Below are 69,496 nucleotides of genomic sequence, written 5' to 3'. Positions count from 1 at the left end.
ATCTGAACGAGACATAATAAATGTGTTGCTAAAAGGTTTGCGTTCCTAGTCTTTGAGGCCTGAGAGGCCTGACCTGAGGAGTTCCTGAACTGAGTGTGTATTTGTACATTCGCAGGTCACAGCACTATTTGACCTGGGCACATGACAACAATGTAGTGGTCAAAGTGCAAAGAATGGAATAGTTTGGTTACACACACACACACACACACACACACACACACACACACACGCATGCACGCACACACGCATGCACACACACACAGACACACAAACCCTAACATTCTAAAATAATCCAGAGGTGAAGACAGGAGTCTTGTTGAAGAGTAATATACACATTCAGACACTTTCATGTTGGTCATTTTTACGATCATGGCGTGAAACGGCCCCGAGCACCATCAGGCAGACATCACCCTCCCTAAATCAAACTGGGGATGTTGAGTATAACGTGAGGATGTTGTATATCTGCACATCATGCAATAAAATGACGACTCACGGGACTACTGACCTCTATTACACCATATCGCATATCACTGAGCTCCAGGAACGAAGGCCAGATTCAGTCCAGATTCAGTCCAGATTCAGTCCAGATTAGATCCAGCAGACTACCATTTCCCAGACCTACTACTTGGGAAAACATGCAATTTGGGCTAAGGTAGCTTCCTGCTATTACACTTGAGTGTATTTATGAAAGGATATGTGGGTAAACAAGTTTATGTAGCAGTTCTTGGTTAAATGCTCTACTCCCCATGGTAAGGTTAATAACTAACCACGTTCCATTACTGGGATTCTTCTACCAGCTGCTTCTGGATGGCTTTTCACCATTCCAAACATTCCCAGTGACCAACCCCAGCAGAAGTGCCCCAACACTGTGGGGAGGCCTGGTGCAGGCCCCTCTTATTAACACAGCACAGTCCCCTCAGTACTGTTGGCCCCAGGGTGACCTGTGCCCCAAGGGTTCCCTGTGCCCATTACATGCAAGGGCTTAAATTGCCTACTTGCACCATGCGCTTGCTCGCTAACTCATGCAGCTACGTTTACCCAGCCTACCCCACACTGGGCCCTGTCTGGCAGGGGCTCCCACAGTCTCTCTATACAACTCTCACCTGGACACAAGGCAGAGCCAGGTGCCTGGCTGACTTATTTCTTCCGAACAAAGCAGAGGTGTGTCCAGTCTGACAGCCAGTCATCAGAGGGCTAGGGTCAGTGAGGTCATCCATGGTTTATTACAAAGGCAAGCTTTGATTCGCCTGCTCACAGCAGAGCACATGAACACAGATTAGAGGGCAGCTTGTTAGTCCTTATTCTCTCATTATAAAGGAGACAGGAGGCACGTGTGTAGGGGAGGGGCCTTAAGAGTCTTAATAATGAGCAGGTAGGCATGTGGAGACCGGTGGGACAAGTCTCTTAACGACCCCTGCATGCCCTCTAAGCGGAGATCACTGTAGAGTTTGTAATAGTGTGTGTGTGTGTGTGTGTGTGTGTGTGTGTGTGTGTGTGTGTGTGTGTGTGTGTGTGTGTGAGAAAGAGAGAGCATGCCCAGTTCTAAGAGTATTTTACAACAAGAAACTTTAATTCAGCACTGAGAAGTCAGAGCCATTATGATCTCATTTCCACCCACTAAGAAAACCGTTCTGCTATCTTGAAAGTGATTCACTCCAAAACTGAAACTTGCTACTCTTGCACCGTGGGTATCTAATTCCACACGCCATCCCTGCCTGTATGAGGATGGCGTCACCTCACATGAAAGCCCAGATAATCATTGGATCGGGAGATTAAGCGTGGCTTTCCCGGGCTGTCGGCCATCCCAGCTGTTGACGGAGCTGGTGGGAAAGGGATGAGAGAGCATCTGGCCCCTTTGCCATAACAAGGTGCGTACAGACGATGCCCGTTATGCACGTTACGTGTATGACCATTATAAGTGCGTCGGACTTGCAGACACCAGCCGTAAATCCGGGCCTGCTGGGATGTGCCCCGGGAGCTCGATAAGTGCACCTCTCTCACAGGCAGTGTACTGGAACATACCGTTCCATTTTTCATTTTTCATTTTTCATAATGATGGCAATTGTGAGTTAGCGTTGCATCTCATCGGTAGAGAGTCGTTCATTATTTCAGTACGTAGTTGGTCTGACAGAGTTTTAAATGCCTTTGTGGTGTTTATACATGTTGGTTTAGTTCTACCAATTCAAATACAAATATACAATTTCAGCTTTAACCTCGGCAGATGCAGCAGTGGGACGGTATACGTACGGCTCAGGATGCCAATGGTACCAGGACCGCTCACGATCAGCTTCTCCCCCTCGTGAGGGCCAAAGGGTCCCTGGCAGCTCCAGTGCGCTCCTGCGCATCCAACACACAGCCACAGACGGAGGGATGGGTTATGTCACCGGTTCTGTTATCAGTCCCCCTTGGCCGTGAGCCAGCCAGGGAGTCCAAATCTGCTGCGATTTGGCCCTCTCACTTCTGAAGTCCTCAGGAATTCATTTGTCCGCCCCGGTTGGGGAGAGCTAGATAAATAAAGACCTCGTGATGCCTCTGTCAGGGAGGGTTCTCATAGAAGAGGGACGGGGCCTGGCTGATAAAGAATGCATCCAGGGGATTGAGGCCCAGAGATGCGTGCATGCCACGCCAAATCTCCATCTGCAGGAGGAGCAGTAAATCAGTGTCGCCCAGGCAAGGGAGGCTATGGTGACCCCGAATTCCAGACAGGCTGGGCTCCACCAGGCACCCAGCACGGCCCACCACCACTGTCTGCTGTCCGCGGGTTTAGAACATGATGAGAGTTACAACTTCATTCAAAAAATACATGATATATAAATGATGCCAGATCGCAGAGAGCAGCTGAGTCTGAGAGGAGCCGTGCGGCTGGGAGACGCGAGAGCAACAGGATGGGAGCAATTACAGAAGATGGTCTGCCCTGGAATCTTCGCTGCTAGGATGTTTTTTTAATAACCATTGATTTGTGTGATGTGGCCATAAGAGTTGATTTTATCTACAAGCATAACGTGAAGTGAACCCTATAGCTACGTTTTAGCATGGAATCAGCGATGGATTATTTGGTTTGCAAACACTAACCAGGCAAGTGTGATGTAAACTGCCTCCAAAGGAAACAAACTCCCTCTGTTTCGTATAAGTACAAAAACCCACGTCAACACACCCAGATTTACATGCATCACAAAAAAAAAAACAACGCACACCTCAGCTCAGATGGGATCTTACCCCCTTCCCATCACCGCAAGCGTTATATCTGCAGTGAGAGCACGTTTCACAGATCGTTCCCCAGCACAGCGCCCAGAAGCCCATCCCAGCTTCCCCTACGCTCGCCAGTAAGTCCTCACCCAAGGGAGCCCTGTGAATAACAGCATGAGCTCATCCTGAGAGATAATTAATTACAGACTGCGGTCCCCTGCTGGAGGGCAGACGCTGGGATATTATGATAGCCCCCCAACTCCCCCACCCCACCAGCACCTGTCGAGGCCGTGCTGAGCGAGGTCTTCCCGCCCGTAACTGGAGATCCAGTCTCATCCCATAGGGTTGGATGGTCACCTCGCTGCCCAGTTTGCGGGGGGGGGGGGGGGGGGTTGAATCGGCAGAGGCTAATTCCATTATGGAGATAGAAGAACATTCCAGACTTAGCGTAGCAGTGCCACGGTGACTTATTGGTTCTCTTTCATTCTTCACTACGTACTGCTTCTCTGGTCACTCTATGTCACTCCACTGAGTAGATTGGTGCCGTTGTGCCTGCACTTCCTCTCACTAAGCCTGCTGAAGTCTGGCTCGCCCGGAGGTGAGCTGAAGAATTCCCCAGAGCCCCTGTGAAGGAGGCTCTTTCCCTCTCACACACCTCCCTGCAAAACAGGAACAATGCCGCAATGAGGTATGAACAGCGCCGGACATCACTGCCCGCCAACGGCACACCAGGAGAGCTGAGCTGGCAGGAACAGCGATAACAGCCTGGTAACACCCTTTGGTGGGGGGGGTCGTCTGTTTTATCAATGTGGTGCATCTACAAGCAAACAATAGCACATGACCAAATGTCAGGTGCATAGTAGACGGCTCAGTCCATATAATTGCCCTTCCTGTCCATGACTGTGGAATATATTCATATTTTCTGCTGATAGTTGGTAAACATCCTGTGTCTGTTCAAATGTAGCCATTTTAAATAAAGTAGGTTGTACTGTATCCTGATATTGCCTAGTTCGGGCAGAAAGCACTGTCAAAATGGGAAGAAATACATAAAGAAACAGAACATAACTCAACTTATCCACTCAGCCTCACGTCTTTAACCAGACAACAGTGCTGACATGCACTCACCATAAAGCAAACGTTCTTCCTGGGCTACAGAGTCACGGCCTGCCAGCTGGCATTCATTCCCACGGCAGCCCCAGGAAAAGTGACATACTGTGTGAGAAAATATGTTCCTCCCCTATGTTTGTTTATCATGACTTTTGCTTTGGTTGCTTGCATTTTAAGGTGCCGTTTACCAAAAAAGAGACACGTTCGTTCCTCTAATTTGATTAATGGTCAATTAGCACGGCACAGGTGAAGCAGATTCAGATCAAAGTGTGATATGTGATGCCGTTCGCTGAGTGAACGATGCAAATCACTTGTGGAATCTGATACTGAGAGAGGAAACGTGTACCCTCCGTTTTCCAGACTGAACACTGCCGAACAAACACCCCCATCCTGCATCACACCACCCCCCCCCCAGCTAAAACCTGAGAACCCATCCTCTCCTCCCCCCATTACTCCATTCTTCTTTACTCGGAGGACGTCCGTTCTCCGTCTGAGGCTCACGGGAGTCCGTCCGTCTAAGCAACCCCCTACCCCGAGGCCACCTCTCTGGACAGGACTCGGCACCTTCTGGCATTCACTTAATAAGAGGAATAGCTTCCCTTTGATCAAATGCATGAAGCGTCTTGCCTTCCACTCGTCCTGTATGTTCCATACTGCGTATGCATGTTGTACTGAGTTAAGTCTGTCAGCGATTCAATGAGAGCGAGTCAATGCTGGTGTCAAAGGTTTTGTGCAATCCTTCAGAACATTGCAATGGCCAGTTATGCACCATCTATCTGACCTTTGAACCCACAGTGACCCGGTTTGTCTTCCTCAGCCTCCCTTCGATGATATAAAAGTCCTACTTCACATATTCGGCATTTCTAAAGTCAAAAAAGCCTCAGTCCCTTACTGATAGCAAGCCTGTCCGGAGCTTTGTTGTGTCACAGGTGTGCACCGACTACATCAGGTCTCCGATACTCCCTGCCTGGGCTTATTCTCAGCCGCCTCCCCGACCACGCCCTGGCGCGGTGTTAAGCTTATCTCCAGCGTCCCTCCATCCGGCGATCGAGGCCAGCTCCCACCACGAGAGAGAGAGAAAGAGAGAGAGTCACTCCTTCCAAGCTAGCTGCCACCACGTCTCTCAGCTGGAGGAATTTTTCAGCACACACCCCCTACTGTACCCCAGCTGAAGACAAATGCCCTGAGCTATGCATCTGTTTGACCCCAGCGATCCAAAGCCTTTCAAAGGGCGAAAATTATTATAACGCCTGAGCTGCTCGTGAGCCGCCCCCCCCCCCCCCTCCTCTCCCACGGCCACCGCTGACATCACCGCGCACAATTCATGTCAGACACGGTCTGCGAGCTGGTAAAATCTCAGAGGGCCTCGTAAACCGGAGCTCATTTATAACGTGGCCCCCCTGGAGATGGGTTATTGGCTCTCGCATTGAAATGCGTCTGGTGAAAATGTGTCCCCACCTGCTGCAGTCAGCAGTAACACCCATAACTTTAAATCTGCAGGCATGCATGAACGATTGGCCGGCGCAGAAGCCAAGCTCCCAGGGCACTCGTGGGTTTCCTCCGTGCTCATGTCAATGCATCCTGGGATTTAGTAAAACATCGATCTGTACTTAATTGGCCTGTGACTGTATGTTTTAAGTGGATACTGTCTTTGTGTGGACCACACACTCTTTCCTCTCTGTCCAGAAAGGAATAAAGGACTTTTGGCAGTTTTATCTTGAATTCCTTAAATTAAAATCAGTGTTGTTCTGTGTGCCTCAATATGACATTAATTAAGGAGTTAATTAAGTCAACATGGCTGGGAAAATAAAGCGCCCACATTCTAATAGCAGCATCCTTATTCTGGGCTAAAGGAACATTTATGTATTAAATACTTTGTTGATGAGTTCAGTAAATGCATTAATAGTGTAGTGCATTTAGTACAAAATGTACAGGGGTTTATTGGTTTGTAAAGCGCACTCTTGATATGGTGGGAAATTTGTTAGAACAAAAAACTACATAATGCATAACGAACGTCAAGCACGTTGCATCGAGATGATTTAAGGGGACAGTATCATTTCATATTACAACAAGGAATGTTTCACACAGGAATTAGAAACAGTTCCTCATGCTCTGGCGTTCAGCACGACACATACATCAAAGGTTTGCGATGCAGACTTGGGAGAGATGAGGAACAGATTTCAGGCAGAGCAAGAGGGGGCAGGGGTGGATAGCAGAGGCGCGCGCTAGTGCGTGTTCTAGGCCGAGCCATTAGGCAAGTTCCTGTACACGTTGTGAGTGCTTCCTATGTCATGCAGGAAAAGCATGGCATCTGAAGTGCAGCTGTTTTCTGTGTAACCCTCAGCAATGATATAATCCTTTTCATATGGTTACAGCTCTGATGGACCAATACTTCAACCTGTCCAGTTTGACAGAATGCATATGTGAGCATATCACTTACGCATGTGTGTGTGTGTGTGTGTGTGTGTATATTACTGTATTATTTCAGTACATCACATGGAAATCAGAGAATTCAGAAACTGAACTAGCGTCATCTTAAAATACTTTTGCAATGAGGTGGCACTTAAGATTTCTTTTTTTTTGTCACTTCTTGCCTGAAATAGCATTGCTGTGTTTAGCCTGTTACTACTGCTAAGCACCAGAAAATCAAATGACTGCTCTAAACGTCTTCAAGAATTTGTTGCTTCGAATTCCTTTAGTATCAAGCCCTGTGCACCGAATGGATCACAGCTAATTATCACAAACCTTTCCGAGACGTGAACAACTGGTAGCTACATGGTGCAGGCCTGTAGGGTGAAATGTATTATCGCAAATCAGATATACAGGACAGGTTCCTATTAATGGTGAGAAGACTATGAGCACTGTAGCCTGCTTTCTCCATACTGCTGTTTCTTCAGCTGTCATTTGGTGTTTGTTCCTTCCCCAAGCCACTGTAACTAGTATGTCATTCTAGTGAACATGGACTTGTCTCTCAGTGAAGGGAATTTTCCCGAGGTCTCTCAGAAAAGGTGACGTGATTCACGACCTGCAGACTGCTAGCAGAAGCAGACGGAGTACCGATTGCGGAGTTCGTTGCTGTGCTGGATGTTTTGCTGCCAGTTTTTACGACTGCAGTGTTTCTCGAGCCCTGCTTGTGGGGATCCGCAGACCCACATGCTCGTAGATGTTTCCCTGACCTCATGCGGCCAGGTCAGCTCGTTATGCGCTTCTCCAATGAGCCGACGAGCTGAACCAGTCTGGTTTGATGCATTAATGTGCAGTGCTGTGGGTCCCCAGGAGCAGGACACAGAAATGTAGTCTTGGCAGGTGTTGTCTGTACGCAGAGGAAAGTAACCTCCGCAGGTGTCGTCTGTACGCGGAGAAATGTAGCTTTGGGGGTGTTATCTGACACCAAAGTAGGAAGGAGTTTATAACAGTTACTAAAGGTAGCAAAGGGTGGCTGTAATAACAAACACTGAAGTGGAAGTCTGACTTTTATGGCATTTATATATACATATATACACACATACATACATACATACATACATACATACATATATACACATACATACATACATACATACATACATACATACATACATACATATATACACATACATACATACATACATACATATATACATACATACATACATATATACATACACACATACATACACACATACATACATACATATATACATACATACATATATACACATACATACATACATACATACATATATACATACATACATACATATATACATACACACATACATACACACATACATACATACATACATATATACATACATACATACATATATACATACACACATACATACATACATACATACATACATACATACATACATATATACACATACATACATACATACATACATACATACATACATACATATATACATACATACATACATACATACATATATACACATACATACATACATACATACATACATACATATATACATACATACATACATACATACATACATATATACACATACATACACACATACATACATACATACATACATACATATATACACATACATATATACATACATACATACATACATACATACATAGAGTGAAAAGAGAACTAGTTTTAAAACTAGTTTTTTCCACTCCGTGTCCACTCTTCATTGTGGTCCTGTACACCAGGGGACATAATAAAGTCTATTCTGAGTTTAAACTCGGCCTTTAACTCTGTACAAAAGACTGGAGTAGGCCACGTCCCTCTCAATGTGCAGAAACCCAAGACGCGTCCTGAGATCCGCCCCGGGCAGTGTTATGAATGCGACCATTTATACACCATCAGCCCCTAATGAAGGCCCCTAGTGTGCTAGCGTCACGCAGACGTGGGAGGCTTCTCTTGACTTATTCTAGACCCTCTTTCCAGTGTAGATTGGGGGGGGGGTGTAGTCTGGGGGGAGAAAGTGGTTTTTTTTAGTTTTTTTTTATTAAGGTCGTTGACCTACTTTGTTCTCTGTAATTTGGTGATTACGTTCGCCACGTGACGGCAGCTGTCATCTCCAACAGCGATTTATGTTGTTGGTTGTTTCTACGTATTTCTTCATTGGGTTCACGGGGTCAGTGGTCTGTGGGCATCAGCTGATGTTTCTGTGGAAAGTGAACTGAGGTCTGGCTTTTACAGGAAGTGAGAATAACATCACCACCCAGCGATGCACGTTGCGTGGGCACTGATGTGTCACTCCACTGACAGATCATTATATTATCTTCAATATGACTAAAAAACATCAACAGTTCCAAGGTTTGGCTGGTTTTAAGGACAATCCTGACAGGCACAGCAACTCTAAAGCACCTTTAATTGGCCGTATGTATGAAAAGTACTGTGCAAATGTGCTTGCCTCTCTGTGTCTTAAAGACATTAATTCAGTAATGCAAGATTATCACGTCATTGACTTCAGCATGGAAAACAATGTCCAGATAGACTTCGTGAGGCTCACAGATTCATTAGTAAACATGTAAACATATGAAACATGTTCTTCTTAGCAGCTGTTTCAACACTGCCCTGTTGCGCTCTCCTCCACTGTGCAGTCTGCGTGTCCAGCGGTATCTGCGCTCCGCCGGCCCTTCCGCTCTTTGGGGAAGTGAGCAGTAAATGGAGGGAATGGCCGAGCCATTACTGTGAGTGGACACTTGCCACGATTGTTTTCTGGACCCTGACTCATGGCAGTGTACCAATAATCAAAACACAACGTTGATCGCCATTCAAAAGCGGCCCTGTGGTGTGTATGGAGTGTGTGCCAGGGCTTGTTTTGCTTTGCACCAATCATTCCTAAAGCATGTTTTTTTTTCCTCAAGCTTCTGGACAAAGGAAAACGGGGCATGACGGTATGGTTACTTTCTAACTACTTCCTGTGATTCTGGATACAGAGGAAAGTGCTATTGTTGTTGCAGTGACATGTTTCCAGGCTGAAATGTTTAAAAAATAACAACAACAACAAAAATAAATAAATTGGCAGTTGCTGCAGTGTTCAGCAAAGAAGTCATGAAAACATTACGTGGAAACAGACCGGCTGCAGGGAGCGTTAAGGTGACAGATGACCGGAGACAAGCACGTGACGAGAGGAGAGGGGTCACTCCGAGCCACACGCACTCAGTGCTGAGTGCAAATAAACCCAACATCATCCCTGTGCAACGGGTTGGGGCAAAAGGTCAAAGGGGCCCAGTTCTTGTACTTGCAAAATTTTGAGGGGTGGACTTTGTAAGTGCTGGAAATAGAGTAAAATGTTGAAATTCTACTTACAGTCTACTAATGTAGAGGTAAACAGCACGGCTGTGGGGAACATGCAAACCTCTTATCGAGCTTAATGAAAATTCAGACACAAACATTCAGCTGCAGTAGGCTATAAAACGTGAAGCAAGAACCAAACAAAGCCATCCTCTATTTCATTCCACAGTTAATAATATTAGCCAACAGAAAACAAAGATCTTGTGGAATATTTTAGCTAATGCATAAAACGAGTCCACTAGTGTATGGGCCTGTTATGTTAAGTACGCAGGACAATGCTGCCATCTAGTGGAAATGTTGATGTGTTTCATTGGGTGTATTATTCATGAATCTCTGTAAGCAGGTTACTTTTTCTACAAACTCAAATCGCATTAGTTCACATATACCGATAAACTTTCCAATATATGGAATTTAAGTTTGTATAAGAATGGACAATCAGTTTTGACACAGTCTACCATTTAGTGAGATAATCATCAACCAAAGCAGAAATGTCCTTGTGAGATTTAATGATTTACCTGTTAAACTGGAAAATCAGTGTAATGTTAGACTGGATGTTAGACAAAAGACAGTAGAACAGTTTCACTTTAGTTTAGCTTTATTCTTCACTTACATTTTCATATAAAATTTGTATGTTTTGTCTCCTCTTTAGGCAACAATTAGCATAAGAGTCACTCTTGCAGCTATGAATTCCAACCACAGTCAATCTTCTTTACCAAGTACTGGTAGCACACACACATACATACATACACACACACACACACACTTTTACACACACCCAAAGGCAAATCATATATGGGGGTTATATTTCAGTTAGTGCAGCGGTCTCAGACCAGAGCGCACAAAAACAGAGGAATCATAAAAAGGGAAAAAAAGACAAAAACATGGAACAAAAAAGTGAAAGCATGTCTTAGCCGCTGTGGGCACGGCACACACACGTGGAGATGCCCGGCCCTCTGGACCACTCGGTTCTGCGGTGCAGATGGTTTTTATGGGTGTTTTGTTTCTTACATCAAGACAAGACAGGCCAAAAACAATCACACACAACACACTGACCCCCGGCGCCGGGTGCTCGGAACCGTAGGCTGAACGCGATGAGCAGGATGTGTGCGCGACATTGCAGCGCCACGAGGGGCCAGCGCGCCGCGCGGTCAGGCGTACGGCAACGAGAAAACGCACGACCGATCACGACATCCTACACGTCGCCGTTTGCAAACACTGTTATTATTGCAGCTCTTGCCTAAAAACAGGATGGAAAAGTAAGAAGAGGCGGATGATGGTGAGTCCTCCAATCAGGTCATTCCACAGGGAGCGGTGACCCGAGATATTGCCTCTGTACTGTAAATGAAGCGCAACGAAGAGAAGATACTTGCAGGAGCGACCCTCGTGGACAATAACGTTTGTAGCAGTAAATAAACGTGAGGCGTAGGATTAAGAGTTAACGTTTTTTTCCACTCTTCTTCTCTGTATGTGACCGAGATGATGATTCTTTACATAGCATTAGTGTGAATATGTAAACCAAAACAAGAGCACCGTTTTGAAATGCGACGACTCATCGTACAAACACAAGGTTTATCATGCATTCGTAGGAGTAAATGCAAAACCTTTCACACACACTTTCTTAACACATGGTTTCCTCTAAACAGTGTGCACACATGCTTTGTGTGCACAAAGAAAGAACAAAATTATTTTATCATTGTATCATGTATACATAATTTAACATCACATTGATCATTATACTACTTCAAAACACCTCTTATTTAATTTGACCATTCAAAGTATGTTTTTTTTTTTTTTCTGTATTCAACACAAAAACTTGGACAGCAAAGCCTCTAGAAGCTTCTGCGACATTACCAAGAAACGGAAGATCCACAAACGGGGGGAAGGCGTCAGAAAAGGACCCATTTCAGGGTAAACGACAGCAGGGTTTTCTAGTGTGTCCTAATAACGGAACAGGACCGTCAGCAGAGCCATGAGGAATTCGCAGATGGACCTTAGCAGCACTTCCTGGCACGGCCGTCAGTTTAAACCGGTGGTGAAATGAAGCGAATTGTCTAAGATTTCTCTTAAAACAGCTGCACCCGCTCGAGAGAGGGCAGGCGCTACAAAGCTGACAGTGTCCGCGTGCTGGTCAGAGCTGTGCTTCTGCTTTTTGCGTCTGCTCGTTGGTGCTTGCCTTACATATTATCTAAGTACTGGGGCTAAAGGTTATTAACACATTAAATGTAACAAAAAAAAAAACATACAAAATTCTTCATTGATATGAATTAATCTGCAAAGACCTGATGTGCAAACAATTAGATGTGGAATCTTATTTCACCAAAAACAGACTTCACAATTGTAAATGACTATTGTAAATTGCAATCTTATATTGTCCTTGCCATCACCATTGTGGTTAATAAATAAATGTTCATTGGCAGGGGTGATACGGAGTAAATCTCCTTAAAGGTTAGAATAATATGAAGGGGAAAAGAATTGTGGGTTTTTGTGTGCCAAATCGCTGGGACGCAACACCACCTGGCCCAGATCTTAGTCACTTCACAAGTGATTCCAAAGGTACTGGCGGAGCTCAGTTCAGTTTGGCGTGGTTTGGTCTGTTTTTAGTTTTAGTTTTTAATATGTTGATTGGTTGACTGGGGGGAAAAGGTCAGCCATTTTGGGGTCGCAAGTTCACAGATTTAAATTTTTTGAACCAGACTTCTCCGTTAAAAAAGTCAGAGGAATCAACAACACCTGCTCAGCAATCACAACTAAATAAAAAAAAATATCTACAAATATCACTGATGTCATGTGAAAATGTTAGATACTTATTTGTTTCCAGCAGGATATTTTAAACATTTTAAATGATAAAGACTAATCCAGCTAGCCAGGTCTGGTAGTGCCTTGAACTGGAAAGACCTGGAATCAAATCCTAACCTTCACAGTATGAGAAACTACAGATATCCATTAGAGCAGATGAGGTATAATGCCATATGCAGGTGCTATGCTAAATACTAAACGCGTGCTAATGCCAGCGCTTTGGTGGTGCCGTGGATTTCCCTGACTTTTCGACACGGCTGGAACCGAATCTGGTCTCGCTGTAAGTCACAGGCGGGAAATGATAAGATGATTCCCTTTGCATCCGTCTGACTTATTAGCACATTAGTGCATCCAGTGGACCCTGTAGAAAGGAACGCTCACATGGTACCTCTGGCATCACTTCATACCTTCCACCACTATCTGTGAAGTCTGTGAGAGGTGGCGTCAAAGGTGATTTGACCAATGACCCGTGTGCAAACGAACTGCACATTCATTCAATCTCCTGACCAGCCTGCCTTTAATAAAACGCCTAATCAAGTTTGTGTCGTGCATAAAACAAGCAGTTCCATCTCTTCACCCCACCTGGGCTTGCCCTTAGCAGGCCCTTTATACAGTACGTGAAAACCAAGTATTTCCAGGATTGTTAGATCTGTTTGTGTGTGTGTGTGGGGGGGGGGGGGGGGTGTGTCGCTATCCGAGGATTTTGTTCAGCTTCACGGCTTAGTTTTCGGTTAACAACACCCGACTAACCCCCCCCCCCCCCCCCCCCACCCGCACTCCCACTCCCCTCAGGTCAGGTCGTGGCATTAGCTCCTCGCAGTTCACTCAGCTGTTATACTGCCAATAGTCCCAGTGGGTCAGTGAGCTACAGCACTGGAAACTCAAGGCATTTGTGCGGCCCGGGTGACCCACTGGGCCATCCTGAAAATGCTTGCTCCTTGACATAAAAGGCCACATTTTCCACCAGTATCAAACGCTGACCTGATACTGCGCTGGGAGAAAGAAAAAAATCAAAAACCGTGCATAACCTGCAAACTTGCTCAGGACCCCAACACCACCAACCCACCGGCTCAGCTCCCCTGCCTTCTGCTTCTTTTTAGCCTTTTTATAAATAAATTATTCTATTTTTTTATTCTTTTCAATAACGTTTTTCATTGTTTTGTTTTTTAACCCATGAAAGACCTACTTCGAATACAGTACATGCTTATCTCATAGCAGATACAAACCATTGTCAGCATCCATTCCTTCAACATCTAAACGTTACTGTCACGCAGGCGCACAGCGGTTCTACCCTGTGCAGAGTAGGCTCTCTTGAACTGTAATACAAATCTTGTGCAAAACATCTGCAGTGCTGTTGGACTCTACACCTCTGGAGGGAGCTGTACTGCCTCCCCGTCTGGCGGCGGGCAGCTTTTCTGCCCTTCTTCAGGGCCCAGATGGCACTCAGGGTGCAGGGGTGAAGGCTGCTCGCCGGCGGAGCTCTCGACCTGGTCCTGCCTGCAGGTCTGGGGTTCGTGCCGCTGGCTCGCGGCCTCTCCCGCCTCCCCCTGCCCCGGGAACGTCTCGAAGGCGGCCGTCTCGACAGGGCCGATCTGGTAGTAGAGCAGCGGGGACCGCTCCTTTAGCGGGCCCTGCGGGGCAGGGCCTTCTTCCTGGTTCTCAGCGATGCAGAGCAGGGCAGCTCCTCCTGGGAACGCTCCCTGGAGGAGCACGCCCTCCACGCCGGCCTGGCCATTCAGCTCGCCATGCAGAAGGCACAGCGCCGGCTCGGGCGCGGCCATCCCATCGCCCTGCGCCTCCTCGCGCTGGCGCCTCCTCTCCTGCTCCTCGGCGCTCTGCAGGTGCAGTACGGCTGTCTCGTTCTCCCGCTCCAAGCTGTCGCAGTGCTCCTCCAGGAGCTCTCGCACGGCCTCCGCGTCCGAGTCCAGGGGTGAGAGGGAGAGGGGTGGGGATGAGGAGGCCAGCTCCGCCTCCTCCCCAGACTCCTCCCCGTGCCTGGAGCCGAGCAGACGTCTCTTCTCCAGGTCCAGCTTCATGACGGTGTGCAAGTAGTGGGTGCGCACCCGGAGCGGGTTGAACTCGATCCGACCAGCTGTGTTTCGGCAACCTTCACGGGAGCAGCCGCACGGGAATGACATCCGGTCCACCTGGGACAGAGTCGGCAATGACGGAGATGAAGGAAAAAAGATGTAGGCTAACCAAACGGATCACCCCACCAGCTTTATGAGACACCAAGCATAAGGCTAACAGGCTGAACTGGGACGCTCACTATAGTCAGTGAGAATATAATGCTTTGCTTGTTGCTAACACATTACAAATTCCTATCTGCAAGCGCACGTGGTCAATCTATCACACACACACACACACACACACACACACACACACACACCTGGCACTTGATGCCAGCCTGGCTGCAGCCGCACTGGTGTGGGTCGCAGTAGAAGCGGCAGTCGCAGCCGCACTCCTCGCGGGACAGCCGGATGGCACGCAGCTCTGTCTTCTCGCGGGCATCGATGCGGGCGATGCCCGAGGCACGCAGCAGGGCGCGGCGGCGCTTGGTGGGCAGCGGCTGCAGGAAGAAGCAGTCGTCCACCTCCACGCCCTCCACGTCCAGGTCCTCGTCCGACACATCGTCCAGTGTCAGCAGCTCTGCTTGGGCACACTCCACCGTCCCGTTCCGCGTCAGCTGGGGGGGGGGGGGGGGGTCAGAGTCAAAACTTCAGCTTTGGTGCTTTTTTCCAGGTTCATTTATGCAACACTTTCAAAGGTCACCTCAGTTGGCACAGGCGGGTCAGGGAGAGCGTTCCTAAAGGCCGGCCCAGCGGGGAGCCGAGAAAAGCAAAGGCATTTTGCAACCTGCTCCTCTGGTAACACAGCCCCCGTTAATTGCCGCCTCAACAGCTTAACAACCATCTGGGTGCAGCTGCCAAACCCGCTGCTTTTACCTCTGGTTAAAGAGCACCAGTTAGCATCTAGCATTCTTCTTCTCATTAACAAAAGCGACCCCGTGTAGTTAAGCCTGCGGCAGAACTGTGCCATAGCTCGCGTGCGTCACCGGCGCGTCGCGCTCCTCACCTTCAGCTTGCGAGCGTTAAGCTTCTCTTGGCGAAGGTGCTGCCGCAGTGCCCGGCGACGACTGCTCTCCTGCTCGCGGGCGAACTCGCGCAGCGTGTAGCGGCGCGTGGCACAGTGCCGGCGGGCCATGCCCAGCGAGCTGCCGCCCTGGCTCGGCACGCTGGTGAAGCCTTGGCGCCTGGAGAAGTAGTAGACAGTCACGGCGTCGAAGCGCACCCGCTTCCGGCCCAGCGACGTCTTGTGGCGCCGGAGAATGGAGGTGGCTGGGCGTGAGCATACAGAAGGCATGTCAGCGGTGCAGCCAACAGGGCTCAGCATATTGTCGTTTGCGTCCTCTGGACCGGAAAGCACTCTGGTCCGAGAGGCTTAAAGAAATTAAGAATCGTGAATCTCTCTGACATTGCAAGAGTTCTGCCACTTCCGGGCATAATCTATATGCTGATGACATCGCCACGGATGTGTCTGCTTTCTTTAAAAAATGGACTGTCGTCGTGCTTTCTTTGCATAGCAAACTTAAATTTGAATTGAATTGAATTTGCAGCACGGTGTAGGCAATAGATATATCACTCAAGAATGTCTACAGTCTAGTATTTGCCCTGATGCCTCCTATATGAGAAACAGAATGTGTCTGTGAAGATGAATGTCAGAAGTTGTTTCATTTGAGGATAGCTACCTAAGCTAAGCTCACATCAGTACAAGACCTAGTTCCCGGTGGCCATCTAGATTCAGCTTTTTTCAGTTTTTAACCTGTCGTTCTAATTCCGTGCTGAACTCTGACCCGAGGCGCTGCCTTACGCGTGAGGGAGCTGGAGGGGGCGTTGAGGCTGTCGCAACTGTCCGCACTGTCGCTGCTGGAGATGTCATCATCCGAGTCTTTGGCGGTCGAGCACGGCGAGCCACCGTCCACCTCCTCGAATCTGCGTTTCAGGCTGAGAGCCGACACTGTCTCCATGGAAACACGGCGTTCTGAGGACATGAGGCACACGCTTAGTTCACCTGACTGACAGACGGACATGGCTGAGGTCACACACGGTGGTCAAAGGCAAGTCACAGAAGTGAAAGCGGTTCTGGACAGGAGACAGGGCCAGTGTACCGTACAACATGGGTACAACTGCAGTGAAGGATAGCAGAGCTCACACCATCTGGACCAAACAGTAATAATTATAACACCAGTGTCAGCTTGGCCCTGGGCCTTTCACACCAGAACATCCTAAACTGCAACGGTGTTTCAATGTTTAACGTGAAACACGACGTGGCACTTGAATGAAAATGCAGTGAGTTAAATAAAGCTTTAACCGGACTGTACTGTTCATCAGACCACACGAATACCTGGAGTTCATTCATCGTTTCACTCACAGATTTTCTGAGATGTTCATTTTCTCTGATTTTATCAAAGCTTTCACTTGTGAAGTGCTATTTTTTAAAAGTAATTTTTCACTCTGAGGTAATAACCACTTAGTCCCTAAGTGGAATGCATTATATTATACACTTTTGTGATACACTACAGAGGTCAATATAATAATAACTACTAACAGAGGTTGAAGGAGTCATATGCAGATTTCACTCCATGAATTATTTTAAAGGTTTCTTATGAGAGATTGCCAGCTATGCACAGGGGTATCTGTGACTGCTCTTATCATCTATGGTAAAGGGTTACACTCAGAGCAGGGGTACCCACATCCAGTGCTGGAGAACCCCAGACCCGGACGTGAGCACCCCTAATGTACGAGATGGGAACCAACTGCCTAACCTTTAACACCCTGTAGAAATGCACTCGAAAACTGACCCAAGGAAAAGCAGAACTGAACAATATGTTATACTAGATAAAAATGACTTTGAATGTAATTGTTCAGTGATGCTATATGACAGAGCTACTGAACACGAAATATGATAATAAAAAGTACAACAATAATATGAAGTACATCACCAGCCTGGCCAAAGAGACTTGCTGGAAATGTGTTTTTTGGTTTATTTTTTTAAAATCAAGCCAGGCTGTGTAGCAACACTGGAAACCGACAGCCTGAGAGAGCTTGTGAGGAAACCGAAAACAGTAAAAACACGAAAGTGAAATGAAAGGGACAAAAAGAAAAAACAACAAAACACTCAACAGCAAAAAAGGACAGCCAACGTTTCCAAAAAGGAGCCATTTTCTTTAATCCATTCTCATCGTGTGTGCTTGTGCCAGCAGGTAGGGCTTAGCTCAGTCTCTCATTTTCTGTGTCTCTCTCACAAGCATGACAGCCCTTTCAGAAATCATCAATTCTGCAAACATTGCCATGGCAACGGGAAAGGCGCAGTTTACAGAAATGGCCTTGGGACAACTGTCCCCTCTTCTTTGCTACCCTACTAAAAACCAGTGGCACCATTTAAACAAGTCTCTGCAGGCTGGTACCGAGGCCAGCCTAACTAGACAACAGGGGGTCATGCGAGGTCAGGAGTGTTCGCCCAGACCACCTCCTTTGTGGGTGAGGGGGGGGGGGGCGCCTGACAGCTTTGAGCTGTTGCCCGACTGGTTTGCCTCGTGATTAGGCAAAGCTTCTCCAGCAGCCCTGACGTCTTGCTGAATGACAGTAGTGTAGGAGTTCTACGGGAGGAAGCCTAGAATCGGGCCCAGAAAGTTTCGGGGGGGGTTTTTTAATTATTTTTAGAAAGGACACTACAGGTTGTGTATTACAACAACTGAACCGCATAAAATTCTAATAAATATCTGAATGAATATCTCACAAATGAAATTACATGAGAAAATGTACATTAATCTTATTCAAATGTGTTGCAATGGCATTACTAGACTAGTCTTATTATGCTCACAACAGGGAATGACTGAAACCACAGCAGGCTTTTAAGTACTCTGGAAAACCGTCCATTCATTCTCTTAACGCAGCGATGACCGGCAATGGGGTTCATCACGGCCACAAGTTGCCAAGGACGTCAGAGAGGCAGCTCTCAAGCCATCAGACACTCTATCCAAACGCGGATGACGCGACGTTAAAAGCATTCCGAAAGGAAAGTGGGAAAGGCCTTTTAAACAGGGCTGCGAGCTTCCAAACTCCGGCTCATCCCAGTGCCTCGGATATGGAGGCCACTGCCTTTAAATGAACAGCAACCATAGAAACGAGATTCCTTATTTCCACCTTTCTTCATTGTTTTTGTAAATATCCATTTTAAATACGTTTTGTGACGTATAGAAATCATTGTAATAATCATTGTAATAAATAGAGAAATTACAGCACGCAAAGAACAATGATAATTTAATAGCCACGTGGCGACTGGTTACATTTCCCACATTTGTTAACGTAACCGATAACGCACTAGGCAGTTTATGATAGCTTGACAATCTTTCATTGTGGACTAAAATTTTGCACCGTCATCTACACTAATGGTTACACTCGAGATGCTTCGTGAGCCTAGTTGCAAATATAACTACATATATCTGAGCAGCGTAATAAGTTTATTGTCCTGTTGTGGCAAGACAGGCAACCTGTGCACGTTAGTGATTAGTGACCATGTAAAAAATCATTGCCGAATGAGAGGCAATTACCTCTAGCTTCTCTCATCTAAAGAACAAGGGAATGTGTAAAACGACGAACCCCTCTGAAGTGAAAACCAGACTAGATATGAGTGATCAGCATATTGATCTGCAATAGTCGTCACGTTGCTACTGAATAACCTCCATTGTTTTTGAATTGGTCGCGTCATGACTTTTACACCTAAAGACGCGATGGCTTCAGATACCCTTCCCTGTAATCTACTGACGTTCTACAGAATGCTCCTGTAGAGCCGATATGCTGTAACTGATAATATTCTGAAGATCACCGGAAAGAGGCTGGCCCAGGGGCGATGGGACACTGCAGTACAGGTCAGACAGAACCTCCTCAGTGTACACGACAGTATAGTCACTCTCAAGGTGTGTGTGTGTGTGTGTGTATCACATACTGATAAATAGCCATATGTGAAGGAAAAGTGGAACAAACAATACAAGTGGGACATTTAGAAGGGCGATGAAACAAACTGGCACATAAACAGGTGATACATCAAAGGCAAAACTTGCACCTTAGCCTTTACTAACACCATTAGCAGAAAATATCCATGTAACATTGCGAATTATTAGTCTTCAGAGCTGCATTGAAGGCGAAAGGTGAAAAACATCCTTTTTTTCCACAGGATGCACACCCTCTGGCCTATTTTGGGCGAGCGTGAGTAATCGAGGTTTGAGAGGACTGACAGCACCTCGGTTTGTTCAGTTTGTCAGCTACGGTGAACAAACACCATGAACGCGTCACGTTGCCCCAAGTTTCGGGCCGGTGGCGTAGTTTCTCCAAATTCACCCCCCATTCCGGAATCGGGAGGGTTCGTGGACAACTGTCAAAGGAAACCCGACAGCTGAGGCTTGAACACGGTCCAACATGGTGGCGAGTATGCACAGCTTCACAATGGCTGAGAGGGACAGCTGTCAACACGCCAGGACGGTATAAAGCAGCTAGTTGAGCCCACAGCGTTTTGCTTTAAGCCATATACTAGACTGGCGAAGAACATAGACACAGCCTGTGACGAGGCAAATGTCGCCCTGCTGGAATGGACATCATTTCCGTGATTCTTTTCCTAAGCTAGGCTACACGGGAAGCCCAAGCTAGAGCGAAACACAACACCTATTCAGTGTCTTACCTTGGATAGAATAGAGACCCTTTAACCGGCGAAGCAGTTGTTCTGTCCTTGCGGGGGTTTTTTGTTTGTCTGTTTATGATATTCCTTCTTTTTGGAATATTAGCCCAATTTTAGAGAGGTCCACAAGGTTATCAGATGAGAGACAAAGACGCCTTTAGCCCACAGAAAATGGTCTCATCAATGAGGAAACGCCGGCTGGCAGTGCTCGGGATGTCTGCTCCACAACACTTAGGCATTTTAGGCTAAAAAATGCTAGATTGCAGGACCAGTCAGATTTCGAACACGTATTTTGTGCATCAAAGAACTAAATGCAATAAACCGCGAAAATAAAAACACATACGAAGGTAGACCACGACCTCATTCAACCAAATTTGAAATCCATGACATTTACCCGAAAACATGCAACCAACAATAGATGATGAAGCAGACTTTCGCAGTCAATTTTTCTTAACACCCTCCATTTAAAAAAAACAAACAAACAAAAACAAACACACAAAAAAAACCAACAACCAAAGCGAGGGCAGCATTCGAGTCCTTTTTTTTCCTTTAAAGGGTGTTGCAAGCGCCGCCGTCCTCGGAGAAAACGAAATGTTAAATATCTTTAGCGAGTAGGGGAAATGTCGTTTTGAAACGCCGTGGGCTTCTGCGCGGCCCCGGTCTGTTACAATGTAACAATAGAGTAAGGAATGCTACGCGGCACCCATATATACTTATTGTGACATCACGGCCACGCTCCAGCGGGAGCTGCTGGGAAATGTAGGCGGAATCCGTGTATGCGGTTTGTTCACGTCTTTTTCACTAAGAAAATGATTACTTCTGCGAAAGCTATTCTGGGGACTTAAATTAAACATAAATGGAATTCGGATGAATCTGATATGTGATATATCTCAAAATGAGAATAGTCGCGTTCAGAAGTCCTCTTTTTTATTGACAGCTAGGTCTCCATGGAAACAGAGATCAGGGTCATATGTTTTGACTCCTTTCAGACTAGATATCACTGCACTCGCAATTGAAAATACAGGTATTAAATGAAACTCTATATTAAAATATGTTTGCAACTGTTTATTAAAGGTTTTGCTTTTATGTAAAACATTAATAAAGCCATGTAAATTCAAGGTCAATCACTAAGTCTTACACTCAAATTACATACAGGTTGTCAATCAGGATGCTCTCCCCATGCATACAAGCTACATAGTGTCCACTGAGTTTATAGGTCCACTTGGAAAATGGAGAAAAATGCTTTTAAAAATCATTTTAATCACTATATTAGATAAGCTTATAATAGGCAAGTTTTTTGTGATATTTTTCTTTTCCTCCAAAAATTTTATCAAGTATCCCAATTATTGGCATGAATGGGTTTTCGGGGATGGGGAGCGGGGGTGGTAGCAGGCACATGGTATACAACTTTTTCCGATAATATAATGCTTGAGGAGGTTTAAATATTCTGCATTCAGGGCATGACGAGATTCAGGACAGACAACTGTACTTTGATAGGTTTAATGTTCAAGTCTGTATTTGTGTTGATGTGGTGGAATGCTCGTCTTGATGCAACATCCAGCAGTGACCTAGATTTAGCCAGAGGAAGCTTGCATTGTCTGGTCTTATGCCACCTCCCTTAATGAGTCTGGAAGCCAAACAGCCTGGCAAGACCACATATGCAACACCATACTTCACAGAGTGCAAGATTTCTTTTTGCATGACTCTCCTTATTCATTTGCCAAACCCTTCTATGATATTTGTAGCCAAAAGGTTCATTTTTAATCTCATCTGTCTGCATGTCTGCCCAATTCCAGAATGACAATAAAATTTGGCATACTGTAAATTCTTACAAACATGACTGGGTGAATCTAGAGGATTTTTCTGGGCAAGCTTTTGTATAACCTTCGAGCACTGAAAAAGTATTCTATACATTTTGGGGGTCTTAGTGACTTACATGCCAACTACAATTCAAACCACCAACTTCTCAGGGCCAAATATGTATGCCATAGTTTCCAGGTTTTTCACTGTTCTTTCCTTATTTAATTATGTGGCTCTAGAGATGGTTATTTTCAGGTGTAGTTATTTTTGGAATCATTGCATGAAGGGCAACAATCTTTTCTTGACAGTTTGTAATGATGCTTGTTATTCACATTCAACTGAATCAAGAAAACATGAATAAAGTATACATAAATTAATGAATAAATGAGATACTAAATGATAATTAAAAATAACTTCAAATAAAAGGTAATATTTCTCAATTATTTTGAGCATTAAAGTTTGTCATTTAAGTCACAGGTTAAACTGTTTAACTTTTTTAAAAGAACGACCCCTCAGTCTGAGAGCTGACTCTGGATTTGGGTGAGCAGGGTGTAAATCGGCAAAGACGGCAGGGTGCAAAACGTTCTTAGCCAGGAAAGAAGAGAACTGCACAGAACTAGGATCATATTCTGCACGGTCCTTATACGTTACCTAACAGACAAGGCAATCCATGACTACCTACAGGCAATAAGAGGGTGTTTTCCCCACGTCTAGCCTACACCCAGTCACCTACAGCAGAAAAGTCAATCGGAGAATGAAGTAGGGCTAAAAGCCCTACGTGAAAGTCATTCCCATGGAAGAGCAGATAATGGAATTTAGCCTCATTTCAGCTCAAGGAAGGAAACACGACCACTCCCCTTCCAGACAGTACCTTCTAAGAATTGAACTTGGCCATCGGATTGGGTGTGGTTGCCAGAGGTCAAACTAACAGCTAATTTTTCCCTAAATGTACGCCTAATGTGTGAAGTGAATTTGGCACCTCACTCTGAGAGGATATACACTAGGAATATCAAAATCACAGAAAAAAAAATTGCAACAGGCTTTTTCTCTTGTTTCATAAGCATAGGGTAACAAAGGTAAGGACAAACTGAGCAGCCTTAGATCAAATTGTCAAAGATAGTTAGTACGGTGGTGTTATCATAAGAGTTGGGCAGATCACTGATGATAGCTGTGGGTGACCAGGGATGTTAGGGAATAGCATGAGATGGATCCATAAAAACGGATGCGTTGCTCCTTGGAAGCATGTTTCTAGTGCAAATTTGTCTGCAAGGAGCTCACAGTTGCAATACACCAGGGAGAATTTCTTAAAAAGGAAAATATAGGAAATTGCTTGGTCAGATTACCTCCACAATGTGACAGAACAGCCTATGAAATATCACCGTCAACAACAGAAGGCTCATTAGTGTCTCAGGGGTTAGGAATGAGCGCTCTAGTGAAGACGTCCTTCAGGAACTTGCAGGCTGCTCGGGGATGCCTGTTAGGAGGATGCACAGACAAACAATGCTGCTGAACTTTCAGATAAATCAATGTTAGAAATGAACAAATTTCTTAGTAACCTCTTTGGGGCAAATAACATAACCCAGGTAAGAGGTTGACTACTTGTGAATTTCACACTTCTCTGCTTTGACTATATATACTTTAAAAATTAGGTTTTTTTTCTAACAGGCATTCAAGTACAGACCTGCTATAACCAACATGTTCAGGAAAAGCTCAAAATGCCATCTCTGTGATTGCAAAGCAGTCTCTAAGTACAATATTAATGAAAGAGGCGTTACCCAACCCATATGGCATATTGAAATTTTCATAACGACTGCAAGTAGTAAAAAGGTTTGGCATCCACTCATTATTGTTGCAAGTTATAGGCCCTCTGTATGTCCACGTTAGTGAAAGAATAAACCCCTCGTAGTTGATCTTGTGCAGACGGAAGTGGACATGCGGGCCGTGCATATTTAATACTCATTTCATTTAGAACTCGTAATTCTTTTCAAAAAGAACGGTCCTGCAGCTAAAGGGGATTTAGAAGGCCCAGTATAACCCTGGGAGAGGTCTTCAGAAGTACACTCACCCACAGCTGTGCGCACTGCTGGTGAGAGTCAATAAGGTTGGCATCTTGCAGAAACAGCGCCCAATACCAGTTCAGTGGAAGTTATAGTGTGTGGGTGGAGGGGGTTCTGTAGTTTTGTATTTGATAAATGGCTTGAGGCACTTTTCCAAGCTGCTTCTACCTTCTTTGGTGGATGAACCCAGCTGCTTCCTAAATTAATAATTGCTACAGTTCCAAAAAGGAGGTCTTGTGCAGTAGAGGTCAACAGCTAAAAGGGTCAGACGTGCATGTCCGAAAACATACTACCCACGTTAGGGTGTGAGGAGACCTCAATGCACATTCCAGAATACTTAGTTCTACAGGTCCACAAGCAGACATAATCAGAGGTGACCAGTGACCCCAGTAAAGGCAAAAACCACGGTGTATCCTCCATAGTCACTCAGCAGTGAGGAGGCGGCAGACAAAAAGACAGACACTAGCCATGATGTAGGTCTGTAGCAGTTGTATTGCTCTTGCAGAAGGTTATCCAGGCAAACAGAGGTTGATCATACAGTCAAGGGATTTTCAATCACCTTACCAGGCGAACTCAAGAACCACAGGTCATAGACCTTAGCAGTAGGCAACCAGGAGCACTGTTTCAACCACTGTTGGAACAAATGTGAACAACTGCTAAGATTAATCAGCACAAGAATGGCCATGATGTTTTGCAGTTACCACGTCAGACTTCAGAACGAAACCCATCCTGTGGTACAGCCTTGAATAAATAGTCACACACATTGATGTATGAACGTCCAAGACACAGGAAGGTCCCTGTGGCTGGCTGCATTATTAAACCTCAAGAGCTTAATCTGGTCAGAAAACACGGCAGGGTCTGTGCAACCTGTTTAAAAACGCCTGACGTGTATTTGTCATGAAGCAGTTGGGTCCTGTGTTGTCAGCTTTTATGTTGCTATTCATGAGAATGAACCGCATTACAACTGAGCCAAAACTGATGCAGCTCAAGTATAAAATTTAGACATGGTAAATTTTTAGCTATACTGACTTCTAAACTAGCTTTAAATGTGACACTGCCAATTACTGCAGAAAAAGGACCAATACACACGCTGCATTGTTAATCCATTTTAATTTTTGCAGTGACATTGATAAGAGGGGATAGGGACAGATTATGCCTCAGTTATTTCTTGCTCTTTGTCCTTACATCTAGCGCAGCTAACCGTCACTACCTTCATGAGAAGTTTGACCACATCCCTACCGCCCCGTCTGGAGCTGCATTACAGCGGTCAGAGCCCAAAGAATAAAAGCAACCCAACAACGTGAATGACCCACACAACTCTGCTGGGTTACAGGCTTATGTAAGACATGATTATTTTCTTGTCTGCAAAAAATAAAAATATTTTCCTCCTAAAAAAAAAGCCAAAACTGCAACTGGTAAATAATACTCTAATGACAGAGCTTTGCGACAATGATGAGTATAATGAAAAAAACAAAAACAAGGGATTAAGAGCGAATGAGATGCCGAGAGGGAGATCAGCTTGGTGGTGCCTTGTGCCCCACTGTCTAAACTGTAAGAGAGAACAGTCAACACCAAAATGTAGTGCGTGTTTGTCGGCATGAAGGATTCACTACTCTCAGAGCCACATCACCCTTCACCGTCCTCAGAAAAGAATCCACATCAGAGACGACATTCGTCTCGTGCGAAACAAAGACTTTTTTTTTTTTAGCATTTAGAATGTGAGGTAAGACATCAGCTAGATAACAGTAACTCAGTTACACCGAGCAATGCTCCTCTTTCAAACTGCCAAGCCAGAGGAGGATACTAAAATAATTCATTCAGAGCGATAAGATGACGGAGCACTGAGCAGAGCTCTGTGAATAAGTCTGCAGAGAAAAGGTCTCGAATGACACCAATACATTTTTTTCCAACCGATAACACATGGGACAAACAGCACAGGTGAACAAAGACACTGACAAGACTAGAAAACGAAAACCGATTCGTGGAAGGGCATCTGTGAGACTGCCCATCACCCTACGATTCTATCATTGCCTTCCTCAATCACGGAAAACCTGATTTAAGGAAAAGTTCAAGTTTCACGTTGGCCGAGAAAGTTGTCAAGAATGCTTTCAGAAACACACCGAAGACACAAGCCTGTTATGCTCTTCCAACAACAGGAGCAGAGGCGACACTCGCTTCAGCTACATGCAGGTCCTTATCCGTGTTCAGACTTTCTCACTGGAGTGAATACACACACGATTCTCTTAACCGCGAGTGTAGATGCATGAGGACCAGATCAGATATCATCTAAAAACACTACACATCAGCCCATTCAGTCTTTCTTGTTTGTGTGTGTGTGTTGGGGGGGGTTGGGGGTTGGCAACAGGCTTTGGCACACCAGAGAGCTCGGGTAACACGTGGACATCAAAGAAATACACTTTGAATACGACATAAGAAATGACAAAGCAAAAGCAAAAAAAAACCAAAAAAACGCATTGGGGTGGGGGTGGGGTAGTACTGGCAGTTGAGATACTCCGAGGAGAGCAACACATGGAGGTTTTAGAATGGGCCAGACGCGTCTCCCATTTCCCACGGCAGCCTCCGTACTCGTTCCAAGCAAAACAGTCATGAGCGCAGCCCGGGAGGAGTCGAGGTTGGGGAGTGTGGGCGGGGCGTGCTGACAGGGACCAATCGGATGGAAAACGGGGGCCAACTCTCGTCCCCCTTCTTGTGTTCTCACTTCAGGATGATGTGGTAGCCATCGTTCGTCTCAGCTGCCAACACAGGAGGGGGAAGTTTACAACGCAGACTAGCACACAGAGACATGTTTAAACTTGGAGAGGGACACGCTCTGGTTGACCTGGATGGCTTTTAGTACCTTTCATTGTATCCAAGACAAAACACATCTCGTCCTGAAAGTTCTGAATCATCTGTGAGAGAAAAATGGAAAAAACAATCATCAAGGAGTCACATCAAAGATGAAGTTTCTTTGCGTCATAGTACTCAATATTTCACAAAGGTATCGCACAGGACAAAGGACATTAAAGAAAACCATCATTACACAGCTACTCAGACCATAATTCATGAAGTTATAGTTCTGCATGGAGTAGATGATCTCTAGTCTTTGGAAATCCCAAAGCAGTGGGCAGAAGAAAAAAAAACCCTGCTGTCAAACTCACCTCATCACTGACCAGCACATGAATGCCCGTGGGTCCCTGCTTGAAGATCTGGTTGATCTGGCGTGGAGAGATATTGAAGAGCTGGGCTATTTTCTCCGTCAGCTCAACAGCCGTCAGCTCCTCCAGGTAAATGGCGTGGTACACTGCAGAGGTCAGGGCAAGGAAGACAGAACCGGTCACTCTTTTTCCTACGTGGTTGTGAGGACTGCCGTCCAATTGGATTAACCCTCAGCGGCTCCCACGCCCAAACACGCACCGAAGAAGGTGCTGCCCGTGCCGTCTCCGTTCTCATGCTTCTGTTGCTGCTCGCGCCCCTGCTGGGACTCTTGGCACACGTAGACAGTGAGTCTCGGACGAACCACCCTGAGCAACAAACACTTACAGTCAGCGTGGGCCAATTCTCTCATCAGAATGGCTGAGACGGTCACGCTGCAAGTGGCCATGTGTCATATTTGTATCCAAGTCACAAAGCCTCTTTTTCACACACACACAGACACATTGAAAATACACCCCCACCTTCCTTTCAGTGCGTTAAACAGTCTTATGCCATCAGCTGGGCCGCAGATCTGAATGACGTCCTCCCTGGTTAGTTTCAGCAAGTCTGCCCCTGATGACAGTCCCAGGAAGTGAATACTCAAACCAACACACACACACACACACACACACACACACACACACACACACACACACACACACACACACACACACACACACACACACACACACACACATATATATATACACACACATATATACACACACACACACACCAACAAGATTACCCCCCAAAACTAAAGCCATTACAAAACACTGACCTAAACTACATCCCTTACCTGCTATTTACTGGATAAACAAGCAAACAAAAGACTCAAGAGTGGAGTTCCTCAGTACTGGCATGTAACGTTTGTCTTAATAAGCATGACTTCATAACATTTAGGTAGGGTGCCACGTGGTTGCCGGGGCACAAGAGCGCAGACATGGGAGCTGTATGGTATGTAATGCACTCATAGCAAGCTGGAATGTCCCATTACCCGAGAAGTTTGTGAAGAGACGGCAGAATGGCGAAAAGCGGTTTCTATGGAGCCACTGCTGTGCTTCCTGTGGTGTTGCCGTGGGCAACAGATTCTGTTTGTTCAGGGTAGAGAGAAAGGACAGAGGTAGGCCTTAGTGTGAGGATCGTAAAGTCATTAGGACCCCCCCAGCCCACCCCAAATAAACATCCCCTCCATTTTCAGACAGAGAAAACAGTTCAAACGCTCAGCGTGGGCCAGTGCCACTGCAAAAACATTTCATACAATATAATAGTCCATCTCATATGACCAATACAGCTGCACCTCCCTGACTCTTAGCATCTCTGCCATCATTGGTTGTTCACTGAACTCCCACCATGTTGCAGTTCCGATCTTAGACTTCTATGCATATATGTATTTATGCAGATCTGTTTATCAGACAAGGACAACGACATTCCTATTGTGGATTTCCCTTTGCCTAGGAAATCACTCAAAAACGTTTAAAGCAGCAACTGCTGTCAGACGGCTCTCACCGTATAAGCAGATGGAACAACTGTCGGGCTTCATGTTCTGTTTCAATTTGCCATATTTTCCAAAACAGCACTAAATCCTGAGTGAGTGCCGGTTTATATAGTGAATACAGACTAACGGCCATTTGTCCTCGAGTCACTATTAAGAAACAAACGTTTTACTGCAGTATGGCAAAGTTACTGTGATAATGAACCAAGAAATATAACTTAGTTGGCCATCATCCAGTGCACAAAAAGGAGAAGGTACCACATCCATTTGGCTAATAACTACATTAGGGCAGGTTTGCACAAAAAATAAGCTTTGTAGCCATTTCTTCTAGAAACAGATCAAATCAAAAGTGACGAAAGGCCGCAGAGTAGGGGTGTAGAAGTGTGGTCATGGCGGGCTACTGCCCTAATCCAACACACCTTAGGCACTCCTGCCTTACAGGTAGAACTAAGCTAAGGGCAACGCACCAATTCCTGCATTTGAACTGAGCATGAAATTTCAGGTACCTTTACAAGCTCACGGGTGCGGAAGAGCATCGCTAATGATTAGTGCCTTTTAGGGTTCAAGTACGAGACGGCACGCGCCAGGCATATCGCCACAGCACAGATGAGCTGCGTTACGCGGAAACACCCAGGCGTAGCGGAGCGCGGTTCACCAGCTCCCGCAAACGGGAGCGAGGAGGTGACTGACCCATTCAACACACACACTATTGCTGTTATATAATCAGCAGCACGCGTCTTACATCAGCATGAATAGTTTAAAAAATTGCTTGCAAGTACACGACAGGGGCACAGAGAGAAGTTTTGATCAATGCAGCCTAACTAATATAACTAAAACAAAAGCACAAGTGTGTATGCACAAGCACGATGTTCTTTAACGAGACATGCAAATGGATGATGTAACAGCGCATACCTACATGAGCTCTATCATGTATATGCCAATGCACAGGATTCTGTCATCAACCAAACACTGTCATAACACATAACGCATCAGGGGAAAAGGAGAAGGAGAAGAGGCTACTTACATCTGCCACCTGTACAACTGGCTCAGGCTGGTGGTTTGGTGATCCATTGCTAGAAACAATTGGAGCCAAATTAGATGTGAAGTTTCTGATGTTGAGGAAAGAAACAGTGAGAAAAAACTATGATGACAATACAGGAAGGCTGTAGGATGTCAATTGCAATACACAATCAGATCTCACGTTAGATACGACTGACGTTGACTGCAAGTCTATCGTGCGACGGCACACGCCACAACAGCAGTGAGCTGAGGGCGTTCCTTACCCTTCCGTTACAGGGAAGCTGTTGTGAGTGGGGCCAAATCCTGGCGACGGGGAGTTGTTGACGTATGTAGCTTCAGGCCAAGGTGAACACTACAGAGACACATGATAACATCATACAAACAGGGCGGGACATTTTTTGTGCCAGTGTGGAATCAGACTGTAAGAGGGCGGAGCATTTTTCAAACCACGATCTCCCAAGAGACGCTCAGTGGAATGTCCCCAGCCGGGTTCCAGGTACACACCTCAGTGAGGATGGTCGTCTCGTATGACGGCTGGTATTTCTCCTTTTCTTGTGGAGCCCTCTTCTCCATCTTTTCCCTGTCCGTCTTCTGCTTCCTGTCGGCACCTTTGGGCTGGGGAAAGACCACACCGTCTAGTCAGTCTCGGATATGAGACGGTGTCTAAAAGGTGTCATTAAAGACAGGTTCTCACACGGTGACGAGTTGCGGACAAACAAAACCGAGTACCAAGTGCCACCCCCCACCACCACCACCACCCCGGCTCAAAGCTCCACCACGAGACCGTAAATGTCACTGGAGCTGAGCAAGCACAGCTGAGTGCATGCTTGTAGCCCACCTTGAAGACTTTGATTTGGCAGCTGGCAGAGTGCAGGTGTTCCGTGTACTCCCCTGCCTCGTTCTCCTTGAACGTGTCGATCTGGACGCGGAAGGGCACGCCCTTTTCACCACCATGCTTGCGCATGGTGAACTCCGTACTGATGCAGTGGACCTAAAAACGAGGGAGCCACATCAGCACCAAGGAGTCTCGCACCAATCCGGCCAGCGTGCAGGGCTGCCACAATATGTTCTGCTAGATTCTGAACCAGCGCACGTCCAGCTGTTCTCAGACAGGAACAGGATACCTGGATGAAGACTGACGTCCGCTTCGAGGGATCCCACAGAAACTCTACCGTGTTGAGCTGGGTTGGGTTTGCCCTTGGGTCCACAATACCGACAGACATGGGGATGTCTGCAGAGAGTCCACCCACCGACGGACAATCATTTTCATTTATTAAAGCGATGTTTTATTAATCACATGTTTAAACCGGGGCTCTTTAAGAAGCAGTCACACTGTGTATCTTAAATTTAAAATGTCAATCAAAACTGCTTCTGGTGTCATTTGCTATAATTGAAATTGGTGCCATAAACCCACTTTGGTACAAAATCACAACAAATATAAATCTAAATTGCCTGTGGGCCCTTGATTCTCACATGTTCATTTCTCCTTTAATAGCTTAATAGTTCGCCGTTAGGTTGCCGAAATGAAACGCAGTCTGCTCAGCAGGGAATGAAGTGGCTGGTTCTCACCAAGGTCGAGGATTCGGTCACCGGGACGATTCCAGCGCCAGCCTTCCAGCTGCTGGTGCTCAGTGTACTGCAACCTACGGTCGTGGAACACCACGCGGATGATGCTCTGTGGGCACCAACACGGGGGGGTTTGTCGTTAAGCACGGACTCTACCGCGTCACGGGGGCACGGTCATGAGCCACAGGCCGCAAAGCGAAGCCCTCACCTTCACCATTTTACCCGTGATCTCCGGGAGTTCGCCCATTTTCCGATTGTCCAGCATGCGAATTTCGTAGGACTGTCCTGGAGACGTGGTTGTGAACATTTAATCAGAAGGATTATTCTAATTGCAGCGGCAGTTTAATAAAGCAGCACCGTCAACTCCGAGGAACGCTGAGCATTTAAAAGCAAACCAATAAGAACAAAGCTGACAAAATCTATATAAAATGACAAGCCATTTATGGGTGCTTTTATTAAAAATACTCCCTTTATGTAGACTATATAAACAGACTGTATTTTTTGTTGTCAAAATGAAGGCTTGTAAATTAAAATGTTATATTTTATGCAATCCTATAGCCATGCACAGAGTTTCCGAGGGAACGGACCTTGGTTGAGGTAGGTGAGCGTCTCATCGTGCAGCTTCACAGCAGGTGATGTGGCAGCACACAGAACATACTGGAAAGGAAGGATCTTATTGTCATTGTCTGGGGGCAGGTTGGACTCTTCCTGCTTAAAGATGGGGAGAGCCAGCACATCACTGTGGACAGAAAAGAGGAGCACGGAGTCAAAATAAAAGACTTTTGCACTTTTGAGATTTGCTGTGAACCTTAATTTAGGTGACAAGTTTCCAAAACGAACAATAATAAACATGTTCTAACATTGCTATATGGAGCAGAGAACAGGAACAGGCAGAACTGGTCATTAAATTACAGGGAAAAACATGATTTGAAAGTTATTCTATAACGTTCATTAAAATTAGCATGAGTAATAGTCACAAGAATTGTACAAATTTTTGCAGGGTAGACTACAACTAGCAACTTGTAAGAGTTTAAAAATACTTTGCAGTTTATTTCTTGACTTATTACTATAGCACACATCAGCTTCAGTTTAAAACAAAAGTTCACTGATAATGGCTAATTTTGATGTTGAATTACTATGTAATTAAAATGTAGATTCATAGAATATCCTCCTTCCCCCCCCCCCCCCACCCCCCCCACCCCCACATGGACAATCAGGACATCACGTTTAAAACAATACGTGGACGAGGATCCCAAAGCCCACAGCGCTCAACCATACCTCATGCTGTACGCTCCAGCTCCGAGCTCCTGGCCAATGCCAGAGAGACTGGCATCGAAGTCCTGGACCAGACCGGACTCGATCACCTCATCGGCCAGCGGTAACTTCAGAGCCCAGGCCATTATGATGGGGAAGTTTAGATTTAAATCAGGTCCAAATGACAAAAGATACACCAAACTGGCCTCTCTTTCTTTTCAACTTTCAAACACACCTGTGAAAAGATGAGAAATTAACTATTTAAATTCGCAAATGATCACGTTCAGAGTCCTAGTAACAGCTAGAAGAAAGCATCCGGACGGTATCAGCAACCACAAACACATCATCTGGCACCTCAGCAAAAAACTCCACCAGCCACGTTCCCCCTCGGCGGCCACTTAGGTGTGTTCAGGCTTCAAAACTGCTGTTCGTGACAGACTGGGCCCGAGTGCTGCTGAGTAGTCAAAACAGCTTCTCTGATACTGGGTAAAATGTCGCCGGGGCTGTGAGGAGAAACTAGCGATAACAGCAACACTTTCCCCGCCACTAACCAACTTGTTCTCCAACTTCACCTGGTCGCGCCATGTTAACAAGACCAGACGGTAGCAGACAAGTTCCTATGATTTGGTTTATTAAGGACACAAAAACAATGTCTGTCTCCCCTTTGGTAATCGTCAGGTGAGCCCCTGTCCGTCGTTAATTACCTTCAGATAAAATCACATAAGTTGTGTGAGAACATTTTTCATCCGGAATGAAACAAACAAACAAACAAACAAACAATAACAACAACTCCGCTCGCTATCTGGAGCCGAGAGGAGACTGGTTTAGCTGTGCTCCGTCATTTTAAAACTCGGAATGGCGACGAAGGGTCACCTACCTGGAAAGAAATCGTTGAACCAGGTGTCTGATCAAATAAAAGCACATAAGAAATTAGAATTATTACACGAAAGGCATGTTTGTTTATCGGGTCTGTTCGCTAGAAATCGCTGTAATATCCGCAGCAGTCTTCTTCGCCGGTGGCGGAGACGGGAGGGCATGTCTGCCCCCTATCGGCTTGGCGGTTACACGGTAATAGCAGGTGTAATTACATATGGCAGTCTACATTAGGACTTAATAAAGATGGTTACGCTATGTTTGTTAGATGCTAGCAAAAATATTACTGCAGCTGTGATACAATTTGGTGGGCACATTCTGTGTATTCCATAGCCTGTGGGTGACTTGATAAAGATCTCTCAAGGCTAAAAGGTTTTATTTTCTGAAATACTGAGCATTCACCCCTCCGAATACAACAGCAGTCGCATTGGTTCAGGACAGATAACACTGTAGATCCGCTGTAAAATCGACTTCAAATGATATACGGCTGTGTGCAAAGATCACCATTAACTACGTGACTGTTATCCATTCTTGACCAATTAAGCCATAAATGGCTGTGTTTAACATTTTTAGTTAATTGACCAAAACAAATAAACAGTCCATACCATATGCATGTCCAGCTAGTTTCTTCAGTATCTGGGGTAGCTGTTTTTCATGTATACTGATGCTTGAGTTTTGCCTATAATGTTTACAGCCTTTCTATTCATGAAATCAGCATAGAGAAAGTGTACTGAAAATTAAAAGAGAAGGACTGAACCCCAACTTTTACTTGTGGGTACAGTGGGATGTTTGTGTCACAGCCATCAGTACTGACATTAAATTTACTCAGCAAAAAAGAATAAAAGTTAGTCTTTACCTTGAACGCAGTGGCACTGGTTCTGTAAATAAGCATTAACGTATCCCAAGTGAGAGCAACTGGAAAATAAATTTGCACGCTGAGCTCTAAGCTTAATGCTACCCAACTGAGAAGATCTGTTATATACACCAATCAGCCACATTAAAACCACCACTACGTGAAGTGAATAACATTGATTACCTCAATGCAGTGGCCCCTTGTCAAAGGCTGGGATATATTAGGCAGCAAGTGAACAACCAGGTCTTAAAGTTGATGTGTTGGAAGTAGGAAAAAGAACCAAAGCATAAGGATCCAGGTAACTCTAAAAAGTACCACGTTGTCATATAGACAGACTTGGTCAGAGCATCTCTAAAAGTTGCAGGTCCACACTGGGTAGTACCTACCAAAAGCAGTCCAAGGAAGGACAACTGGTGAACCAACGGTAGGGTCATGTGTGTGGGGAGCAAGGATTAGCCTGTCTTGTCCGATCCCACAGAAGAGCTACTGTAGCACGAATTGTTGAAAAAGTTAACGCTGTTTGTAACGGAAAAGTGTCGAACCACAAAGTGAACCACAGCATGCTGCGTTGACGCAGACTGGTTGACCTCTGCCCCAAGCACCTACAATGGGCATGTGAGCATCAGAACCAGACCACGGACAATAAAAGATCTGATAAACCACTTTTAATCTCACGTCATGTAGACAGCAGGACGCACGTTGGAGGTGGCACCAGGATCCACTGTGGGAAGAAGGAAAGCCAACAGAGGCAGTTGACCTGGCCTCCAAACTCACCTGATTTCAGTCCAAACCAACCAGTCCAATCTTGTGGGATGTGCTTGAAAAATAAGTCCATTCCATGGAGACCTCATGTCATAACATACAGTACATAAAGGATCTGCTTCCAACATCTCTGGGCCATTTAAGAATACAAATCGCCAGCTGTTCTTTCATAGATTCCTACTGGGTTAGTAGTCTTGGGATTATTGTTGGGTTTTGGAGTTAGTTAAGACAAAAGCAATGGGAAAACCAACAGCACATATTCTCAGGTCCATCACATGGGTTCAAGTCACCTGGAAGCATCTTATTAATGCACTGTGTATCAGCAAAACAAATATCACTATTAGCATATATAATAGCATTTGAGTTAAATGACACTTTATTGAGATAGAATGGCAAGTATTAAATGTTATACACAAGAGATTATTCCACCATTTCCATACAATTTACTTGGATTTCTCATTCCCATTTACTGTTACTCAAATAACAAGATAAATGACAAATATTACCAAAAAAATAATAATAATAATAAAGGTTTTCCGAGTACCTTTGCTAAAGCTTACAGTATAAATGGAGTTAAATTAAATCATAGCTGGTTTAAGTGCTCTGCTGTACTGCCACATCATGGAGTAAAAAAGTTGGAGCAATTCTTGTTCTTGAACATCTTCAGTTCATGTTTATAGAGAACAATTGAAAGCTAGGCTACAGCTCCCTTCTCCAAACATTACCAAAAAACATTTTTTGGCTCAGAAAAAGATCCAATATATGAGCATTCAGAATTCATAACGGTATAGCTTTGTGTCAAAACACCTACATACGAAACAAGAACACATTAGCACATACTTCAGTCGATATTTTGTTTTTTGTCCTACGGTCACAATCTGTTGTCTTATTAACTCTACGACTTGTTGCATTGCCACAAACAGGACTGTGTGGATAGCTGACTAATTATATCACACACACACACACACACACACACACACACACACACACACACACACACACACACACACACACACACACACACACACACACACACACACACACACACACACACACACACACACACGTTAAGGCTTCAGAAAACATTGCATTTTAGAAGGAAAACAAAGAAAACTTTTCTCCATATTATTCATGGACTTTTGGGCAAAGGGTTGGCATGAATAAACGAATAATCAGGAACGAGAACAGAGAGAAAGAGGGTGGTAAATTTGAAACGCATAAGTCATACTGACTGGAGTTACTATGGTAATATAACTGAAAGCTCAGCTAACAGTCCTTTAACTAGTCACTCTCCACATGACCAACATGTGAGGAATAGATCAACAATGCTCCGTCATATTTACATTACTACTCAATGTTTTTAATCTGAGGCAGACCTTCACAATATAAAGAGCTTTTCCTTTAATAGAGATCTACCTATCAAAGCTATTATTTTGGCATACATGTGTTACGTTAAGAGTAATCCATATAGACTTAAATGTCATGTTAGCCACTGCAATCTTAAATATGTTTAAAACTTGCTAAATTCTCTATTTAAAACAATAGACATAATGTGCTTAGGTGAGCATCTATTTAACTTCATAAAAAGACAAGAAAGCCTAATTATAATGCAGTGAGTTTTGCAACCTAAAATCGAGGTCATACGCTCCGATCCAAATACCATGATTGTCCATTATCACAACATTGCTCACACACTGTAAAAAGACAGACTTTCTTACAGAAGACTGACCGTATGAGAGGACTGTCAGAGCTACCAGAAAGCTGAAAAAACATGGGAACAATGGTTTAAAACATTACATCACCATAAGACTTAAATATCTGAAAGTGTAGCTCAGCTTCTGGGGTGCGCCTAATCCACTCCTACACAATCTTAGTTCTAGACTGTCAAAACCTGTGGCATAAGTAAAAGATTGTGAGGATTATTACCAAAAAGATTTCACCACAGCTAAAATAAAAGGGTCTTGCCACTATTCTATTGCATGTAGGCAAAATCCATTAAAAAAAAAAAAAATTGTCTAAATAGAGGGCTTTTACATTTCACTGCTTTATATGGTCATCAGTTATCAATTATATGAGTATTTGAAAGGGCACCCACATACAATCATCAATAAACAAAATTTACAGTCAAAACGTGAGCAAGAAAATGGTTTCTCAATGGCAATCAGTGCTCAAAATGACAGTACCACATGCAGAGTAAGAAAAAAATTGTTACAGAAAACTGAGGGTCATGTTCCCCCCGACCAAAGACCAGTTATGCAATCCCGTCGGCTTCGATAGCAACCCAAGTCCATCGGCTGTGAACACCACCGTGCACTCTCCTCATAGAGCACCAGCCTTGAAAACACTTCGCAATACAAAAGAACCAGCCCAGGTTTTTCCCCGGCACACCTGCACCCAACTCCTCTATTGCATGCGCTGCCTCTCCGTCGCCCTTACTGTACCTGGAACACGTTGATCTTGCTGGTGTTCTTGAGCGTCTGCCTACGGTTGCAGAACCACACCCGTACCACCTCCCGGTCATAATTCAGCTCCTTGGCGATCTCCGTAATCTCCTGGCCTGTCGGGAGGGCGTTCTTCTCAAAGTAGGTGTTGAGGGCCTCAATGGCCTGTGGCGTGAAGCTGGTGCGGCGCTTTCGCTTCTTGGACGGCTCGCCGCCCACGAACTCCATCAGGTTTTGCTGGCCCTTCTGGTTCCAGAGCTCGGCCTCGGCCAGCCAGCGCTCCAGCACGGGCTTCAGCTTCTGGGCACTCTTAGGTGTGATGTCAAGCTTCTCGAATCTGCAGGGGTGAAGTCGGAGCGAAGACAAAGGCACAGACGCCATCTGCGTTTAGAGGCCGACTGACATGCGCTAAGCTATCCGTGTATAGCTGATAAAGTACACACACACACACACACACACACACACACACACACACACACACACGAGAGAGAGAGAGACTGACCTGCAAATAGCAGACTGGCTGTAGGCGGGTCCCTCTGTCGCTGTGAGAGCCTGGCCCACTTGTGTTTGGGTCAGTCCCAGGGAGAGTCTTCTGATTTTAAAGTTTTTGGCAAACTCCCGAATCTCCTCCAGGTTAATGCCCTCTTCCTCAGACACACCAGACTGTGGTTCTTCACACGGGAGAAAAGAAAACCTTTAACTCTCACCAACCCCAGTGATCTAACCAAACACACACAGACAAACAAGCCCTGCACCAGATATAAACGAGGCTGGATTAGTTTGCAGATAAGAGATTAATGTTAGTTACTATAAAAGAGATCTTTGTAACCTCTCCAACATGTACAAGCCAGCCAACCGTGAATGACAGTGACATTTCTGTTTAAAAAGGGGAACAAGAGAATACATACTGCTGACAAGCTGACCCACAGTGGGCATTTCTGCACAGGCTATAGGCACCGCCGTGGAAACAGCAGAGGTCGTCTTCCCTGCCGATGGCTGGGGAGCAATCACCACTGGAGTCTGGGCTACCGTCACCATGGGTCCCTGCACAGCCAATCGCAATGAGCACGAACGCGAACCCGCGATCCAGCTTCCCCCAACCCACGGATCCTGCTTTTCGCATTTAATCCTAAAATTGCAAACTGTCAGATCTGTTCAGGCAAAAGCTGCGACAGCTAACACCGTGGAACCGAGCCCCCAACATAAAAGCGCCTTGCTCGTTCGCTGGACATCGATTAAACAGTGTCGGGTCCCACCTGCGTGGTGGTTTTGGTGTGCGAGAGAGGCCCGGCGGCTTTGGGCAGGACGGCGGCGCCGCCGCCGGGGGCAGAGGTGGGGGCGGCTGGGCCGTTGCCGAGGGTGGCTATGATCTGGCCCTGCGAGTTCAGCAGCAGCTGCGGCGACACGGTCTGCACCTGCAGACCCTGCGCGGGTAACGCGGAAGCCGTGGGTGCTCCAGCCAGCGAGGCGGGGTTCACCAGCACAGGCAAAGTGCCGATCACCTGCAGACAAGGGGACGCAGCCGACGTCGGCGCAAGGCCTCATCACTCCGTTGCTGTTGCTCCTTTTTTCCGCCTTATTATTGTTGTTGTTATTGTTGTTGTCATCAATGATGTTTTTAAACTGTTTGAAAATATCACCTGTCTGAACTTTATGACAAATGGGTCCATAAAAATCCTCAAATTAACACCCCCTCCCACCACATTCAGATATATAAAGCTTGTTTACAACATGGAAAAATCCCAGTTCACATAGTAACAGAATTTTTTCCCCCTCCAAAGGTTTAAAGGCAAAGCTGCATGGTGACTACTGTATTCAGACCTTAAGGAAGCTGGGTAATGCCATTAATACATGTGTTAATGTCCTTATGGGGAAACAGGACAGCTCTTCAATGACAGGGGTTGTAAACTTAAAATGACATAGCAATGGCTTGAATACATCCCACTACTGTAACATTAAAACACTTTCACGATAGGTGCTGCTGATATAAATCATCATTTCCGTCATACCTGTCCCTGTGCATTGGTGATGATCTGACTGGTGAGTCCTGCCACATTGGACATGGCACTAGTGATTATGGGAGTTGTGGTCAGGGAGCTGATGAACTGCGGTTGGGCCCCCAGTGAAGCAGCACTGATCTGAGACAGCCAGAGACATCAGTTTGAATAAAGCACTTTTCTATCATAACAGAAAAGGAAAAGGCAACACATGTTAACATTTACAGCATTTGGAAGAAGCACATATCCAAGGTGATTTACATATTCATGAGTATGACAATACGGATGCTCCCTGGGAATTGAACCCATGACCTTGGTGTTGCTAACACCTGCTTTACATGCTCTAGCAGGTGAACCAACAAAAGCACTATGAGAAGCAACTATGACTTGAGACAAAATACATCATATCACATGCTAATATCACATTAACTAACCATCTCCCAAGGCAATATTCAAATATTAATATAAAAGAAGAACAAAAGAAAAATAAAAAACAATTTATTTAGTCCAGAGAGGTAGTGTCACGTCATGTGATGTGCAGCCGCTCTAACTCACGATGGCAGGGTTAATGGTGAGGCCTGCAGTCTGGAGTGTAGCCACGGACACGCTGGGCTCGGGGGCCTTGTGCGAGGCCGGGGTGGCGGGCACCTGGGCAGCCCCGCCCGGTGCCGCCTGCGTCTGCAGGAGCGTCTGTGCAGGCGTTTGCAGCTGGGGCTGGACGGAGTTCAGAACTGTGGCAGCTGGGGGGGGGGGGGGGGGGTTTTAGAAGGGGAACAAAAAAAAGACGCAGAGGAATGCTTTAGAGGACCGCCAATCAGACGCCGGCCTCGAGGTCACGCGGCACGGCACCAGGGAGATCCGGGAACGCGGTCTTTGGAAAGATCAGCCGATAGTGAAGGAGAAAATCTTCAGGGCTGAGAGAAACCCAAACCTACTCCAACCTGTCTTCATATGTACACTGAGAACGACAGCGTGGTGCTATTTTAAAATCAGTTTGTGGACGTCACACGTCCACATGAAAACTCAGGATTTGTGTAGGAGCAGATATTTTCCTCCCTACCGCTTCAGGCCTCCGTTTCCCAAAAAAAAACAAAAAAAAACAACTCTTTTTTGGCAGCACAGACATAATTTATGCTGGCAACACTAGGGACACGTCGCCATCACTTTCTGAAATGGCTGATTGTGGCTCCGCCACCCTTTGAAAGTGCACTCTCTCTGGAGAAACAGTTCTGTGTTTGTTTCAAAAGTGATTTCCCTACAAGCATACATTATTCGTTCAATAACAATCTGTGCATTTTAGTCAATAAAAATTTATATTATTAATGGCAAAATCAGACATTTGTGCCTATATTTTGTCATGCGGTGCTGAGATAAACACAGTACAACTGACAATTTGTGAAACAAAACTTATTTATCAAAAATAAATACAAATCCGCACTACAAACATTTTAAACCACGGTTCTGATACTTTGCGAATTGTTCAACAGCAATAAACTTGACAAACATGGCCATAAAATCTTTTCATGAGCTTCTACCTCTCAGACCCAGTGCTGATTTCTTTAACGTGCCAGAGGGCTTCATTTCTTAAAGGGAACGTGAATTTGATGAGCAGCTAAAATTAATGCAACACCTGGTGCACATTCTTGTCCCCAGCACTTCTCAAAGTTATGTGTAGTACAAATTTAGACTGGCAATATAAATTTCTCTTTTTAAATGTTCTAAACAAAATTTTCCTATGAGGCATGGATAATCATTTCTTTCTAAAATCATGACTAAGCCTCGCTTACAAACAGCCAAATTGTAATACGCTCACAAATCTTTTTTATTTGTTGAATGTAATGCTACCAGATCAGGTCTGTCCGTACAACCTAATCTTAAACTACCGCTGTTCAGAAGCATCAAATATATAACTAGAACTTTAAGCAATCTCTGTATCAGCTGAAAAATGCGCTTAAATCAAATACAAACACATTATGGGCCAAAATTCTGCTCGCATTGAGTAGTAAGGAGCACGTTACCCTGCAGGCCGGCAAAAGGCAGTTTGATCAGGCTTCCGGCCTGCCCTGCGGCTGCGAGACCGGGGAGGGTGGCCACCGTAGCGGCGGGAAACGTAAGAACAGCCAGGCCGCTCTGCCCGCCCACGGAGCCCGCCATACTGATGGGGATGAGGAGGGGCTGGCCCAGGGAGCCCTGCTGGGCCATCATGCCCGTCATCAGGGTGGCCAGGCCATCCTGGGTCAGAACCTTAAGAGTGCCAAAAAATGTTTTTAAAAATCACATAAACCAGGTGGACAGGCTTACAGAACATGCTTTTCAAAGTATGATTCCACTATGAGCTTTAAAAAAGGTACTGGAAATGCACTGAATGAGAAATGAATGGGGCACTCAAAGTTTGGCCCAAACAATGCTTAAGCCGTTTACCTGTGGACATGTCTGGACAGTGATTGGCATGGTGGTTTGGGGCTGAGGCAGAGACACACTGATCGGGGCAGCCACAGTCTGGACAGCCTCAGTAGAAACTGTGGGGATAAACATGACAACTGAACAGAACACCACCGAACAGAATAGAACAGGAGTTTTGTATGCGATGCAGCTGTTGCTCCCTCACCAGAGGCAGCGGTACTGGATGCTACCGGACTGTCCTGAGTGCGCCCCTCTGCTGGCTCCAGGGTTGGGTCCGCAACCTCCTCTCCCCCAGCACCCAACTTCCCATCAGCCCCCGAGGAGGACAGAGCCGCGTCCACTTCCACTTCTAGCACGCGAATGGTCTCATGGCCAGACATGACAATAACCTGGAGACAGGTGAGCATGTAAAGCCAGGTGAGGCTCACGCTGGCGGTCCGTCACGGCACGGAGGTGTACAAACAATACAGGCCTAAAGTATGTGACAGATAGCCAAACTAAGGAGCCAGTAAGATGGAAACACTTCTGCCATCACCCAGAGCTAAAATATGGCCCGGGGTGAAGGAGTAGTTCAGTAGCACAAACAGACAGGGAGCATCCGATCTGGGTGCACAGCTTTGCGGAAAGAGAGTGGATGCATACCTGGTCGTCTTGAGCAGGGAATGTCAAACTGCAGAAACCTAACAGCTGAAAAAACACTTCTGCAGTCAGACAGTGAATGGCTAAGGAGAACAGAAAGGCCAGGCAGATATTAGGGCACGATGAACCAAACAAACACAGACACAAAAAGGCACAGACATGAGTACAGCGACCAGACACGAAGGGTGTCGGCTCCAAACCAGCGTAAGCAATGCTTGCTGCAACCACCTCAAACCAACAGAAGATTGCTTATACTCTGCTGTACGACATAATTCATAGGACGTTAAAGTGGACATGCACGTACACGAAGAAGCATGAGAAACACCTGGGTGTCGGAGGGTGGAGGCGAGGGTTGCTCGTAGCAACAGATAGCTAATGGAGTTTGTGTTTATTTGAGCATGAGGCATCACGTAAACTGTGATAACGGTGGGCGCACACAGTCAAAACGCTGCAGAAGGACCTGCTTGTGACCAAAGTGCTGCTACCTGCTCATTGACAGTGAGAGGTGCGTCGTTTGCAGGGAGGTCTTCCGAGTCCATGGTTCAGGTTGATGCCCAAGGAGCTCACACGTTTGGCATGATGACAGAAGAAAGCAGAACCTGCTCGCGATACCACCTGAATCAAGACATTTACAAAATTTCCAGTGCTGAATGCCAACTACAAAACCATAATCAGTTCCAACTCCCAATTACAAACCACGCCGTGGCGAGATTCACAGCACCAAGCACTATTTTTTGTTGTTTTTTTTTGGGGGGGGGGGGGGGGGGGGTTGCTCTCTCGAGGACTTTTGAGTAGAGGGGAAAACATCCTGCACTCAGAAATCCCAGCAACTTTCCACACTCACTGAACACATTTCGACTGGATGTGAACTGTGCCACTGCAGCATGAGGGACGAGCGATCAGTAACGCGGCGCGTTCAGGCGGCATTACGACCACACACCACGCCCGCGGTCACCTTTCGACACATTTCGGCAGTGACTCCGCGCAAAGCCCGCGCGGCCGGTGCATCGCCGGCTACATGCACGCGGCCAGCCCAAATCGCGTTATATCGTTACCGGGCCAGACGGGGGGGCGTGCGCGCGCGAAATGCCAGATTCCTCGATCCTGTCCTAAAACAACAGGGTATTATGCAAAGCACTGCGGAACATTTTCACATAAAGCAGCCGGTGACGGCCGCCGTGGTGTTGCTGTATGTCAGGCGAACTCGTGTTTCACGGGTGACAATCGTTAAAGTGCATACGTGTTGTTTTAAACCATCCCCCTCCCCCGAAATGTCAGAGAGGACGTGTAGTTCAAAGGCACGGAGCCACCCCTCCGCCTAAGATTCTCCATGTGTCCAAACTTCAGCAGGTGTTGCCCCCATGGCACCCCATCAAACTCCGGGACTCGGGCGGGGGGGGCACACACCACTTTAACAAGCCACGTCTTCTACCCACACTCCTCACGCGCCGTGCCTCGAGACTGCATTTTTATGTATTTCCTTTCTCTTTATCATAAATATATAAATTATGCTAATTAAGACCATTGCATATTAACCAAAAACTCATTTCCTATCATCGGTCTGTCATGCAAAGGGGGAAAAGCCATGTTCTTATGTAATCATATTCATAACTTACCCGTGTAATTTCGGTCAAATTTCTATTTCTCCTCCTTCGGCGAGCTTTGCCACAGTTTGTTTTAGACATGCATAATTAAAAATTCATCTCACAGCTTCCAGACGGGCGCTATGGCTGCACACAAAAGAGGGATTTGCATTGATAAGGAGGTTCGGCAACGCGGTGACCGTCCTTTACTAAATATTTAGTAATAGGTACCCCGTTAACTGTCGCGCAGGGGAACTTGGTGCGCCCAATGAATCGAGAAAAACTGTTATCTGCGGAAAAGTCTCCAAAAATTAACAGAAAATTGGTCTTTTGCACTACGTCATGAACATAATTTATGCAGGCCGAGTCTTGCATTGAAAAAATGTCGCTGCCTCGACATGCCAAAAAACTATGGCTGCCTTAAAGCGATAGTAGCGCCATTTCCACACGGCGCCCGGGAAACGTGTAAATGTTCTATTTTAAACGTTATAAATGAAGGTTTATAGTGTTAAAGGTTTACAGGCGCTAGTGATCTAACCTTGTTTTAAAATTAGAACGTTGTGAATTAGAAATTATAAGATCAAGACAAATGCCACATTTTAAATGTCCAATATAATACATAAAATACCTCTGTAGAGATGAAATGTTTATGTCCCTAATAACCTTTGTCGAATTTATAATGAATGTTTGACATCTAGTGGCCATCACTGAAACTGTTAAGTACCTTTGTTGCCAGTACTGTGTGATTTATCATGAGAAAATACAAATATATCATTTGATGCATCTCTGTGAATAGCTTTGCTCTAATGTTTGTGTGTTGCTTGTATATTAGTAATCTGAAGTCTGGTTCCACGTGAATGGGAAACTGTAGGTCTGCGGTTTATGGGAAGCAGTTTCCTGGAAAACAGGTGAAAGTGGAGATTTTAGGAATCAACTAGCTTTGAAAGGGTTAATATCATTTCAAGTTATATAAATCTCAATAAATCTCCCAAATTCAATAAATCTGCCAACACTTGAATCGCACTTGCCTTGTTTGTCTTCATTTTCTAAAGATAATTTACTTTCCTAAGCAAACATTTCTATTAACAACAAGCACTTAATTATCCCACTAAATTCTTACATCAGCTATACCTAAACCTGGGGAAGGTAAATGTTATGCCATTTCAAAGATGCCCTTAATGGTTTATTTATTACAGATTGTGACCTCTTCTGAGACTATTTCTTGTGCTGACAATTGATTGTGGTAACGGCCTGAATTACTCAATACATTGTGAAATCATGGCACTGTTTTACTAAAAAGGTCTTTGGCATACACATGAAATGTCTGTACGGGTCTACAGAACATCATACACCTTGTCTGGATTACTCAAACACAGTCCAGGTGCAGAAAAACAGAAAACTCATGTGCCGCTTTAATTCTGTGGTCTCTTTTTCCCTGTTCCTGTTATAAAACAGATACAACAGACAATGTTTATGCTATATTCTGTCTTGTGGAATGATAAATTATTCTCACGGCCATCAAAAATTCAATTTCATCGCATAACACAAGTGCACTTTTCATTGTAAAAGGGGTTATGAGAGTTGCAGTGTGTCCTACACACGCTAATCTTTTCCTCTCTTGTCGAGCCAGCTGGCAAAAACTGCTATTTGCATGCATTAGTAGCATATTGCCATGGAGCTCAAAGGGAGACGGGTATGGCTGAATACAGACGAATGTGTAATTAGCCTCCAATCCAGCACCAGGCATTGCTTAGAGCAAACAGACTCACCTTGAATGAAAAATTAGTGCACACAAACATACTTCTAAATCAAATGCCATGTTCCATTTAATGCATCTGTCATTCAGAACACAGTTCCCAGGCTCCACCTACTTTGAGACTGAAGCCTCGTGGGTTGTAATCAGTGGAGGTTTGTATCTGATTTGAACCCAGAGGAAGACAGTAAAAGGTGGGACAGGGTCCAAATTTGGCAGAATGGGTGACAGGTGCAGACGTTTCAGGCCATCAGCATTTTTAGCTGTGCTGCTTTTCTTGATACACTGGTATAATTTTTACAAGAGCATACAGTGACTTATATGAAGCAGTTTTATAAAACATCACCAGTGCTATAACAGTGCTCATCAGCCTGGCTCGGAATATATACTTGACTCCCACACTGTGGGACACTCCACATATCTGGCACCTACAGTCTCTGGCTACCTTATTAGGTACGCATATTTTAGAAATGAACACGCACTATCATTCAGTTTCTAAACTGTTCCTCATGGAATAGTGTTGGAACACAGGACTATTACTGACACTGATGTACTACAGGCATGGTAGTGGGGGGGGGGTTTCCCTTGTATGAATGCATCAAGCACAGCGATGCTGCTTCAGTGTTTCCATTAAGCATCGTCACTGTTGGTTTATAAGCAGTCTGCAACTTAAAAACGGCCAGTAGATTCTACCTATTGATGAAGAGTTGCATAATAGGTGCATAATATGGATAGGGTGCTTCTAATAAATATTAATTTTCTAATAAATTGAGTTGTAACTATATATATATATATATATATATATATATATATATATATATATATATATATATATATATATATATATATATATAGTTTGTCCATCACTACTATGTCCGGTTGGTTAGCCATTACCATTTTGTCAGTCTGTATCTGCATGTACCACAAGATCTTAGCTCAGTCATTCTCTAACACCAATGTGGGGTGTATCCCACATTGACCTCAGAGCTTCCATTCCGTATTCAGCACAGATGTTTCTGTATACAATGCCAGCCACTAGGTTATGGCATTCCATGTACGCTATGCCTGCTGTTATGATGCATGATTCCCATTTGCCTGTGAAATTCCAAGGTACTTGTAGCTTCCCTCAACATCTGCTATGTTACCTTCCAATAGCACAATCCCCTCAGTTCTGATTAACTTTGTTCGCCTTGTAACCATCCGACCACACTTGTTCTGTCCAAATGACATTCCGATGTCATTGCTGTATATCTTGGTGAGATGGATTAGTGAGTTATCCATGCAGTGCAGGCAGCTGACCATTGCTCCATTTTCTAGCCAGTATCTGTAGCCACTCTTGGTGATGATCTCACTGAGAGGGTTCAGGCTTTTGCAGAACAATAGCAGGGACATGGCAACTCCTTGGTAAATCCCACACTTGATGGTGACTTGAGCTGTTGGCCTGGTTTGCCTCTAGGCTGGTCTTGTACAGCCCCACTGAGTTCTTGATGAAGGCTCTTAGGGTCCTGTTAATGTTATACAGCCTCGAGCATTCCAGGATCCATATGTGGGTCACTGAATTATAGGCTTTGTTGTAGTCAATCCAGGCGGTGCACAAGTTGGCCTGTCTGGTCTTACAGTCTAGAGTGACTAATTGATCCACCAGTAACTGCTGCTTGGCTCCTCTGGTGTTCTTGTCAGCACCTTTCTGGGCCCCACTCATGTATTGATTCTCGTGCCTGCACACCTTAGACGCAATGATGCCTGAGAGGAGTCTCCATGTTGCACAGAGGTAGGTTATGGGCTGGAAGTTGAATGGAACTGCCCCTTTCTGGGGGTCCTTCAGGATCAGGACTTTAGTTAACCGTTCAGGCTGTGATCCATTCGTTAGCAGATGGTTAATCTGTGCTGCCAGGTGGAAGTGGAGGGCGTTTAACTTCTTCAGCCAGTAGGCATGGACCATGTCAGGGTGTGGAGCAGTCCAGCTATCTTGGATGTCTGCTAGCATGATGGTTGCTGTTGTAGTATTTTCTCGAGTTCAACACCCACTGGGCGTTGTTGTTGCGTGATGCCTCCTTCTCCCATATGCTTTTACAGTATTGTTCAGTCTCCGGGTCTATTTCTACATCTTTTACTACAGTGCACTGCATTTGAATGTATTTTATTTCCACAATCTTGGTAAAAGTCATGCCTTCGAGGTCTCATTGCCGGTCCATATTTTGACCCTATCGCTGCGTCCAACATTTCAGTACTCGCAAATCAGTTAATAAGGAACAGTATTCTAAAACACACCGATTTGCTCATCTCTGAGCAATTTAGTCATGTTTCATTTTTCGGTGACACTAGATTACTGCGTGGCATTTAATATTTTAGTTTATGACGGACCTTTTGTGTTTGGCTATTTCAAGTGTTTCATTTCACAGTAAGAAATGGCACAAAAATGTTCAATAAGCGAAACGGCAAAAGTGGACTGATGAGAATAAGTGTGATGAGAAATCATGTTGAATAAAAACAGGGCAACAACAGCGCTATATTTACAATACACGTAACATAATACAGATAGTAAACGGTTGCGGTTATTAGCAACATTAACGTCTATATTTTTGAGAAATGGCTTCAGAAATGTCTCTAGAAGTGTCTCTTTAACATGGAGCAGTGAGGAGAGACGGGTGCAGTTCGACGAAAACAAGGAAGTAGTCAGGAAAAGACCAGGAAGACCAAAGCTGGAGTTAGTCGCCGTCAAACACAATACGCTCTGTCTCTTAAAATACGAGTAGATTTAGAGCACTTACTCTTCGACAAACAACCATGAACAACAAAGGTATGTTTCTGAACCTGGTTCATTTTATTTATTTTGCTAATTTTTAGTAGTCATGAGCTGGCCGGAGTGTAAACAGGTTTGGTTTGGCTCCTTAGCAACTATAGGCTCTTTTAGCTAATGCTAGCTAGCTAGCTAGCTAATTGATTTAGCTAGCTTCTTAGCTAATTAGCCATCTGGCGGTGAATAAAGCGACGTTGTGCGAGCCACATTTTCTGTTCACGTCTTAAAACAAAAGCGGTCCGTGGCCTGGCCGTAATGAGGCCGTGTGTAAGTACTTTATTTACAGCTAACTCGGCTAACTGCTAGCTTACTTCAGGCTAGCCGTGAGCCTGCGTGGTAACGATGACGTGAATCAAAAGGTGACCCCTTTAGCAGAGATGAGCGCAGCTAAAAAAAATAATCCAACTGGTGTTGGGCCAGGTGTGTGTATTTTACTGATGGTTAGCTGTGCACACAATGGGTCGCCAGTCAGCTAAGTGTTTTGCGAGTTTTGCGTAACGAGAAAATGGCTTGCTAGCTAGCTAGCTAGACTTAACTGCTGGCTTGCAGCAGTGGACTAGCTAGCTAGATAGCTAGCCAACTTTGCTGTTTCTCTTTTCGATGGCTCTGAAGGGGGAAAAGGCAAATTTAAGTCTAATGATCGTGTTGCAGCGCCACTGGGTCATGTTTGTGTAGACGAGTGACAGCCTAATGACAATAGTCGTGTTAATTTAAACGAGTGTAACGATCACCGTTGTGATCTTGTCAAATCTCTCACTTGCCGTCTCAGTGTGTGAATAGGATGGACTTTGAGTTGATGTCATTGCTATTTGGCTAGCGAGCTAATTATCTAATTAACGCCCCTATGGACTGGTTTACACATTAGTTTACCTCGCACCGAAACCATCGTTCACCATGGTGCGAAAAGAATTCTCCCTTTGTCGGTAAAATTAATGTCTGACTTTGTCCGTGCAGGTTCCTATCCACAGCAAGCTGTGTACCCTCAACAGAGCACTGCACCCATTTACCCTCCTGCTATGCAAATTCCACCACCTCCACAGGCACCCCCCTATTCAGATGCCCCTCCTGCCTATTCCGAGGTAAAAACAAAACAAAACAAAAAACGGTCGTGGTTGCGCTGTAGCCACAGCCTGAAATGCAGTGGTTGCCTTTGTATCGGTCAGTTATTTACCTCTCACTTAAGTCTCTTCTCTCTTTCATAGATCTACCAGTCAAGGTATATGCACCCACCCCAAGCCCCTGGTCAGCTACCTCCGATGACAACTGCATACCCTGCTACTCAGATGTATATGCCCATGCCACAGACTGTGCCAGTGGGAGCAATGGCCCCTAACATTCCGATGGCTTACTACCCCATGGGACCGGTGTATCCTCCAGGTTCCACAGTCCTAGTTGATGGTGGATTTGATGCGGGAGCTCGTTTTGGCCCTGGCACCTCTGCTTCCATTCCTGTGAGTATTCCCAGCGAAGACCTATCGGACTGCAATATATCAACTTCAGAAATGCAGTGGTTGCTGGTTCAAGCCTCACCATTGCCAAGTTACCCCTGTAGGGCACCTGAACAAGGCCTTTAACCCTCAATTGCTCAAGTTGTACTCAGTCATAATTGTAAGACGCTTTGGATAAAAGCAGCAGCTAAATGCCATAAATTTAAAAAGATGTAAATGTAATCCGAATAGCCCTGTTTGTATCCACAAGCTCTTTATTTAACTTTTATTTATTTTATATTTTTTTGTAGTATAACACTTCAATGTGGGCTTACTCGCTTGTCATTTCACATTCCAGCCCCCCCCTCCCGGACATGCCCCGAATGCAGCACAGCTGGCGGCCATGCAGGGTGCGAATGTGATGATGACACAACGTAAAAACAACTTCTTCATGGGTGGCTCCAGCGGGGGTTACACTATCTGGTAACGGTGAGGGTGTCTTGTCTCCTCTTCCCTCTCCTGCCTCCCTTGGGCTAGCATGGCGATGCCATGATCCTGATACAACCTAACGGAATGTAATGTTTTAGATCCCCTGCTACCGGTACACTACTCTGCTGATGATGCCTCTGTTTCAGTTTAAAAAAACAAAACAAAACGCATGATTACACATCGCAAATTTGGCTAAACAGTAAAGATTATAGAAATGTTTAGTTTGGGTGGCAGAGAACAAAAGGTACCTTTGGCACAATTCATTGTAAATGTCCTAGTTTAATTCTTTGTGAATTTCTCTTTGACTTGAATTGAAATTAAATTTTATCCCATTACCGTGTGTTAAATTTGGAATATTTCTTTAGTGGTTATCATGGTTTTTTGGTTTTTTTATGTCCCACAACAAATTACTCTTCTAAATGTTTTCTTGAAAGTAGCTATGCACTACTATTTCATAGTAGTTTTAATTACTTTTTATCCATTGCAAACAGTTTCCAGTACTTCATTCGTTTTGATTGTGTAATTATACATCCTACAAATGTGAAGTTCAAGAATTGTGCACCACCTAGTACAACGATGTGTTTACAAATTTGAATCATAGCAGAGTATTGTACCTTTTGGGCAAAACTAGATAAATATAATCAGGTGCCAAATTGTATTGAGCACCATTACTTTAACAAACATTTACAGATAAAAACAATGCAGTAAAAGCCCTCATATTTGGTTCAGAAAGTTGGTTGGCTTTTTATTAATTGTTTCCCCCCCGCCCCCATCATGTCGGATACCCAGAGCTGTACATAATGCAATGTTTAAATTTTAGTTTAGTGAAATGTCAGACAGTTTCCTTTTCACAACACCGTGTGTGCGTGTGTGTGTGTGTGTTGCTCACACAGTTTTCTTTAGCTATGTCCTCAAAGTTAGAATTATTTAGAGATCAGGGCTTAATCAAGAGGTTTCATTTTTCTTTTCAGTACTTGAGCACATCAAGCAGGTTTTACTTTCCTAGTGAACATTTTAAATGTATAACCATAAAGCTGGTTGTACCAAAGATCTGGATTAGAATGCACTAAAAAAAAGCTTTTGCTGTGACTTGAAAGTCTTCTTCTCTCAATAATTCTGCACATATGGTTAATAAAAGATAAGGAAACATATCAAAATTTAGGGGAAGGTGATTGTTTTGTAGGCATGTAATGTCTACTAAAGCACACCACTGCTCTGACTGTCTTTTGTAGTAGGGTGTGTTAAAAAATGTATCTAGCATAACTGCATCTTGATGGTTCTGCATGCCTTTTGCACTTTTATTCAGTACTATTTTGTTTTTAATAAAGATTTATCATTGTTAAATTTTTAGAAATACTACAGATATTAATTTATGTGCACTGTCAACCAACTCTGAAATGTTAGACCTTTTGCAACTTGTTTTTTGTACAAATGCTTTATAAACGCAAATACAGTGTCAGTCATTAAATTTTACTGTGTGGATGATTTTTCAAAGTTGTTTCATTATACATTCTTTCAAAGGAAGAGAAATTCTGACATGGTTTTATCTACTCTGCATTTGTATGGGGTTGTCTTAGTTGTTGTTTTTTTTTGTTTTTTTTTTTTAAGAGGTTTAGAGTTCAGGGCCTTTGCAGAGATTCTACTGAATTGCGAAGGCTACCCTATACCTCTCAGTTTTGGCCTTCTCTGAATCTCTAGCTTATGTTTGTGACATTTATAAGCAGTACACACAGCTAAAACTACAGAATTTCACAGGCAGGTCTATTCACTTGTCATTTTTTTGTTTGTGTTTAATTCGTTTAAGTCCTATAGAATTTTCACCTTGACCATCACTCACTCTGAACAACATTCCAACTATGAACATTAACATGCTCTGCAGCTGTAGAGTGAAACCAAACATGTTTACAAAAAAATAATTTTCACAGGCTTTTAAGTAATGACTATATTGCTGCTTGTACTGTAAACTTGTGCTCAAATGTAACTTGTGTGCATTAAGCTCATTTTCCACACTGACAATTTCATTCATGAACCATTTTTGTATACTAAGTGTCATTCAGTTCAAACTTTGTGTTAATGTTTTTCTGGAAATTTCCATTTAACAGCTGCACCACTGGGTATCCGACATTTGAAACTTTCTGCCCTCTAGAACAGTTTGGCAAAAAGGGGAAACAAAATCCCAATACATTTTTCCCTTCTTAACATTATTTCCTTTGAACACTTAAATAAGGCTCAATCGGAGAAACAGAAACTTATCATGGGGGCAGATATTTCACACCTATACAATAAAAACCTTAGTTTTAATGTTAGGTATTTATGCAATATGCTAAGTACATTATTAGCCCATACTGGCAACTCACAGTAAGAATTTAAGGTTTAAAACAAAGTTTGCTGAACAGTTGGAGTTCAGGGATGCTTTTACTTTTTTTGTCATCCATTAAATTAGGTAGACTATGCTCAGTATATATTTGAAAACAAAGGAGTTTCTCCTTAGTTTTCTGCATTAAAAAATCTGCTTTTAAGTTGGTGCACTTTTTTTATACAAAAATTAGAATAAAGGCTATTTTGGAAATTTGAATGGAAATGCTGTTTTTTTTTTTTGTTTTTTTTTTGACTCTGACTTTACATATACTGTAGCTGCTGAATATCATACGTCCTCCGCACCATGGACAGCCGGATTTGAATTAAAAGACCAAGACTTCATCAAGTTCATCAAATTAATTCGAGCTTATGTAACAGTGAAAACTTCATTATGCCCAACAAAAATGACACAGCAGCTTGTTTATGTGACACACTGATAGCATAGCCTTATTTTCATACTTCCGGAAGCAACTTGGCACAATCATTTGATTATAATACAGTTGAGTTATATGTCCTTCAGAGTTATACTCAAGCACTGGTATGCAAAAATGGATAAAAACAAAAACATAAAAAGGTGGTCAGTTTTTAAAAGGAACTTCATAAAATGCTTAAAAAAATGTTTTTAAAAAAAAAGCTACTACTTACTTCAGACAAAATTAATAATTCAAATTTCCAGGTAAGGGTTTGATTAGAATACTTAAAACTTAAAATTAAAAATACCATAAATGTAAACTTGCAAATGCATACTTGGAGCATGTGGTTTTTGTGATAGTGACTGGATCTGGGAAACAACACAGTTAAACACTTACAAATGGTGCCAAAAGCACACGGCTTCCTGTGTTCTTGTTTCAACAGCATAATCCGAAACAATGTATTCCGTCTTGGTGGGCTGTTATGAACACAACACCCACGTTATTGGACGAGGCTACCTTAGTCGTACCCAAGAGACTGGCATTCTTTGAGCACTCCGTTGCTGGTTGCGATGCATGTTTGGCAGCACTCTTGTACTAGGGGCAACTAGGTGACAGTAGTGTCAGACTTGGCAAACCTTTTCTACATGTATAAATAAGCACCTCAGAACATGTGCAATGTTACAGAAACTCGGAGGGACACAGCACTACAGCAGGAAAACAAACCGCAGGACTTGGCATAAAGCATGTAATGATAAATTAAAGCTTTTATAAGTTGAAAATAATCAGAAAAGCTATGAGCTATTAAACAAATTCAACTTGTGCTCCGTCACCAGCACTGAACCACTAAACAAACATACCTGACAGCACATTCAGTGCTGTACACTAAACAGTCTCTTTATTACAAAAGGAAGGCATCCCTAAACTATGAACCCACTGTAAATTTTAGCCAGATTTACACACACACACACACACACACACACACACACACACACACACACACACACACACACACACACACCTGTCAGAAGCTAGAAACATGTTCATGAAAGACATTATGGTAACAACTTATGCCAAGTACACCACATGCTAAAGTCAGTCAACTAACTAGTGTACTAAACATTGGGGAGCAAGTGGATTAGAGCTTACAAACCACCTGTTGACCCCCAGGGGGATTGTCAAATACTGAGAATGTGCGCTTAAAAGCTTTCCGGGACAAATATAATAAATTTAGTAAATAAAAATAAAACAGGGTAACAGCAAGTTTCAGGGCATCAGTTGGCTAACTCTAGGAGACACGAGTATGCACTACCACCACACAAAACAAGCTGCATCACCCATCCAACATGAGATGTCTGTGCCTCAAAGTCCCCACTGTGGGGTTTCCACAGCAAAAATGCCAAGTCTCCTCTCAAAGCATCATCTTCAAACATCCACACACATCCAGCATGCCCTCGTTCAAGATCGTCGGTGCAGTTCAGCACGCAGCACTTCAAATGAAGTACTCCTTCTTGTTTTGAGTGACGGTGTCATTGTAGACCTGATCTGGGTCTAGGCCCGGTGCAGGCTCTCCTGTTGTTCGGTAGGTGCCCTTGTTGTGACACAGGTAGCGGTACATCACGAATGCCAGGGCCGCCATTGTACACAAGAACAGCAAAATCACCACTAAAAGAGATGTACACAGAAAAGGCTCAACAAAAGGTTATCAACGTTATAAAAAACACCTTCTCCACTTTATGGAAGTTTTGGGATAAAAACCAAGTTACGAATCAACGTAGGGGATGGGACAGGAAGAGACTTTAATGTCCAGAACGTTTCAAAACAAATGCAATAAAACAGGACAACACAAAACCCGCCCTGCTGGTAAGAGCTGAATGTGATGGGGCTGATATTCAGAATTACCCTGTACCCATCAAGCACTTAAAAACCTGACAAGTATGTAAATTTTTATTCGTAAAACAAGAGCTTACAATTTAAAATTTCCATTGTGATGTTTTCCATAGTATAGTATACCACAGTAAAAAAAAATGCAGCAATAGAGGCAATAAAAACTGCTAAAAAAACAACAACAAAAAAACTACAGTATAGCAAAATAAAACCTTTTTTTCTGAGAAAGAACTTACCTCCTATGACAGCGGCGCTAGGCTGGGCTGGAGTCATGGGTGTTGGTGCGACCTCTGTAACTATAACAGAAGAAACAGGATGGGACTAAAAAAAAAGTGTTGCAGTGACATAACCAGTATATCAAGAATTTCACACGCTTTAAGCGAGCTGTGTAATTGCAAGGATTTTTAACACAGGGGAACCTGTTCAGGTCCATGACTTAGTGACCACATAACGTTTGAGAAGAATACAACCATACCACACCATTATAGTCTATATACTCGGCGCCTCCTCGTCCACATCCAAGGGAAAAGTGTCCGATAGCATTACCATTCTAACAGCAATAAGAAGGAGCTCTTTCAACAGCAAAAGCTGAATACATACGGCAAGGTTAAACACCACTGTAAGTACCACTTTACAATAGACAACTCTGACTTACATTGCTAGCCCTATGGCCTTGATGGCCAAACCTTATTGGATAAGGTCTAAGAAGCAGGGCTCCAGAAATACCAGTAATGGCACTGGTACTTTATTTTTTCACAAAATGAACAGCAAAGAATCACTTACAGTTAAAAGGAGATGCAGTAACCATGATGACGAGAGATATCACTGATCTCTAAATAGAGGAGAAAAAAAAAAACAATGCAGCGAAATTACAACGAGTTGAACAAGCAGATACGCAATTTTATTAACCGACTTTGTTAATGGTTTGTGCAAACTTCCAGAACACGTCCGTGTGGTCAAGCCCATAGACTGGTTCATCTGGGCTTCTATGGGCCACCTGGACGTTAAGGGAACCTAATCTGCCATGTCTCCTCTGTGCATGAACACACCTTTTAAGTAAACGAGGCTTCACGGTTCAACTCACGATTTTCCGCAAAACACCTAGAAGCATAAAACAAATGATTCAGTAAATATCCTTGTTCTTTATTCAGCTGTATTTAACCCAACATGCTATGCACGAAATGAAGTGTACCCGGCCTACCGCGGCTCAAAGTTCTTACTTCCTGATCACTGCAGAAAGTGTTTTTCTTGCTGTTGTTCGTTTTAGGAGGGAGCCGAAACAGAACCCCCCGCGCTCCCCACAGTCTGTCTACTCAAAAGCAAGTCTCAACCTAGTTGTCCTTTATGTTGGTGGTCCCCTGTATTGCACCTTAATCAGATATTCCATGTTCGCTTGTCCGGGCGTCACGGCGCCTGGAGAAGGCGCGCCACCATTTCAAGCTTTAGTTACAAGCGTCCAACTAAACTTCCAAACTCTTACCTGGAGAAAAAGTCGTAGTTTGAACTCGTCGTCGATACGTTAGGTTTCGTCAACGGATGGGCTTCTTGGCAAACCACATTTCAGAATTTGACGCCGTGTTCAGAGCGAGTTCCGCAGACAGCGCATCGTAAAAGTCGGCAGGGTGAAACGAGAGCAGCGGAACAAGTACAGCCCACCGCGGTAGGGTTGGGCCGCTATCATACAATACTATACCATACTATACTATACTGTACTGTACTATACTATACTATACCATATTATACTGTACCATACTATACGATACCATATCATATCATACCATATCATATCATATCTATAATAACGACATGCTGGCTACACCTGACATTATGGTCCCCATGAATAGGGAAAATATAACATATTAAATAATATTTTAAACAGGAATCTTTCAACTAATTTATTCATGATTTGTGGCATTTTGTCAACAGCTCACAACAATTTAAATTTAAGAAAAAAATCAAAGTAAATTGAATAATTTTTGGTACATGGAAATAAAAAGAGATAGATCAACAGTCTCAGGGTTGTGTGTGCAGCAACTCTGCATGTGAATGAATGACATAAAACAGGTGGAAATGAACTTGAATAGTAATATCTAATCAGCTGCAGTTAAAGTAGGTTCAAGTAAATATGGTAATTTGATCATTTATGTTTAATAGGTTACAATTTAATCAAAGAGCTGAAAGAACTATGATGTGTTACAAACACATGGTGTAGGTTTCACTTCAACATAACGTAGTGATCCATTTATTCCAGTTCATCCCTAGAACAAGAGGTAATATGTTTAGAGTCATTACAACGAACAGTGTCTGTTGACATTATCGTCAACTGACTACAAACTAAAAAAAACAATGCAACTAAAAATAGTCTTAGTCACTTTACCTACTAACCCTTTTTCTTCATAGAGGCCCTTCTGTTTCCTCCTTCGTTTTGCCTAACATATCATTCATGGTGGTATGCTTCAAAGAGCAAAAGAAACATTTACATTTAGCTTTTATCCAAAGCAAGTACAAGTTGAGCAATTGAGGGTTAAGAGCCTTGCTCAGGCACCTTAAACCAGGGCCTTGAACCAGCAGCCTTCCAATTACAAGTCAAGTAGCTTAACCACTAAGCTGCAACTGCCCTAACTTAATATTACCAAATTTAAGTCAGTGCCTAAATCAGAGTTTGGTATGCTCATTTGATATCTTTTCACTGTATGGTCCCACCTTACAGGAGCCTTCAGACTCTTCGCTATCTGCTATTCCGTTGTCCCTTCCAACAGGTCCAGGTTCATTCATCTGCTCCAAGTGCTGACTGTGGACTTCAGGGGCATCGAGGGTGCAAGACGTCTCAGGACTGGCTCTCTCAGAATGATCTTCTTTCTTTTCCTGGTCATTCTCGTCACTAGCTTCCAAAGATGAATCGTCTTTTAGACACGGACCTGTCTTTTCTTTGTCTGGACGCGAGACTGACGGCTGGTCACCCTCTATCACCTCACTGCAGGCCCTTCCGGAGGCTTCGGTGTTGTCTGTCACTGTAGCAGCAGAAGGCGTGTCCTCCCCTGGCAGGGTTTTCTCACTTGTGCAGCTTTGGTCTGGGCCTTCGACCCTGGGATCGGGGATCTCTGTGGGTTTAAACCTGCTGGGACTGGTCTGGTGCTCAGGGCTGTAAGATCCATAGACAGCTCTGTCAGACCTGAAACTGGAAGAGTTCTCTCTCCTGCAACGGCACCCACATGCAAAAAGGAATCTAATTATCTGGCATTGCACTTTATCTGAGGTTATTTGCTTGGCCGTATAATTAGGCTACTAATCCACATACAATATGCGTTTTCACCGACAGATGTGATTAGTTCTCAGTTTGTAACACTGACAGAAGAATCAAGTGGTATTTGCCATAGGGAAAGGACAGAATGTGGCCCACCCTTTACCTGAGAGGACCTTTGGGACTGTAACTGGCGTGGAACTCTAAGAAGCTGGATCTCAGTGACCTGGGAGACAACGTATCTTTAAGTGACCTCCTTTTCAATGATCCGCTTCTTGAGAGAACGAAAGAAGAAATCAATGAGGGTTTACACACAAGTACTGGATAAATTCACCATCCATTCACTAATTTGAGAATATGTTGAATGAGGTGAAATTATCAGATGGTATCAAGCTCATGATAAAAGGTCCAAACAGAAAGTCACACACCGGCTGAAGTTCTTAATCATAAATTTCTTTTCAGGATGTTGGGCACTGAGGTTGCTCATGACATTCTGTAAATCCTGATTATTCTGGGGGCAGAAAAGATTTTTAAATTCCACTTTATTCCCACAGTGGTCTCAGTTACACACACAAGGAAAATGGAGATAAGGTGTATTAAAAAAGAAAGGGAGGACACACTTTGGGATACCTTGGACATTTCCTTATAGAAGATATCCCTCAAGTCAGAAATAGCCTGGAAGACTGTTACATAGCACCCGATGCGGCTGTGGAGAAGATATACGCCCACGTTATTCTCTATAAAAAATAGCAAAGTTTTATATCCGTTCATTAAAAAAGATCACAGACCAGCATCGGAATTTCAGTACGACAGTCGTGATGGTTACCGCTGACCTGTTGTAGAGAACTGGAAGCTCCTCTTTTAGCTCACAGTTCATAGTTTCAAAGATCTTCTTGGCTGATTTCATCTCCTCTTCAGCCTGCAGAGGGATCAGGGCAAGGAGAAGGAGAGGCGTTTAAACACGGGCCTGGATTCACAACGCCTGCGTACTGACAGATTCCACTGAGTACCGATTCTGAGATACTTAATGGATACCTCTAAATACCTCTTAAAGGGACACCTGAACCTCTGATCGTACCTGGGTGCCTCCTTAAGGCACGTGAACGTGCAATAGATAATACTTAGAGAGACAGTATTGTACATGAGTATAACATGAAAGTGAAATTATTATCACCATGTGGCGCAAAAGAGCAGTTAATCATTTCCACATCAGTAGTATAGTAGTGTTGCTAAATGTCCATAGAAGATCTCAGTAAAACACCTCACTGGCATGTATTACATGTGGGATACCCTATATGTGGTATTCAGTAGAAACACTTCACTGGAATGTATAGATGTATCCTACAGTGGGATTCAGTAAAACACATCAGTGCCATATATAAATGTACCCTACAGCTGGAACTCAGGTTAAAGATCCAATGGTGTGGCAGGGGGACAGCATGATCTCACTGACAGAGACAGTGGGCAGTGCCTCCAACTTCCCCATAACTAAATCAACATCCTGGTTAGTCAGATGCCTGTGAGATTGCCCAGAAGCCAGTGAGCCCCTAATTGTGTTATTTTTGACAATGTTATGTGGCAAGTGTTATGTTTACAAAGATCAGACAACATGGTTTAAGATTTGTATCGTAGGAGGCCTGAACACCTTTGGCCTCCGGTATTGTCACTGATTTGCAAGGCTAACTACTGAGAACTGATAAAAACAGATAATACAGGTAAGACAGTACAGTGTGTGGACCCAAATGTAGGCACTGCAATGTTCCACACAGACCTTGCCTGCTTTAATGGCATCTCTCTTTTTAGCATTCTGCAGCGACTCCAGGTGGTGGCGAGAAGAATCAAAGTCCACAAGTTTCCTGTTTCTCTTGGCCACTCTTTCCTGAGGTCATGGAGAAAAAAAAAGAAAGATATCAATTTCACGTTTAAAATTAAGTTAATAAAAATGTGGCTTGTGGTGTGTCCGGGGGGGGGGGGGGGGGGATGTACGAATTACTTTAATGTCTGGGAACTGGCCCATGTAGGATTGCATGGTGAACAACTGGTCTCGCAGTTTGGTCTCATAATCATTCCACAGCAGGTCTTCTCCCTTGGTTAAGGACAGATGGGGGTGAGAGCACATGACATTGGCCAGAGGGGACGACATTGAGAAGCATATTCACTCTCACATAGTGACAGGATCTGTGAAGGTCACCTCCACAACAGCCCCAAGGTTCTCTCCTCCCTCCCAGTCAAGCTCATAGACATCGAACAAAGACTGGAAAAGACGACTAGAAGCATCTCCCATCACTGTGTAAAAACACATCATATGTTCTGTCAATACTACATTGGATGTTGATTGTAGATTGCTTTTAATAATTTAGTTTTGTCAGTTTTGTTCACAGACGTTATATTTATATCCAACTAATTCAGCACTCTTAAAAGAAGGCCCTAATTAACCCCAAGCTAATGTGACCAACCTTTGACAGCATTTAAGTATGCCTTAAGGTCCTTGTATATTCTGTGTCCATCACTCTGCAAGAAACAACAATTAGGGAAATAAAATGTAAAAAAGTAATGTGGTAAAATCTAATCAATCCTTATAATATTCTCACGTGGTGCTTTTTGTGACTTGGACTTTGTCGATTACCTGTTGATCTTGGAGGTTTTCAACACATATTTCAAACTGCGCATCTCGTGTCTCATCTAATTTGCCAAACTTCTGCTTAACCTGTAAGAGTGCAAACATTTCACCAGACTTGGTGAAAGAACTTGTCTGCAATGACATATGCTTTCAGTGGTCCTAACTGGATTTTTTCACCACGTATTATTACCACATACACTGTGACACACAAAATAATGAACCAAGCTAAATATTAAGGACTTAGCAAACAATATATATAAATACATTTGCACAGTCACAAGAAACCCCCAACAACAACAACAACAAACATGCTTTATTGTCAAGGTTATGGTGTTAGGTTAGGTAACATATATAGTAATATTGACATCAGTATAATTCACACCAGCTCTATTCCTGAATTCTTGAAACAGAGGATGTCTGACTTGATAAGAGAGAAGTTGGCTGTCATCAGAGCCCCACCTTATGACGCAGATAAACGCTGCCAATAAAAGTTATGTCAGTGCCAGCCTCTCCTTATCTTAACCTTCGATGCGCTTGTAAATGTGGGGTTGTTCTGGAGGGGGAAAATGACCCCCCCAGGCCAGTAGCAGTAATGATATCTTGTAACCTCCTGGCCTGAAGGGTGGAAAGGAGCACCTTTACAGGAGTGCTTCCGCTAGCGTAGTGGGAATACCTTCTCCTGGGCCCTGCTGAGCTTCCTTTGGATGTGCTTTGTATACACACCAGCTCCGCCTTTTGAGTGAGTGCTTGAGACAGTGCTGCCCTTCCTCTCTGCCATGGCGCCCACCTTCGTCCAGACGTGGATCTGACCTGCCGAGGAACACTATTCTCTATCCCGAGCCCTAAAAAAAAGGATACGAGTCCGATTCCAGTTGTGTGTCACCTTGACCGGTCATATGCAGCTTTGCCATTGCTCAATCAAAAGCATGAACTATAAACCTCTTATCTTTTTAGGGCTTAAGTGCAATATTTCAACCCTGGCATACAACATCGTTTAATGAAAAAGGCTAAGTCAGCCATTCCCAGTCAAACTTGGTCAATTGTATTGACTGACTTAAATTAAAAGTTTAACATGGCTACATAGTTTTAAAAGTTAACCAGTAACATTTATATGTATACAGTTTCGTTTGTTAAAAATTGCATATCTGAAAATTAGGAGTACAATAAATTGGGGGGGGGGGACTACAGTTCCCATGCAGCACCGCGCATGGTTCTATAGGACACGCCTCTGCTCAAGTATGTTTGCATGGAGTTTGTATTGTTGATTTCATGTACAGAAAACACTTATAACTTTGCTATTCACAGACAATCGCGATAATCAATCATGGGGAGTGCACTGTCGAAATGTGTCGCTGTTGATTTGTGCGTTCAGTGGGTCGGGTGGATGTTCGCGTCTGCTCTGAAAACGGAAAAGTTTTATGATATAGCAGGTACATTTTACAATCCTTGGTCAGTAATCTAACCTTTTAATTAAGCCTTGTGTGTATTTGTACCCAGTTCCGCTTGTCGGTCGCCGTTTAACTTTTGCAGCTACAACTGACTTTTGTAGATCGAAGTTCGTAATGAAAGTACAATATAACAAACATTGGTTTCTAAAGACGTGGTTTAATATTGCGACGTGGCTATAAATACTACTGCAGTACGCAAGCTGTGAAACGTTGAGGGATGACACTCGACCGTCTTGGTTCCTTCAAGAACTGGTGCGCTCCAGGTGATATACCACCATGCTGCGTTTAGTTTCCGTCCTCAGCTATTCCAACTGGCTCTAATATTAAGAAGCTGATGAATGACTCGATTAACTTGGTGTGTTAAGATTAGGGTGGGAACTAAACTCTGTAGGGTAGTAGATAACCAGAGCAAGACTTTGGCACCCTTTAACTGGAAGATACCTCTGTGGAATATTTCTGACTAACTTTGTAGAATATCAGAGATCCTATGTTATACTGCACATTGCTGATTTGATCTAGGCCTGCCTATATGACCAAATCCCAAATCTCTGACTCTCGTGATACTTTATTAAAATGAAGAACTATGCACAATGCGCTTTGTTTCAGTACAGTGGCTACAAACATCCAGTAGCCATATGATCACACAATTTCAGTGTAGGACATTCAGAAAAGCTAAAACAAAACTGTGTGTAATAGCAGCTGAATCAGTCATTGAACTGTAATAGGTAATTCTTCCATTTAACGCAGTTGGATTAATTAAAAGCATAATTTCTTTCACACATTTTTGTCAAAGATTCTGCTCACCTGTTGGCTCTCACTTTGCATTCCTTTTCTAAGGTTTTCAAATGTTATCCAATCAGTCCGGTCCTTTCAAGCCCAGACTTCATGTGCTCTGCACGCTCTTTCAAGATACGTGCTCATGAAAACCCTTGAACTTTGGAACTAATTGTCTGCAGGTTCTTGGGTGAAATATTTAGCGAACACGCCTCACACACTGAGTTGATATGGGTGAATGGCTGCGGTAGTCATATTAAATGGAGGAGGGGCAGGTGGTTTCTTAATAAGTTTCATTAAACACCATTTCTTTTATATTTTCAGGGTCTGGTACCTTCATATTACTTGCCCACCTGAGCCGGAGATGGGGTGGCACAAGTTATCTGAGGCAGAATGTTCAGACTGGCCTTGTCACTGCATGGGGACTCAGGTACCCTCGATCAGCGAAGTGACCTGCCACACTGCCCTGTGTCATGTTCCACACTCCGTACCCACCATATTAGAAACATATTAGGATCACCTCGTATGTGTGCACTTAGACACTAAAGCCCATCTGTTGCCATTTACAATTTGACCATACAATCTATGGTTAGTTTCCTTTCAGGCTGACTTTTTTTCTTAAACGGCATTGACATGTAAGATGTTAATTTGTGGCACACGGAGTTTTAGATAAAGTTATGATAAGTCAGTAATTAATTCCATTAAGACTGGGTTAATAAGTCAACGAGTGACGCCCTCGACCTTGTCTTGTAGACTCGGAATGTTCCTCTTCCGGCGGATACTGAAGGACGGACAGGACAGCAGGTTCAGCAATGTCAGAGATAGCCCAGGGACGTTCTTTGTGTTCTGGACCCTGCAAGGTATTTGGTCTGCTGTTCTGTGCATAATGGAGATGGTTATAGCCTAGAAAGTTAATGAGTCTTTAATGGTGCCAGTGGGGTTTCTCCAGTCGAGTTTGTTCTCGGTCTAGAACTCAATTGCTCAGGGAAAGTGACCTGCATGAATGCAGTCTTTTCGGTAAAACAGCTGGACGCGCGGAGGACTGAACTATGAAAATAGACAATCATGATTATGTAAGCCTACACTGGTCATCATAAAAGCAAACAGGTCACCGAGCTGCTCAATGAATGTATTATGGGATGGCCATAAAAAGAACAGGAGATCCTGCATCTCCCTGGTACAGTCAACATTCCTACCACAGCAGCTAACTTGCTTCACAAAGTTCTCTTTCCATCTTTCTCCTAGCTGTGTGGGTGTTTATCACCCTCCTACCCACCATAATTGTGAACACGCAGTGCAGAGATGAGCCCTTGTGTCTCCGGGACTATACTGGCTGGGGAATGTGGGCTCTGGGCTTTGCCATAGAGGCCATCGCTGACCAGCAGAAATGGAATTTTAAGAAGGACCCTGATAATGTTGTAAGTTGCAAACAAAACCTTGCTCTGCTGGTTTTTATTAATCTTGGTATGTTGTGGAATTGTTCTGAGAAATGTTTCATAGAACCTACAGGTCCTAATCTTTAAAAATATTATATTCTAATCCATCATCCTAGAGAATTTTAAGTACTGAACTATTTGATAATACATACAAAATAAATATTAACCACATATATTTCAACAATCCCAAAAACCCCTCTTCTTAAGAGCACTTGACACCAAAACATCTCAGCAGAACACGTGGTATCATTATTAAGCGTTCCTGTCTTCCCACAAACAAACAGAAAAAGAAGACATATTGGTGGAAGTGAGTGAATAGTTTAGCAAGACAAGCCATACTACTTTTGTATGCAACCATTGAGCTGTGGCACAAGCAAATTTATTTTTGCAGGCACTAAAAATACATGCTCTAAACCATCAGTTAACATTTTTGTTGCTATGGTAGCAATAAAGGGATTTTTTGCAACCATTATGAATGCATGGTTTAAACATGTTGAAATCTGAATTTTAGGTAGCTCACTTCCTACAGCAAGCTCTTTGCTTACACAGTTCATAAAAACTTAAACAATCTTAAATTTATCTTAAATTTCCTATTCCTCAAGATGATTTATGTACACCAGACTATTTTCCAACCACAGCATTTATAAACATTCTCTGTAGGACAGATACATTTTTTAAAATCATTTAATAGCATGGTATTTGCATTGTTTATAGAATTGTTTGTAGTGCTTGTCTGAAGCACATTAAACACACAATAGCATATTTTGTCACATAGTGGACTATGCCACCTGGTGGTTAACTCCAGATCATACCAGATACAGAAACTGCTGATGCTCAAAGGCACCTTGGTTACCACTTTCATATGACCTGCACAGACTGAGATATCATTCCTTAAGAGACACATCTGCATATTGCACAGACTGAGATATCATTCCTTAAGAGACACATCTGCATATTGCACAGACATCTTCACATGACGCTGTGTTCCGTATGAAACAAGCAGGAAGCCGCGTCATCACAGGTGTGGTTCTTCTGTCTCCAGGGTAGGTTTATCCGGCACGGGCTGTGGGCATACAGCAGACACCCAAACTACCTGGGGGAGATCCTGCAGTGGTCGGGTCTGTTCCTGTCTGCGTCCACGGTCATGCAGGGCCCTCAGTACCTGAGCATAGTTTCACCTCTCTTTGTGTGGTTCCTGCTCAGGCACATCTCTGGGATTCCCATCCTGGAGAAACAGGCCATGGCGAGGTGGGGAGCAGAGGTTGAGTTCCAGAGCTACGTCAGGAACACGCCACTCCTCTGGCCTTTCCCTGGCTTCTGAAGCCTCCTCTTGAGGCTAATGTGTTTCAGACACTGCATTTAATTATAACTTCTATAGACTTTTGGGGGAGGGGGTATATAATTCAATAAATGATCAGGTAAATTAATAACCAAGATGCTGAACATCATAATCCAAATTACGTTGTAGTGTATCAATATGCACTGGTGAATATTAACCACAGCAGACACTGGTCTGCAGGTTTATGGCCCGGGCCGTCACAAGAGGTGTCTGCAGGATTTCGTTCCATCCCAGCTTTAGTCAGTACACTTATAACTCATTTCTTTAAATTCAGAGACCAGCTCATTCAACACATGGAATAAGGTGTGATGCTGCTCGACTGAAATGAAAGCCTGCCACATCAGCCCATTAAAGAGAAGACGAAACACCCTTTTTTGGTGACCAGCTCTGAATTCCCAGTGTTGTCATTTCTATAAATGCTTTATCATCAGTTTGATTCTTTTGACTAGCCTTTTTAAAATCTGAGCCATGACCCAATAAAATCTTTAAAAGTGTGGTATTCTGGTTTTTAAGTGTAGATAAAAAAAATAAATAAAAAATTGTTGGGCTTTGGTGAAGTTCCTTTTCCTACAATAAAGCAGCAATGAGACAGTAACTTCAATACAGGGTAGTTTGCTGTTTACCAGAGAAAATCACAAGGTACACCTGTTCTCACCAATTTTACTGAAAATAAAAGTGAGCTCTCATTATACATGTATCGTTTTCTCACATGCAACCGTAAATATTCCTGCACTCACATCAAAGTACAAAACAGACATACTAGAGCTGAATATTTTACAAAAATCAGAGTAGATATTGCAACATAATGTCCTCAATGTTGAACTTAAAGGATCAAAGGCTTTACAGCTGTGATGAGCTTTAGTGTATGGAGCCACTGCTGGCTGATCCTGCCCAGAGTGATCCAACCAGGCAATACTGGAGACTCACTGATCTGAGATCAGAGTGCATTTGGCAGTCTGCATGAAAAATAGTCCACTGTGTTCAGGATGTAATGTAATATCTATACTTACAGAGTAGGCAGCGCCAAGAAAGGAGCTACACACAGCGCATGTACGAATAAATAAATCAACATCAAGGAGAAAAAGCTAGATCACACTGTTTTGATAGTTTGACTAATCTAAGAGTACTGTATGTAAAATCATGTATACCATTTGATTAAAAACAAATAAATGAAATACATACATCTATGGAATACAGACATTTGCAAGATCTGAATATCTACTGTTAAACCTAAGAAAATTGAAAGTCTTTGCACACAAATACTGTGTTTCAGCTGTGTTAACAGGTCAGATCCATAATAATGGAGCCTCTTTCAGGGTTCCCTCCCCCGCATCAAAACCATTACAAAACCACGTCTCTTAATTGCACCTTAAGGGAATAGTATGGGACCTCATCTAGCTCATTAAGAAGTTCCACTGTGCTCCTTCACATGTACTCTGCTCATACCTGAAAATCCAAACAATGCAAAGGGTGCAGACTGTGGCGAGCTGCCACAGGCATGGTGACATGCTTGAGAAATGTTCAAACATTTATTTGAACAAAATCACCCAAATTTGAACAAAATAACCCTGTTGCTTCTGTTAAACAAAAAAAAAAAAAACAAACAAAAAAAAAAAATTAAAAAGGGGGGCAGCTCGTTACTGTCAAATGTTTACAAATCTGATTATAGATATCTTTTAGAAACACCTTGCCCTCTGTTTCGGCCTTCTCAATAAAGAACTGCAGATACTAATGGAAGTGTATTTTTTTGACCATCCCTTTGGTTACAAGCATGTCGTTAGTACAAACAATTAAAAAACAACTAAAATACAAAATGATTATGATAAATGACAAAATGGAAAAGAAAAGTATTAAAATAGCCATAGATTAACTGTGCAGAGCAGCACACAAATATATGTATTGCTGTTTCCTCAGAGAGTAGCGACAGGTAACCTGGTGCTAACGGCTACTTCAGGAGAGGAGAGGCGAAGAAGTTCCCCTGGCGACTGAAGCCGACGGCGGACTTGCTCTTGCTGCCGAACCTGAAAGACAGCACCCACACGTCTTTGACTAAAAGCCCTTCACAAACATCAGAAACACCACGACGCACAGAGGGAGTGGGGAAAAGTGTCGGTGCCAGGTGGACCTGGACGCGGAACGGCGCTGCTGAAGGAACGCTTACTTGGGAGTGATGACATTGAGCGTGGCGTTCCTCATGCGCTGGGACAGAGAACTGGAGGATGGGGTCTTGTTCATCTGCTGCTCCGGGGTGGTGAGGGGGCCAAACATGCTGACTGCAACCGAGCAGAACAAGGCTTTGGATTCCAGTCACCTTCACAACGTGACACGTTAGGGGATAAAAACCTAAGGGGATTCGGCTTAGCAAATACCGGCGTTTCTGCAGTTTCACAACGTGCATCCATGTACGCAAGGAATAAATGATCTAGCAAAAAAAAAAACAAAAAACAAAACTCCACAACATTCTTCCACGTGTTACATTTAGCCGGTAAGTGCACGTACCTTTATGGTCAGGAGTAGCATAGACGTTGGCATTTTCAATGATCATGTGATTGTTGTGAGCTTGGTCTTGTTCCACCATCAAGAACTGGCTCCAGTACTCCACAGGCAGACCCAGCAAGCGCTCCACGACCTGGCACACACACAATTACACACAAAGAGATGTGAGGAATAAATAAAACAATCATTATTAACTGCAGCATAAACATTATTCTGAGGTTTTTTCTTTTTTGACAATTCTATCATGTATTAGCGCACATGTACAGACATTTTATTCACTAGCTCTTACTTTGGGCTGGCGTTTGGTGTCCTGCAGGATGGTCATTGGGTCTGGTTCGGCTACCGCGTGACCCACGATAGTTGGACCAAATACCCGAGCCAGGTTCGTCACATCCATTTTAGTGTCTGTGCTTTGGGCAACTCTGCAAAGGAGCGCAGCAGACTAATTACTCAAAGTATATGTCATAAACACAATTCCGGGAAACGCCCGACTGCA

At 44.0% G+C, this 69,496-nt stretch overlaps 7 protein-coding genes across 17 annotated transcripts in view; 2 read left to right on the top strand and 5 right to left on the bottom strand.

The window, feature by feature from the left end:
* Positions 1-10,634: 10,634 nt before the first annotated feature.
* On the bottom strand, positions 10,635-25,384 carry csrnp2 (cysteine-serine-rich nuclear protein 2). Of its 2 annotated transcripts, none has more exons than XM_081704179.1 (5): positions 20,591-25,384; positions 16,724-16,894; positions 15,929-16,191; positions 15,243-15,539; positions 10,635-15,000 (listed from the first exon to the last, which is right to left on the bottom strand). In XM_081704179.1, the coding sequence occupies exons 2-5, from the start codon at positions 16,878-16,880 to the stop codon at positions 14,215-14,217; spliced, it is 1,503 nt and encodes a 500-aa protein (XP_081560305.1). In that variant the 5' UTR covers positions 16,881-16,894; positions 20,591-25,384; the 3' UTR covers positions 10,635-14,214. The 2 variants fall into 2 exon arrangements, with proteins under 2 accessions (XP_081560305.1, XP_081560304.1); XM_081704178.1 differs by having other exon boundaries at positions 20,982-25,384.
* Positions 25,385-25,537: 153 nt separating this feature from the next.
* tfcp2 (transcription factor CP2) lies at positions 25,538-33,993 on the bottom strand. 5 transcript variants are annotated; one of them, XM_027008464.3, is made up of 17 exons: positions 33,849-33,993; positions 33,326-33,675; positions 32,996-33,206; positions 32,305-32,456; positions 31,926-32,002; positions 31,721-31,826; positions 31,276-31,382; positions 30,990-31,142; positions 30,656-30,766; positions 30,415-30,503; positions 30,156-30,240; positions 28,634-28,727; positions 28,119-28,209; positions 27,859-27,965; positions 27,603-27,745; positions 27,302-27,353; positions 25,538-27,197 (listed from the first exon to the last, which is right to left on the bottom strand). In XM_027008464.3, exons 3-17 carry the CDS (start codon positions 33,115-33,117, stop codon positions 27,160-27,162), a joined length of 1,527 nt encoding a protein of 508 aa, XP_026864265.1. In that variant the 5' UTR covers positions 33,118-33,206; positions 33,326-33,675; positions 33,849-33,993; the 3' UTR covers positions 25,538-27,159. The 5 variants fall into 5 exon arrangements, with proteins under 5 accessions (XP_026864265.1, XP_026864264.1, XP_026864266.1 ...); XM_027008463.3 differs by lacking the exon at positions 33,326-33,675; XM_027008465.3 differs by lacking the exon at positions 33,326-33,675 and having other exon boundaries at positions 30,156-30,204.
* A 1,816-nt stretch (positions 33,994-35,809) lies between these two features.
* On the bottom strand, positions 35,810-44,907 carry pou6f1 (POU class 6 homeobox 1). Of its 5 annotated transcripts, none has more exons than XM_081704687.1 (12): positions 44,556-44,907; positions 43,265-43,554; positions 42,943-43,022; positions 42,506-42,689; positions 42,319-42,416; positions 41,916-42,141; positions 40,453-40,637; positions 39,910-40,038; positions 39,157-39,402; positions 38,809-38,944; positions 38,403-38,571; positions 35,810-38,237 (listed from the first exon to the last, which is right to left on the bottom strand). In XM_081704687.1, the coding sequence occupies exons 2-12, from the start codon at positions 43,344-43,346 to the stop codon at positions 37,892-37,894; spliced, it is 1,881 nt and encodes a 626-aa protein (XP_081560813.1). In that variant the 5' UTR covers positions 43,347-43,554; positions 44,556-44,907; the 3' UTR covers positions 35,810-37,891. The 5 variants fall into 5 exon arrangements, with proteins under 5 accessions (XP_081560813.1, XP_081560815.1, XP_035377668.1 ...); XM_081704689.1 differs by having other exon boundaries at positions 43,425-43,554; XM_035521775.2 differs by lacking the exon at positions 42,943-43,022 and having other exon boundaries at positions 43,425-43,554.
* A 4,011-nt stretch (positions 44,908-48,918) lies between these two features.
* dazap2 (DAZ associated protein 2) lies at positions 48,919-52,473 on the top strand. Its single transcript, XM_027008479.3, has 4 exons — positions 48,919-49,075; positions 50,030-50,154; positions 50,278-50,526; positions 50,861-52,473. Exons 1-4 carry the CDS (start codon positions 49,063-49,065, stop codon positions 50,987-50,989), a joined length of 516 nt encoding a protein of 171 aa, XP_026864280.1. The 5' UTR covers positions 48,919-49,062; the 3' UTR covers positions 50,990-52,473.
* Positions 52,474-56,695: 4,222 nt separating this feature from the next.
* On the bottom strand, positions 56,696-63,911 carry bin2a (bridging integrator 2a). 2 transcript variants are annotated; one of them, XM_035521558.2, is made up of 15 exons: positions 63,760-63,911; positions 62,181-62,349; positions 61,514-61,594; positions 61,344-61,398; positions 61,079-61,173; positions 60,881-60,973; positions 60,659-60,766; positions 59,721-59,806; positions 59,518-59,593; positions 59,316-59,398; positions 59,054-59,158; positions 58,350-58,842; positions 58,024-58,100; positions 57,127-57,904; positions 56,696-56,747 (listed from the first exon to the last, which is right to left on the bottom strand). In XM_035521558.2, exons 2-13 carry the CDS (start codon positions 62,283-62,285, stop codon positions 58,041-58,043), a joined length of 1,440 nt encoding a protein of 479 aa, XP_035377451.1. In that variant the 5' UTR covers positions 62,286-62,349; positions 63,760-63,911; the 3' UTR covers positions 56,696-56,747; positions 57,127-57,904; positions 58,024-58,040. The 2 variants fall into 2 exon arrangements, with proteins under 2 accessions (XP_035377451.1, XP_026864288.2); XM_027008487.3 differs by having other exon boundaries at positions 59,054-59,161; positions 63,760-63,910.
* On the top strand, positions 62,750-66,998 carry si:ch211-210c8.6 (uncharacterized). Its single transcript, XM_027008486.3, has 5 exons — positions 62,750-62,937; positions 64,054-64,159; positions 64,483-64,589; positions 64,975-65,147; positions 66,208-66,998. Exons 1-5 carry the CDS (start codon positions 62,832-62,834, stop codon positions 66,484-66,486), a joined length of 771 nt encoding a protein of 256 aa, XP_026864287.2. The 5' UTR covers positions 62,750-62,831; the 3' UTR covers positions 66,487-66,998.
* Positions 66,999-68,084: 1,086 nt separating this feature from the next.
* racgap1 (Rac GTPase activating protein 1) overlaps positions 68,085-69,496 on the bottom strand; it is a 6,315-nt gene continuing 4,903 nt past the window's right edge. The window contains exons 14-17 of the mRNA XM_027008485.3: positions 69,290-69,422; positions 69,004-69,133; positions 68,666-68,777; positions 68,085-68,525 (exon numbers count right to left, since the gene is read on the bottom strand). Coding sequence (XP_026864286.2) covers positions 68,450-68,525; positions 68,666-68,777; positions 69,004-69,133; positions 69,290-69,422 — 451 coding nt within the window. The 3' untranslated portion in view covers positions 68,085-68,449. The remainder of the gene's footprint in view (positions 68,526-68,665; positions 68,778-69,003; positions 69,134-69,289; positions 69,423-69,496) is intronic.

Source organism: Electrophorus electricus, chromosome 21 (genome assembly GCF_041902795.1).
Source record: "Electrophorus electricus isolate QZ-2024a chromosome 21, ASM4190279v1, whole genome shotgun sequence".
Taxonomy (NCBI): Eukaryota; Metazoa; Chordata; class Actinopteri; order Gymnotiformes; family Gymnotidae; genus Electrophorus; species Electrophorus electricus.
This window is presented reverse-complemented; position numbering and strand designations above follow the sequence as displayed.

Excerpts from the sequence above, each read along its gene's own strand:
- csrnp2 (XM_081704178.1), bottom strand. Across the intron at positions 16,192-16,723 it reads CCCCTCCAGCTCCCTCACGC|CCACCTCCATTCTCCGGCGC; the intron begins GTAAGGCAGCGC and ends GCTCACGCCCAG. Across the intron at positions 15,540-15,928 it reads TTAACGCTCGCAAGCTGAAG|CTGACGCGGAACGGGACGGT; the intron begins GTGAGGAGCGCG and ends CCCCCCCCCCAG.
- pou6f1 (XM_081704687.1), bottom strand. The coding sequence starts at position 43,346 with ATGCCTCATGCTCAAATAAACACAAACTCCATTAGCTATCTGTTGCTA. Across the intron at positions 43,023-43,264 it reads CTCCACCCTCCGACACCCAG|CCATTCACTGTCTGACTGCA; the intron begins GTGTTTCTCATG and ends TGTTCTCCTTAG. Across the intron at positions 38,238-38,402 it reads AGCCAGTCTGCTATTTGCAG|ATTCGAGAAGCTTGACATCA; the intron begins GTCAGTCTCTCT and ends TCACCCCTGCAG.
- dazap2 (XM_027008479.3), top strand. Across the intron at positions 50,155-50,277 it reads CCCCTCCTGCCTATTCCGAG|ATCTACCAGTCAAGGTATAT; the intron begins GTAAAAACAAAA and ends TCTCTTTCATAG. Across the intron at positions 50,527-50,860 it reads GCACCTCTGCTTCCATTCCT|CCCCCCCCTCCCGGACATGC; the intron begins GTGAGTATTCCC and ends TTCACATTCCAG.
- bin2a (XM_027008487.3), bottom strand. The coding sequence starts at position 62,285 with ATGGCAGAGAGGAAGGGCAGCACTGTCTCAAGCACTCACTCAAAAGGC. Across the intron at positions 61,595-62,180 it reads TCAGCAGGGCCCAGGAGAAG|GTTAAGCAGAAGTTTGGCAA; the intron begins GTATTCCCACTA and ends GCACTCTTACAG. Across the intron at positions 58,843-59,053 it reads AGTCCCAAAGGTCCTCTCAG|GAGAGAGAACTCTTCCAGTT; the intron begins GTAAAGGGTGGG and ends GTGCCGTTGCAG.
- si:ch211-210c8.6 (XM_027008486.3), top strand. The coding sequence starts at position 62,832 with ATGGGGAGTGCACTGTCGAAATGTGTCGCTGTTGATTTGTGCGTTCAG. Across the intron at positions 62,938-64,053 it reads AAAGTTTTATGATATAGCAG|GGTCTGGTACCTTCATATTA; the intron begins GTACATTTTACA and ends TTATATTTTCAG. Across the intron at positions 64,590-64,974 it reads TGTGTTCTGGACCCTGCAAG|CTGTGTGGGTGTTTATCACC; the intron begins GTATTTGGTCTG and ends TCTTTCTCCTAG.
- tfcp2 (XM_027008464.3), bottom strand. The coding sequence starts at position 33,117 with ATGGCCTGGGCTCTGAAGTTACCGCTGGCCGATGAGGTGATCGAGTCC. Across the intron at positions 30,767-30,989 it reads GCCAAATCAAAGTCTTCAAG|CCCAAAGGTGCCGACAGGAA; the intron begins GTGGGCTACAAG and ends GTCTTTCCCCAG. Across the intron at positions 27,354-27,602 it reads ATGTGCTGGTCAGTGATGAG|ATGATTCAGAACTTTCAGGA; the intron begins GTGAGTTTGACA and ends TTTCTCTCACAG.